Source organism: Zea mays, chromosome 1, assembly GCF_902167145.1.
Source record: "Zea mays cultivar B73 chromosome 1, Zm-B73-REFERENCE-NAM-5.0, whole genome shotgun sequence".
Lineage (NCBI taxonomy): Eukaryota > Viridiplantae > Streptophyta > Magnoliopsida > Poales > Poaceae > Zea > Zea mays.
In genome coordinates, this window is record NC_050096.1 from 208,710,829 (window position 1) to 208,782,917 (window position 72,089).

The following is a 72,089-nucleotide window of genomic DNA, read 5'->3' on the forward strand; positions in this document are numbered from 1 at the left end:
TAAATTTAAAGGTTGTTCAATGTAGATGACCTTAGAGTTTTATTTGTTATCATTGCTATTGTAGTTTGAAAGATACAAAAAAAAGACAATCAACAGTTCCATTATTTACTGAGTCACTGCGATGTTGGTTCGTCCGAATATTGATTTGGACCGTAGAAGCACTATATTGATTGTATTTAAATGTTGTATGGAGTGTTTGTACTGAGTTGGGTACTCTATACCACATGGTATTTGTTGGTCCTTGCTTTCGAATGCTATACATCAAGAACAAGATAATATAATTGTTAATGGATAAGGACCTTCGTCTTTCGAAACATTATTTCTCTTCGGATATAATGATTTTTGAACGAAGGTCATGAAGGATGTACCTTCATCATCTTCGTAAATAAATATAAATAAACAAAGAAACATAAAACATATAAGAATGTAAATAATGGCAACATAGAAATAGATTATTTACATTCTCATTTCATTTTATAAACATTAACAGGTGCTCATAATATTTATATTTCATTGATACCTTCAACTTGACAGAAGGTGGTAATGTAAAAGATGCGGGAGCAATTACAACGCAGTGTAAACAGTACACTATTCATCTATTTATAGGCACGGGACGCATCTCGGGCAAAATTACATTCATGTCCCTGACATTTTCTATTAACCATAAGGCAAGCTGCCGAGGAATAAGCAATCTTTTCTCCTTTAGGTCGGTTCCATTTTTCACCATCGTCATCGTGCTAAGCCAAAGCTCCTGTAGCCGTAGCTTCGGAGCTCGTTTGTCCTTCCTTTAGACCGCACCTTCATATCACGCACACCTTCAACTCAAAGCCGAAGCCTCCTGTAACAGTCTATGTTATACTGAAAAACATATTAGTTAAGTTTTTAAGGACCTTCGGAAGAGAAAGGCCCCCAACAGTAGCCCCTCATAGTATTAATTTGTTTTTGTATTTAACAAATTCAGCCTGCGACATGAACGAAGACCTTTAGCCGAAGGTTCGAAAAAACATCTTCCCTTCGCTAGAATAGCGAAAGTCAATGACATGTAGGGCCCACCAAGTTGCAATACGCTGGGCATATAAATAGGAACCCGCATTGATAGCATTTGATGTGCCATCACAATCGCTTGCGCTATTTTCTCAAGCTTGGATTTTCCTACTTTGTTAGATTTTGATTGATTTGTGAGCTTCGGCATTTGAGCAAGTGCCTACTAGATGGCTGAAGAGAAGAAGGTTGTTGACCCTGCTCTAGCTGGGTTTTATGAGGCTATGGAAAAGACAAACACAGAGAAGATTACTAATAAAATGTTAGCTGGGTTGTCTGAAGATTCTGGTGATAGCGAAAGCTTTGATGTGGAAAGTGGGAACGAAGATGCCGAAGATCGGCCTTGGCGGCCGAGTCACACTATCTTCGAAAAATCATCCATCAAACAGAGTTATATTGATGCTATGAAAGGGAGATATTTCCATGATATATCCATTGCGAGAGCTGGAGGGGACAACGCCACCCCTGCGCCCGAGGTAGATGAAGTGGTTGTTTACAGGAGCTTCATGAAGGCAGGGCTTTGGTTTCCGTTAAGTAAATTTCTGGTTGAAGTGCTAAAGACCTTTTGAGATTTTTCTTCATCAGATTACCCCCAAAGCCATCATCAGGATGAGGGTTTTTATTTGGGCCTTGAGGAGCCAAGGACTAGAGCCGAGTGCAAAATGCTTCTGCAACATGCACGAGTTGTTGTATGAGATGAAGGCTATTGGCAAGGAGCAGTATCATAATAATTTTGGTTGTTATGGCTTCGTGCCCCACGCCGATGTAAGCTATCCAGTTCCAACGTTTCGGAAGAGGTGGCCAGGAGCCTGGATGAAAGAGTGGTTTTATGTAAAGAACAACATGGTTGAGAGGGAAGATATAAGGGGGATTATTCAACGCCCTATTTGGTCTCGCTTCGGCATCAGAAGGCCAGCCATTGCTCTTGGGAATGAAATAGAAACATGCTAGAGAACTAGGGATGGCAGTAGGACCCGTGGGTATGGATACCCACGGGTTTCGTACCCGGTGGATATGGATATGGGTAGAAAAACTCACCCGCGGGTCCTATCGGGTCGGATACCCGAAAAACATCGGGTCGAGTATGGGTAAAATACTTTACCCACGGGTATCCAGTGGATACCCGAGATATCAATATACCTCTTTAAATGTGCTACATCCATTAAAAATGTGCTACATCCACTAGAAAAACTCACCTGCTTGTGTTGTTGATTAATGAATATTAATTTGTGTTGTGTTAACAGTCAACTATAATGTAATCGAGACCAATGAGACATTGACAATGTTATGACTGTCAACTGCCATGAACTCATTAAGTTTTTATTCTCTATACTCGAATTTAAATATAATGGATGTCATAATTATGAGTTGAGATATTGTATCGACGTGAAGCCAAATATAGTCGTTCTCGTGTTGCATTGGTGCTTAGATGGAAACTAAAATATTTTATGCATTTATTATAACACTGACCAAATGTTATTTAGTCTACAACAACATATCCACTAGATACATACCCGATGGATACCCGATGGGCACGGGTATGGGTACAGTTTCTCGCTCGATTGGCTTGGTGGGTATGGATATTTGTAAGTCTTGGGTACAATTTTGGGTCGGGTATTGTTATACCCGAACAAAATCCGACCCACTGCCATCCCTACAGAGAACTTTTAACACTGTGTGCACTTTTATTGGCATGAGAGACTTGGTCTAAGAGCATATTGCCTATAGAGTATGGCCTCTTGTGAGTGACTGGGATATACCGATGGAAGATGCTGTCTGGTCCAGTCAAGGCGGCTTGGTTTACTTGAAATATAGCTTCAGATACAGAGATCAGTTTGATGAGCCGAATGATGACTGGCTGAACTGTGTTGAGGCAACTAGCGACGAGCTGCTTGGGGCCTACACAAGGGCCGAAGATGATGTCATGACCTTAGCCTTCAGAGGACGAGGCAAGAAAAGGTTAAACAGAGTTTTTGATGTTATTGGTTTCATATACCCAGATTATAGCTATCCCTCGCGAAAGCAGGGAAAGAAAAGGAAAGCTGCTACTTCGGCCATCTTTGTTGTGTCGTAGGGCAAGAAAATTAAGGTTTTGACGCACCGGTCCAGATACATTGAAACGGCCAGGGTGCCGAAGCTTGGTGAGGGGACATCTTCCACCACTGATCCAAGATACCTCACTATAGTTGGTTCCAAGGGGGAATCGGCTAAATTGCCGGAAGCAATAGGGTAGGAGAAAACTAAATTGGTCGGAGTGCCGAAGCATCCTGCCGAAGCCAAAGAAAAAGCGGTCGAAGAGCGAGAGCTAGGAGAATCGGCAGGATTAAAAAAAATCCTGAGCCCGCCACCAGAACCAGAGTTGCCGAATGTGCCCAGAGCTCCTACAATAACTCCGAAGAGGAGGATGGCTAGCGTGCTGGACGCTGTCTTAGAGTCAACAAGGGTGTCAACTCCCGCTCCTGCAAGGGAGACTGCCAAAGCTGCTACAGCTCGTGTTGAAGCTGAAGCTAGGCCCTCAGTGCCCATTGAAACAGAGCCTGTTGGAACTGGACAGAGTATTGAACAAGGACCTTCAGACGTCGGTCTGGTGCTGGAGAAAAAAGACGCGCCCGAGAAGGTTGAATCTTCGACTCCCGAAGCGTCTACTGAAGAGCTAGACTTTATTATTCGACACACTTCGGGTAAAAAATTATTGGAAGAGAAAATTGTGGAAGCCAAACACTATGCCCGGGAACTGAAGTACCCGAAAGGGTCCCTGGTGTATAATGGCACCAACGAAGATGACTTCCTGTACTGCCTCCCGGATAATAAGGAAATATATGTTTGCCGAGAGATGGCAAGAAACATAGGATTTCCGAAGCTTGAAGTTGGCCTCTCTGCTATGTCGAAGGATGACCTCGCATACAGCCTCACTTACAATAGTCTGAAGGTACAGAAGTTGTTGACTTATAAGCAGATTATTTTTGTGTCTTTTACTCTTGTGCTGATCCTTTGTCTCTCCTTTTTTGTAGGGCTTAATTTTGAGCAACGCTTTAAGAGCTCAAAAGAATGCTGAGGATGAAAGTTGCCAAATAGCCCTTGGTAACCTTCGGTTAGAGGTTATCAAACTGAGGAATGAAGCCGCAGAGAAGGATAAAATTCTACTTTCCTTGGTAGACAGGGTAAAGGCTAGCGAAGCCAATCTTGCTGCGCAGTCCGAAGCTCATAGAGCTGAAATTGAAGACTTAAAGAAAAAGCTTGTGGAAAAGAATGAATATTTTGAAGTAGCTAAAGCAAAACAAGAAATAAGTGAATGGACTAGCGCAAGACTACAGAAGAATGTAGATGAGCTTCAGGAATCGAAGGAAAGATACTACGAAAAATCCTTGGATTGTGCTAAGAAGCTAAAAGATAGTTTTGCAGGGGTGGGTGCTTACTCATCTGAGCAAAAATTAATTAGAGGCGACCCCGAAGGAATCATCGAGTGGATCGGCGAAGAAGCTAAAGCCTTTGATGAAATACTTAGCGATCGCGGCGATTTTTGCGCCTTTGCCGGTGCTAGAGGGGTTGCAGCAATTTTAGAAAAATCTAGGTGTGAACATGTTAAAGCTGCAACCCAGACGGAGGCCGTCTTCACTGTAGAAAACATGAAGGACCCTTCGGCTGAGGCTACTCTGATGGGCGAGAAATTCTACTCCGACGTTTGGATGAAAGGCGGCCGAGAATTAGCCGACGAAGCTATAAAGAAGAATGAGAAAGAATCCCACGAAGCCTGAGAAGAAACCAGGCGAGCCGAAGAGGCTGCTGAGCGCGCAAGGCGCATAGGTATTTTAATTGTTTCATAGCTTCAGTATTTTTTCTAGCTTTGGATTAACAACTTATTACTTTTACTGTAGCTGAACTTTGACCGCCACCCGAGCCCTATGATCCTGAAGCCGATCCAGCCATGAAGGCGGCGCTAGAAACCATAAGAATAGCCAAAGAAGTTGTTGATGAAGCTGTCAAAAAACTTTTGAATGAAGCTGCGGAGAAAATTTTAAAGGAAGACTAGATTTGCATGTTGTTGAGAATTGTAACATTTGGGAAATGTAATATTCGTGCACAAGTTAAACATTGTATATCTGTATGTGCATTAATGTAATATATTTCTTTGCGATGCATGAAATTTGCGTACGTACCATTTTTTGAGCCTTCAGCGAAAAAACACCTTTCCTTCTTTTCATGCTTCGTAAAGAGAAAACCCTTCTATTGTACAGTTGTATGATATTGTTGTCGACGAAAATTTTCCTAGCCGTGTAAGATTATCATTGCCGAAGATGTGCTTTGTGCTCCAACACACTGTTTCATTCATCGTATATTTTGAAAGAAGCAACTTTCCTTCTGCACAATCTTGCTGCTGATGCGACATGATGTATGATGTAATGCTATGCGGAACGATGCGATGATATGATGCAGCATGATGTTTATGTTGAAGACATATACCCACACGAAAACATTCCCAGACTCTGCATCCCCTTAGGGACGTCTTTTGAGTCTCTTCACCTTATATTTCGGTGGCATTTAAGCTCTGCATCCCCATAGGAACGACTTTGGAGCTTCTTCTCCTTCTATTTTGGTGGCATTTAAGCTCTGCATCCCCTTAGAAACGACTTTGGAGCTTCTTCACCTTATATTTCGGTGGTATTTTGGCTTTGCATTCCCTTAGGAACAACTTTTGAGCTTCGGGACTTACTCCGCGCTCTCTTATGAACGACTTTTGTGGCTTCGGCACTTACTCTGCGCTCCCTTACGAACGAATTTTGTGGCTTCGGCACTTACTCTACGCTCACTTAGGAACGACTTTTGTAACTTCGGAATCTTGTTAAGGGGATACATCCCACTTGATGATGTGCCCAGGAAGCTTGAGAATGGCTTGTCGAAGCAACGGAGGTCGTAGGCTACTGATTGCCTTCGTACTCTAGGACGTTGGGAGAATAGCATGAAGCGGTATGCAGAACCTACTTCGGCTGATTCGGCCGTGCTTCAGATTCGGCAATCTCTTTCTGCTTCTGAATGGTGACTTTGCATGTTCTTGTGGTGTGGCCTTTATCTTCACCGCAGAACAAACAAAATAGTCTCCTGGGCTAATCTCCATATCTTCCTCCGAAGCTTCTGTCCCCTCTGCCTCTTGGAGTTGGTGGCCTGAAGGAACTTTGTTGCGCCCCTGATGATTGGGAGGTATGCTGTTGCCTTTGTGTTTAGCTTCCCCTATCATCACTTGGGTTGGTACTATGGATTGACCTGACATGTCTGGGGTAGAATCTTCCTCTGAAGCCCCTAGCCATTTTAGAGTATCTATAAGTGAAAGTCGCCTAGAGGGGGGGTGAATAGGGCGAATCTCAAATTTATAAACTTAAGCACAACTACAAGCCGGGTTAGCGTTAGAAATATAATCGAGTCCGAGAGAGGGTGAAAAACAAATCGCAAGCAAATAAGGAGTGAGACACAAGGATTTGTTTTACCGAGGTTCGGTTCTTGCAAACCTACTCCCCGTTGAGGTGGTCACAAAGACCGGGTCTCTTTCAACCCTTTCCCTCTCTCAAACGGTCACTTAGACCGAGTGAGCTTCTCTTCTCAATCACACGGGACACTAAGTCCCCGCAAGGACCACCACACAATTGGTGTCTCTTGCCTTGGTTACAATTGAGTGATTCACAAGAAAGAATGAGAAAGAAAAGAAGCAATCCAAGCGCAAGAGCTCAAATGAACACAAATGTCACTCTCTCTAGTCACTATTTGATTTGGAGTGATTCCGGACTTGGGAGAGGATTTGATCTCTTTGGTTGTGTCTAGAATTGAATGCTATAGCTCTTGTAAGGTGTTGGAAGGTGGAAAACTTGGATGCAATGAATGGTGGGGTGGTTGGGGTATTTATAGCCTCAACCACCAAACTAGTCGTTTGGTGGAGGCTGCTGTCGAATGGCGCACCGGACAGTCCGGTGCGTCACCGGACACTATTCGGTGCGCCAGCCACGTCACCCGGCCGTTAGGGTTCGACCGTTGGAGCTCTGACAGGTGGGGTCTTCTGGTTGTCCGGTGGTGCACCGGACAAGTACTGTAGGCTGTCCGGTGCGCCTTCTGACGCTGCTCTGACTCTGACGCGCACTGTAGCGCATTGAATGCGGTTGCAGTCGACCGTTGGCGCTGAAGTAGCTGTTGCTCCGCTGGCACACCGGACACTGTCCGGTGCCTCACCGGACAGTCTGGTGAATTATAGCGGAGCGCCCTCTGATTTTCCCGAAGGTGACGAGTTTGGAGCTGAGTTCCCTGGTACACCGGACATTGTCCGGTGGCACACCGGACAGTCCGGTACGCCAGACCAGGGCACGCTTCGGTTGTCTTTTGCTCTCTTTGTTTGAACCCTTTCTTGGTCATTTTATTGGTCAATTGTGAACCTTTGGCACCTGTAAAACTTATAATCTAGAGCAAACTAGTTAGTTCAATTGTTTGTGTTGGGCAATTCAACCACCAAAATCAATTAGGAAAAGGTGTAAGCCTATTTCCCTTTCAATAAGCTTCTTCCCTTCTTTGCCGAAAATCATTGTCAGCTCTGATATATTCATCCATTTTTTGGAGAAGCTTCTCCAAGGTTTGCGGTGGCTTCCTTGCAAAATATTGTACCATTGGTCCTGGTCTGAGCCCCTTGATCATGGCCTCAATGACAATCTCGTTGGGCACTGTAGGCGCATGGGCTCTCAATCGCAGGAACCTTTGGACATATGTCTGGAGGTACTCTTGGTCCTGTGTGCACTGGAACAAAGCTTGGGCAGTGACTGGCTTCGTTTGGAAACTCTGGAAGCTAGTGACCAACATGTCTTTTAGCTTCTGTCATGACGTAATTGTCCCTGGCCGAAGAGAATAGTACCAAGTTTGAGCTACGCTTTTGACTGCCATGACGAAGGATTTTGCCATGACTGCAGTATTGCCCCCATATGAAGATATGGTTGCTTCGTAGCTCATCAGGAATTGCTTCGGGTCTGAATGCCCATCATACATAGGAAGCTGAGGTGGCTTGTATGACGGTGGCCACGAGGTAGCCTGCAATTCTGCTGCCAAGGGAGAAGCATCATCAAAAGCAAAATTGCCATGATGAAAGTCATGTACCATTCATCGTCATTGTATGGATTTTCCTAGCGAAGCTCCTTGTGTTGGGGCCTTCAGTCTTGGTCATCCTGAGTGAGGTGACACATTTCTTCGGCGGCTTCATCGATCGTCCTCTAGAAATCGATGAGCCAAAGCATCTTTTCTTTCTTCTTTTGCACCTGTTGATGGATAGCTTCTAGGTCCCTGATCTCTTGATCGAGTTCCTCCTCCTGAGATGTTGGGCTGGTAGCCTTCCTCTTCTGGCTCCTAGCTTCGCGTAGTGTCTCCTGATTAGTATCCAGTGGCTGCAGTGCAGCCCCTGGCGCTGCTGTCTTCTTCGGCGGCATGATGAAGGTCGATGCTTGCCGAAGGTGGTCGAATGAGTTCACCGGAGGTGGGCGCTAATGTTGGTCCTTGCTCTCGATGCTATACACCAAGAACAAGCCAACACAATTGTTAATGGATAAGGACCTTTGTCCTTCAAAACATTATTTCCCTTCGGATATAATGATTTTTGGATGAAGGTCATTAAGGGTGTACCTTCATCATCTCGGTAAATGAATATAAATAAACAAAGAAACATAAAACATATAAGAATGTAAATAATGGCAACATAGAAATAGATTATTTACATTCTCATTTCATTTTATGAACATGAAAAAGTGCTCATAATATTTGTATTTCATTGATACCTTTGGCTATATTTCATTGATACCTTTGGCTTGACAGAAGGTGGTAATGTAAAAGACGCGGGAGCAATTACAACATAGCGTGAACAGTATGGTATTACTATTCATCTATTTATAGGCACGGGACGCAGCCCGGGCAAAATTACATTCATATCCCTGACATTTTCTATTAACCATAAGGCAAGCTGCCGAGGACTAAGTAGTCTTTTCTCCTTTAGGTCGGTTCCATTTTTCATCATCGTCATCGTGCTAAGCCGAAGCTGATTTAGCCGCAGCTTTGGAGCTCGTTTGTCCTTCCTTCAGACCGCACCTTCATATCATGCACACCTTCAACTCAAAGCTGAAGCCTCCTGTAACAGTCTATGTTACACTAAAAACATGTTAGTTAAGTTTTTGAGGACCTTCAGAAGAGGAAGGCCCCCAATAGTATTGCTCCAGATCGTGGCTCGTGCACTTTTCTTATTCGACAAAGGCAAGCGAATTTGTAGCGATGGTTGCTACGTTTTCACTTGCTATTTGTTCCACCTACACTTAATACTTGAAATATACTATATTGCCAATCTTTGCAGCTATATTTATGATTCACTTGATTTGATGATGGATGATTAACCCTAAACCTTGAGTGTTTTAATGTTTAAGTATGCTTTATGTGGTACTCCATATCTTTGAAGTTGGGATAATATTAACAATTGAAGCATGTCACACGCATTACATTATGCAATTGCATTGAAGTATGTTGTGGTCTTATGGTCTGACTTGTACCGGTACAACATATTTGGATGCAGCTACATACCTTGTTGGGTATGTAGGCAGAAGGAAGTTGCATTGCATATTACTATGCATTCATGAAGTATTTGCAGTTTATCTTCGGTATTATGAAACCTAGACTTATGATGAAGTTAAAGTATGTGGCTGATTCACATCTTTTAATGAAGTTGAAGTATTATTTGAAGTTTGTATTATACAAAGCAAAGTATTGTTTCAGCATGTCATGCATATTGCATTATTCTTTTGCATTTGAAGTTATGTTGTGATCCTATGGACCAACTATACTGGTACACACTTAGCATCGTACGTTGCCGGAGGAGGGGTACGATGTGGCCCCATACCCTTCGTGGTATGCAGACAGAAGTCATATGCATTGCATTCATCGAAGTACTTGCAGATGCCTCCGAATTTTATTTTTCTTAATTTTCGATTGTTGGTAGTGAAGCTCAGTAGCATTCTGGGGTATTTGCGGATTCAGGGGTGTTACACCTCACTTAGCCCGAGACTGACCCACCATAAATGGTTAGCCACATTAACTACGCCTGATACCGAGTCACAGTAGAGAACCAGTCCGCCTTCCACTCATGACCTATGAGTCCCTCGGATTGTGGCACACTCATGACCTATTGAGACCAGACCTAAGTGCGTAGGACATCTACAAGGCCCGCAACATGATGAGCCATACCGAGACCTAGGCTACGGAGGCTAGGGGTCAGCATGGCATAGAAGCAGTAATGATGACGAGCCATACTGAGACCCATGCTACCCATGTCGTCCATCATAATGAGCATAGGCAGAGACGATTGGGTGACCAAGACACATACCAACAACACGGCTTCACTAGGGTAAAACACTCAGTTTTACCATAGTATAGTAGCTCCTTCTCGAGGAAGCTACCATCGGTTGATCCTCACCTTAGCCTATAACAGGAGGAGGTTGATCACGAGACGAATGAAGGCGACCAAAGGGAGAACCACCATAAGAGGAACAACCAACACATGCAACACACGCTCGACGAGACCAAAGAATTGGAGGTCGTAACCAAGGCTTAGTTTAGGACTCAAGTCCCGTAGTCTTTTGGTCAACCCACGCATAAGAGACTTGGGAGCTCTTCTTCCCTCCCTCGCCCGCTTGTAACCCCTACTACGAGCATTGAGTAACAAAGGTGTTGATAGCGCGAGCCGCCAAAGACTAGACATAGGGATGTTTTGCACGAACCAGTATAAACCTTGCAACGACCGAGCACACCATCCGGAGCCAAAAACACGCACAAATAAATTTACTTGTCGGAGTGTAGGTTGAAACATCGACACACTTTGAATAAAAATAGTGGCAACTTGTAATGGTTGTTTAAAGGACTTACCAATGGACCTTAAGGTCAAAGCACATATATATATGTTTGAAAATATTATCATACTATTGAACACCAAAAGTGGCGGATGGTTCGGTCCTAGGGCCTAGACGGTCCACGCCCCCGCGATCAGATTAACTCAGGCAATTATCCTTATCTCGTGTGTGGTTATCCATCTAATCACGTGGGATTGGTTAGCTATTGACTAGGAACGGGTCTAGACCTTCCCTATATATATGAAGGGGTACGACCAATTGAGAACTTCCAACACATTCCAATCGAACCAATTACTTTATTTATCATTCCTGCCCTAGGAGTAGATGTAGCCTAGCCTTAGTCGTAGCTTTTCGCATACCCACCTTCACCCTTATTCGACTCTATGTCGTCTATATCCGTCTTGGATGGCATGCCGACCCCAAGGCGACCCTAAGATCTTACCCCTCTCGGGGGACCAAGATCTAGTTGTCCACTCAAGATCTCTTCCTTGAATTATTGATCTCTTAATTTCTAGGTGACTCTACGTTGTCTAAGGAAGCCCCCATTGACCTATCGACCTGGAGCGCCCTAATATCTCTCCTCCTAGAGGGCGAGATCTAGATTCCAGCGAGAAGAAAAACGACCCAGCGCCATCGTGGATCGTTCGGCCCTATGCGCGGACCGTCTGGTGCGACGCAGGGAAGGTGTCGCTCCTGCTCCCAGGTCGCAGACCGTTTGGCCTAGAGCCACGGACTATCCGCGCCGTCGCAGAGGACACCGTCAGGTGGTACACCCCTAATGATTGGCTGCTCAAATCAGCGCCAACACATACAATCTTTTCATCAAATACTTGTTGGCCTATTCACTTCGGATGAAGGACCAATAAAGTACCATCAGACCGTTGATGGACTAAAAGTTTAAATTTGATAGACTTGCACTATGAGATTGGTCTTGGTCAATGATTATCTTATTGTCTATCATCATCATCATTGTTTTGTTATAAAAATATTTGAAATACCAATATTAGGTAGAGATATTGTATTATATAAAAATACATACGGGCTCACCTTATAATTAATGGTTATATTCGAATGTGTCATGTCCTCATCGAAAGTATAAAGCATTTCAGTTTTTTCTAGATATTTTATTTTACTATATTTAAGAAAGCCAAAAGATCTTATAATTTAGAATATATGTAGTACTAAACTAGAAATGCACATATGAATGTGTGGTCTGGCACAGTGACTAGTCAATACATTTTGAAAGGCTAACAACGGAGACCAAAAGGAGTTGAATGGGTGTGGATTCTAATTTTTCCAAATCTGATGGCTGTCCCAAATCGAACCCAAAGCTCAAAAAAAAAATCCAAATCTATCGACATGATAACATTCAAGCCAACTACTAACTTGAGACCCTAATAAAACATCTTTAAAAATGCCCCAAACATGAAAAGTCAAACGGATGAGAAAGATATCAAAACGGGTGAAAACGCTATCCGACAGGAAACTATGTAGCAGAACTAGCTTGACCAGATTACTACTCATCCACGCCAACTTTATCAATTTACTGTTCACGCCAAATGGTCTACAATCCCATCAGCCCAAAAACTCCCTTCCTAAAGGTGATTTTGATGCAATCAAACTCTAATTGATCCCAAATTTTATGGAGATGTTTCTTGGAATATTAGAAGGTAACCCCAAGGATCAACAGAAAGCAACTTGGATCTAAAAATCCCAAGAAAAATAGGGTTTTCTCCCAATTTCCTCCACAAGTTGGATCTACATGTTCACGAGGTTTCTGCCCAAACTGTTTTTGTGGGGATGCTCCTCAAAAGTTTTAGCACATATACATGCACTAAAACCATTCTTAGAAACACAGAATAACATGATCCAACAAAACACTAGAGACGATGGCGATAGGGAGAAGAAAAAACAAATCCAACTCAAAGTAAGAATATAGACTCAGATCTCCTATAATGATTGTTTTATTTCTGTGATCAAACAAGTCTGCTTCTTATAGAGCAAAGATTAAATAGAATAGAGCATTGCATATATCAACAACAAAAAGAGAGAAACGCTTAAGCTACTGCAACTAGAGTCTTCTACTAAAAATGAAATCTAAAGACATAGCTAGTTGAGGCAGCCTCCTATCTTAGTTATAGAGTTATTACATATTTCTAACATACCCTTATATATTCTGGCTGAACCACTTTACCTGGAGAAAAATAGTCCATTGGCACAACCCTACTTGAGCTTAAACTTCTTCGTCGACTACCGTCTCTATCCTCTACACCTGCAAACAATAGATCAAGTGACATGTTGTACACATAATAATTCACGCAAATATTAGTTAACACTACATTAAAGCTAATTAACTTCTTGACAATCACTCATCATATTTAAATACTATGGAGACAAATTAACCATGTGTTTGCAGGTTTTAGAGAAAAAAAATATATAACATGCAGCGGGAATCCTAGTAGCAGCAGCTAGTACTACTATACCTCACCAAACATACACACCTGTACCAAACATACACACCTGTAGAACGAACGAAAGATAAAGCAAGTTTAATAATATAGTCCACAACGAGTTTTTATGATATTGTCATGTCACAAATAGCTAACTAAAAAACTACTTATATAATAACTTTCTCATGTTAGGGTATGTACAACCTTAAGATACCAGTTTAGTTTTCTTTCGCATCACCATAAATCTGACGTCATATCTCTTGCAGCTCGTCCATGTCAGTTTAATATACTTGCTCTAAGTGGTGCATGCTGTCCAACTGCAATTAGCTAGCAGGTAAGAGGCCTGGCTTAGCTAGAGCTAGCAGAAATTAATTAAGCAACGGCATTTGTTGTATCCTCGGTGCGCCGCCGTAAGAGAATTTCGATCGAGCTGCTTAACTGATCTACCGGTTGTTACAAGATTGGTTAGTTGCATGCATATCATTGGTGTGTGATGCATATATATTTGGCGATTCGCATTAGTATAGTAATATAATAATAATAATAATATAATGGCGACTGGTACTCTTTCAACTTCAACAACAAACTGATCGCTCGGGTCCCCTGCTAGCTGCTGGTTTTTGCCGTCAAACTAAAAGGGGTTGAGAGGTCTGCTAACAAGTCAAAATCCTCTTCAATCCCTGTGGTTTATGATGAAAGAGACCTCGAGCAATTGGTATAGGGGGTACAGCTCCTACGTACATTTCGCACAGCTTTGGTCTTTGTACTGCACCGTATGCATGAAGCTATATATAGCGGGCTCACGGCCAATGGAGGAACTGAACTGATTCTCATCTGGAAAAAAAAAAGCTTGCTCAGATGACGATGAACTGGTGGTGGATCTTCTTGTGGTGTACCTTGTGATCTAGACATGCATCATGTGTTGTTGTGTAGCTATGGATAGAATGTCTCTCCTCTGGTTTCCTTCGGTGCCTAGCTGGACTGTGTCTGGTACTTCACAGTACCGCCGCGTCAGTATTCGTGCCATCATGCATGTGCCATTATTTGCTCTGCACGCACGCATCATCCATAATCTATACACATAGATATATATAGATGTAGAGTATATATATACTGCAATAATATATATGAATTCCAACTAGCTAGCTACCAATAAGTGGCAAGTGGGGCATCTGAATCAGCTGTGCTTAATCTAAATTTTAGGTCTTTAAATAAGTGGTCTAAAATTAGCTTTAACTTCAACCTATATATATCATATTTAAAGTTTTTTGGAGTTTAAAACTGCGCTAAAGTGCTCTGGTTTTTTTAGAGCTCTAAAATTTAAAGGAGGGGATGCGAAGGATCTGAATTGCCATCTTACCAACTTTTGCAATCATTATTCCGTACGTGCGTGGTTGTATGAATTCTGTCCGTATGAGATCAATCGATATAATACTCCTACAACGTTTGGGTATATATTTCTTTTGTTATCTTATTGGCTGAAAGCTCCATTGGCTAGGTTATTAACGAGCTTTGTGCTGCTGCTGAGCTTATTATAGAAATAGTAGTATGTTTTTCCTCCGAGAGCCATGCATTTATCTGACGGAAAAGGCATCCGCAGGTCGTCAGTTTTTCCTACAAGCTAAGTGCGGCACGTGCATCCCGTTATCGGCACACAATCATATAACGAATGATGGACAAAAGATCGAACCTATATATATATCAATGAACGATATCCTGATTTCGTTCCATAGAAGAGAGACATTGTAACATTGTTTTTTATCTACCACAATGGTTTTCTCGTATAGATTGTTTCTACATAAACTTCTCCATACGCTTGTGTTCACATTTTTGTTCCCTTCGAAATTTCTCTTCTTCCTTTTGCCTTTCGTGGTGTTCTAAATTCTGAAAACAACCACAGAGAGAATGAAAGCATAACGTCTGCTAATGCAGTTACTGTGCACGTCCAGTTAAACTGTTGGAATATGCATCTAATTTTCTTTTTATATATTTGGAATATGCTTTCATCTGTAACTTGTACTCTACGGTTGATAGTGGATATATTTCCTCGTTGTTGTTTGCTCCTCTATATTGGAGGTGATTTTTCCACGTAAATCTTGGTGTCTATTTTATTTGCCTAACAAGTAGTATCAGAGCTAGAGTTAGACACATTATTTTTATCCACATTGTGGCCGCCGCCGTCGGGTCGTTGACTTCGGAATTTTTTATCTCGCATTATGTCGACTAAATTTGATATTCCGAAGTTTGATGACAAAATTAGTTTTGCTATTTGGCAGGTTCAGATAAAGGTTGTTCTTACCCAGTTGGTTGTTCAAAAGGCGTTGAAGACGCGACCTGCTGTCATGACTGATGATAGGTGGAAATATATTGATGAGAGAGCTTTGTCCGCCATACAACTCAGTTTATATTTTGATGTTCTGTGAGAAGTAATGCATGAAAAATCCACAGCAATATTGTGGAAGAAATTGGAAGAGCTGTATATGACCAAGAGTGTTGCAAACAAGCTACGTCTCAAGGAGCGTCTTTACACTATTCGCATGTCAGAAGGTACATTTATGTAGTCACATCTTAATGAATTTAATTCAATTATTCTGGACCTTGGGAGTCTTGATGTGAAGATAGATGATGAAGATAAGACAATTTTGTTGGTAGTCACATTGGCCCCTTCTTTTAAGTATTTTAAGGAAATTATGCTTATGGTAATCATAAAAATTATGCTTATGGTAATCATACTTCACTGTCATTTGAGAATGTTAAGTCAAATTTGTTGTCCAAGGAAAAATTTGATGTTCATTCTCGTTCTGAACCCAAAGGTGAAGGTTTAATTGTTCGGGGATTTGGATATCATAAATCCAACATTTATTGCCGTTATTGCAGAAAAAATACTCATCAAATTTCTCAGTGCCCCAAAGTGAGAAATAAAGAGGAGAGAAAGAAAAAGAATTGGATAAGTCTTCTGCTGAAGCCAGTTTTGTTGAAACTTTGGATAGTGGAGAAGCGCTGTTTGTTGCCTCTGTTGAAAAGTGCTCTTCTTGGGTTCTCGATTCTGCTTGCACTTTTCATATTTGTTCGTATAGAGATTGGTTTTCATATTATGTTCAGTATCATGCTGGTGAGGTTGTTATTAGAGATGGATCCACATGTGAGATTATTGTAATCGACTCTATTTATATCCAAGTTCATGATGGCAGTATTAAGAAACTTATTTATGTCCATTTTGTTCCAAAATTGAAGAGAAATCTTATTTCTTTGAGCACTTTAGAAGCAATGGGATTCAATTTTGCTGGTATTGATGGTGTTCTTAAGGTTTCTCGTGGCAATTGTATTATCTTGAAGGGCAACCATTTGAATAATCTCTATTACTTGCAATGTTCAACAGTTGATGTTGAAGCTATTTCTATTGCATTCCAGAAGAGAGTTTATTTTGATGATACGAAACCGTGCTCCAGTTCGAAGTCTAATGATTCCTTAGACTTGGTTGATATTCAAATTTAGCATCCTAATGGTGTTTGGGAAACAGTTCTATGGATTTAGAGTCAAGGGGAGATTTGTTGGAATATGCCTCTAATTCTTTTTATATATTTGGAATATGCTTTCCTGTACGCCTACAATTATAGGCTCTCCCTGTAACTTGTACTCTACGGTTGTTAGTGGATCTGTTTCCTCGTGATTGTTTGCTCCTCCATATTGGAGGAGATGTTTCCACGTAAATCTTTGTATCTATTTTATTGCCTAACATGAACAATTACAAAAAGAATTCCCAAATGCTACCTAGCATCATTTATCACCACTATATATAACATGATAAGTCATAACATTATACCAAAACATTAGAACAAACAGTGTAGGCATATTCTATTTTTATACCAAAAATCATTTTCTGTATTTAATTTGTATAAATCAGAGATTTCTTGGACTGCAGGTCGATTTCCTTAAAACATTAGGGACTCTTTAGAATAACTCTTCAGCCAAAGGGGTATCCTTTGGTTAGAATAACTCTTCAGCGGATATCATTCAGTTTGGACCGTTCGATCTGAAAATTGAGGGCCACAATTAGATCACACCCTTGGTGAACCGGTATGCTGCGCCCACCGTAAGATCCTAGTTCAACAGCTTGGATTTTACGAATCTCGATCTGTCCTCATCCCTCAGATCAAATCTCAACGGCCTTGGTTTCATCTAAGTGTAGGGGTATCTCCTTCTATTCTAAGCGGTTCATTACGGGATCAGCGACTAGCTCGTTTTCTTCCCCATCATGGCAGCACGACGGCGGTGCAGAGCCCCCCCCCTCGCCGGCGGCGGTCATCGGCGCCCTGAACCGAGACCCCCATCTCTAACCCACATAATTCCGAGATCTATGAGGTGCTACGGATACTACGAGTTGAATCAAAGCACTCTTATCGGGGGTGAGTTTGGCAGCAAGGCCGACCACGGCAAGCGACAAGTCTACAATGATGGTGGATTACGGTGATGAATTCTCCTTCTTCATGTGATCTTCACTGCCCAACAAGGCCACGAACACCTCCCCCATGATTCGGCGACATCCCCTGAGCATTGTATTAGGGTATGGCGTCGATGAATCAGAGTTTGGATGCTAGCAAATCCTTCTACTCTCTCTCCCGGTGATGAGTCCGCTATGGTGATTCTTGGGACTGGATACTATGCGTGTTTTCGGGTTGGGGTTTGGTGGGCGAGACGACCATGGGGCATGGGTATAAATACCTCGGAGTCAGCCAGTTGGATGTGCAGCCAGTTGGGCGAGACGACCATAGAGGATGTACTGCATCTTATAGTTTGTCTTCTGGTTCTTGCATCTATCTGAAAGCTTTTGCAAAGATGATATATGTTGCATTGCTTGTATCCACCAACACTTTATGGACTAGAAATCCTTTGATGACACAAGATATGACCATGACATCATTATGTGAGTAATCCTTGAGCTGAAGGTCCTCTTGGTAGAAGGTGATTGAGATGTGAGACCATTTAGACTTGATGAAGGGTCCTTGGTCTCCGACATGTTGTACCCTTCGTTGAGCTTCTTTTTTATGCCTTTTTTAGCTAGTTCAAAGCTTGATCCTCCTGTGGTTGGGTTGACAAAGTGCTGAAACTTGCCATGTTCTTCATCAGTGTGGTGATGAAGCTTCTTGTGGAGTTCATGAGTTCACCGAAGGGGCGCCAATGTTGGGCACTTGATTTCAATCCCCTGAAGGTATTAAAAATCAAGGCAACATAGTTAAATTGAGCTTCATCTTCACCCTGTCATTCTATCATCTTCGAAGAGATGTTAGATTGATAGGGTGAAGACAAAAGAATAGACAAACAAGTGAAGCATATATAGTAGAAGCAAAAATGATATTAGACTAAGACTTGCTCAACAATCGCATGACCTGAATATAGAAAACATTGCTATGTAAAGTCCCCTCCTTTTATTATTACTTAAATATTTGTACAAGTACCTTATGCTTCGTAATATTAGAATAGGAAGAGAGAGAAGAAGGTACAACTTCTTATGAAGAGCAATACGCCCAATTCCGATCGAGAAAGAGAAAATTCCTCCTCCCTAATGTTTGGCACTGTTCACCTAATTATAGGCGCGGAGTGTGGTTTTAGCGAATTTACAATCATGCCCTAGAACATATACATTTAAACTACCATACATACCGAGGGCAAAGTTGTCCTTTCCTTCTCACATCCTGTTGTTTGAGCTTCAAAAGCTTCATGTGGTTTTATTTAGCTTCATCAAGTATGCGCACAAAGTGACTGCCTGAAGCTTCTTCCTTTGTCACATCCGGATTTAAGGACGAATCCAGATATATCTTAAAGGTGTGCTAGGATCAAGTATTACACATATGATGACTCATGGTATAGAAATCAACGTCACATTTTTATTACTTAATACAAATTCTATACAAAATAACTAAATATATACACCATATCGTGCGATGATCCTCCACCATCATAGTTGACTGGGAGACGACGACCTAGACCTCTTCGAACTCATAGAGGAGATGAGTCTTTGGTTGATGGCTTGAGGATTTATGGTAGCATGTATTTATATTGGCAGGGAGGTCGGTGGTTACATGACAAAACTAATCTGATAACCTAGTCTTATGATAATCCAACTCTGCTTATCTGTTAGAATCCTATCTATTTGGGACTCTAACTATCTCTTTTATTCCCATAATATTGTTGTCGTATTTATACTCCTAGAGCACTAATCATATTAGGCATCCAATTTAAATAAATCTTAGAATATATTTTTATTTAAATTTCAATTTATTTTTTTGGATGTTACACGCGAGTTGAAAGGAGGATTTTCTTAAATATCTTATTGTGGTATCCTAATTTATATCGACTCTTCCTAAAGAACATCGTGTATAAACAAACAAGACAAATCAACCAAAGATACATTGATACATTATATTAGCTCATACTATAAGTATTTTATTTCTAATTATAGACGACAGAATCCGCCATTCTTGCTTATAGGTGCTTATATAAAGATAAAGACTTGTGATCCCAGGAGGCATAAAGTCATCCTTTGGATACATCACAACTTGTGCCCTAAGTAAATATGAATTTTACAACATAGTCAAGAAACTTATGACAAGAACACCTTTATGATCAGCAAGGCTTCTACACTCTACCACTACCTTTTTCTTTTTCTAATTTCTACTTTCTATTTTAAATTTTAAATTCAAGTCTAATTTAGAGCAAAGTTAAATTTTCTATTTCAAGCATAAATTGCAACAAACAAAAACTTAACATTAATGTAAAGCATTTTTTATTAATTAATTTATCCATTTAAGCAAATACTTTAAACAATACATATAAATCAGTAGGAATAATTAATGTAAGATTTACCATAATAGTTACTCAACAAAATAATTCAAATACATAGCCAAATATTTATATTTAACATTTATTTAAATTTTAGGAAAATAGTTTTAATTTATAATTAAGTGATCAACAGAAAACTCATGAATTAGCTCAATTCTATCTAACTTAGTTAATTTAGAAAAATTGGCCAACTTAGTTCAATTCTAGGAAAAACAATCAATCTAGTTCAATTATAGCGAAACATGGTCGTTGTAGCTTAAATTAATCAATCTAGCTCAAATTCTAGCAAAACTTAGTCAATTTAGATAAACTACCTTAGTCAATTTAGCAAAAGTCTGTATAACTGTAGTCAATATAACTAAATTATAATCTATAAATTTTTCAGACTCCTCTACAATTAGTACCACCTGAAAATGTCGACATTGAAGGGTCTAACTCATTTGTCAACCGGTTGTTCAGTTACATTCTAGATAGTAGTGACAACTCTAATCATTCGACGAATCTTGGTTCAAACTGATTATTGGATGTACGGATATTGATACTTTATACATTATTTTTAAATGGTTAATGCCTATACAGCTGGTGATACTTTAAGACGTATATAATGTGAATGATGTATGTAATGGATATACATGATATGATGGTTTATGCTAAAGATATATAATGTGGATGATATATATGATGTTATATTGTAACTAATTCATTTAATAAGATCACTAGGTAGGTGCCCGTGCGATGCCACGGAACATAAATTGCGAACCTCCAATGGACTTCATTTGAGACAAGTGATGCCCAAGAAAATGGGGGTAAACTGACACAGCTATCACTTGCATTACTTGCCCTATGCACGGAAGAATCTGACACAGCTATCACCCATGAAGATTTCCGGTTAACTTGTGGAACCGGACTTCATTTGAGACAAGACAACAATACCAGTGTTGAGCTTGCCACTCGGCCATGGCACACGCGAGAACACGGGATGATCAAGTAAGAACTGAACAGAATGCACTAATACAAAAGGCTGGCTTGCGTTCGCTTCCTTGCTCCACAGGAAGCATAGCTGATATACAAATCGAGAAGCAATTTATGTTCTGTGGCATCGCACGGGCACCTACCTAGTTAAAACTGCAGATCCTTAAAAGGAAAAGAAAATACTTAGTGACGGTTGGATGATCTTAATGCTAGAGATTTGTGCCAAGATTTGTGATTTGGACGTGGTGATTATGAGAGGTAGATGATTTACAGTCACATCCCGGGCATAATCTTCGGGCGATGAGGGGGGAGGGGTAACAACAAATTGTCTCTCCAACAAATTTGAGTACTGAAGTACACAAAGTTAAATCAAAACCATTTTCCGCAAAACCAGAAGTTCGGCCCAAACTGGATGCCTGAAAAATCAAATCTTGGGAGCTAGCAGCTAGGCAGCTAGCTTCTTGGACGGTCGGGTGTTGCACAGACGCAACGCAACACAACAAATTTTGAACAAAGGAAGATCATAAGATTTGCTTGTGTCTCTGGCCCTCTTCTAATCAACCAAACTACAAACTCTGCAGCCTGCCACAGTCGCTCTTGCGCCCAAAGGGAGGCGTGCGACGTCAGACGCGCCAGCGGGAGGGGAAGGTGGCTGGAGCGGGCAGGACGAGAAGCCGGCGGCCGACGACGACTGGCTTCCGGTCAACGCGAGGAGGAACACCAAGTGGTGGTACGCCGCCTTCCACAATGTCCGAGCTCGGCTGGTCCGTCTCGTCATCCACCATATATATCTTCCATCCATATGGGCTCTGCCAAGCATATATTTTGGGCTTTCAGCGCATGGCTCGTCGCCTTCCTTCCTCCCTTCCGGCCGATCACCGAGTTCTCGATTCCCAGGGGCGTGGGCGTCACGGTGCTGGTCCTGTCGTGGGTCATCATGGTGTACACACTGTGGCAGATGGTGGAGATGCACGAGTGCGTGCCGGGGAAGCGGTTCGACCGGTACCACGAGCTGGGGCGGCACGCGTTCAGCGAGAAGCTGGGCCTCTGGATCGTGGTGTCGCAGCAGCTGGTGGTGGAGGTGGGCCTCAACATCGTGTACATGATCACTGGCGGCCAGTCCCTGCAGAAGTTCCACGACGTGGTGTGCCACGGCCGGTCTTCGCCTCCGTGCACTTCGTCCTCTCCCAGCTCCCCGACTTCCACTCCATCTCCAGCGTCTCGCTCGCCGCCGACGTCATGTCGGTCGGCTACTCGGCGATCGCGTGGACCGCGTCGGCGGCGCAGGGGAAGGCGGCGGAGGCGGATGTCGACTACAGCCTGCGCGCCACGACCACGCCGGGGAAGGTGTTCGGCTTCCTGGGCACGCTGGGTGAGGTGGCGTTCACGTACGCCGGGCACAACGTGGTGCTGGAGATCCAGGCCACCATCCCGTCCACGCCGGGGAAGCCGTCCAAGAAGCCCATGTGGAAGGGCGTCATCGTCGCCTACGTCGTCATCGCCGCCTGCTACCTCCCCGTCGCGCTCGTCGGCTACTGGGCCTTCGGCAACGACGTCGACGAGAACATCCTCATCACCCTGAACCGGCCGCGGTGGCTCATCGTCGCCGCCAACATGATGGTCGTCGTCCACGTCGTCGGCAGCTACCAGGTGTACGCCATGCCGGTGTTCGACATGATCGAGACGGTGCTGGTCAAAACGTACTGGTTCACACCGGGATTCAGGCTCTGTCTCATTGCCTGGACTGTCTATATTGGTAATGAAACACCTCTTTCTCAACTGAAAAAGTTCTAGTGCCTGCCAATCACACTGATTGCAAGACTGACATGAGATGCAATGCAACAACCTCTGCAGCACTCACAATGTTCATGGCCATCACATTCCCCTTCTTCAGCGAGCTGCTCAGTTTCTTCGGTGGATTCGCCTACGCACCCACGAGCTACTTCGTGAGCTGCCATCTGCCACTGTAGTTTCATTTCATCAGCAGCATGTACAGTCAAACAGGTTCAGATTTTTAGCATCACAACTGACCAAATCTCTCTTGTCAATTTCTGTAAGCTTCCCTGCATCATGTGGCTCATCATCTACAAGCCCAGAAGGTTCAGCCTCTCATGGCTTACCAACTGGGTAAGAATAACACGGATGCAATGCAACTGGGTACCCAGAGTCTCTCTTCAGCATCATCAGAACGTGTCGGCCTGACCTCTACTTCCTTTCCCCTGTGTTCTACATGTTCTTCAGATATGCATTGTCATTGGGGTGCTGTTGATGGTGCTGTCACCGATTGGCGGACTTCGACAGATGATTCTGAAAATCAAGACATACAAATTCTACCAAGACTACTCTGGTCTAAGCCATAATTAACACACGCCCATCATCGGCTGAAACTGGTTTCTGAATCTCATCGATGCCACGGAATTCCAAAAAAAATAAAACATTCTCAGAGAAAGATACATGTACAGTCTCATGACTAATGATGATCAGTGGTCCTGTTAATTTGTCTTGAACCATGAATTGGTTATGGATTACCATATGCATATATGTATCAGTATTGTAGGGGAAATGTTTGTGTGTGTTCACTTTGGACTTTGATAGAGTAGCTTGTAGTGGGGACATTGAGAAAGATGCATGGGCCTTGCATGCTCTATGCTAAATCTCCCCCCTCCCCCAAAACCTGATATCACTGTATATTCTCTTGTTCTTCAAATCATTCTTCGTAATATATTATTCCATCTGAAATCAAATTGTTGTTCACTCTAGCTACATCCCAGGTCAACTTCTATAACTTTACTTCACTCGTGTTTTTCAAAAATAAAAATTAATATTACCAAAACATATTTCATGGAGAATTTAAAGAAACTAATTTTTAATTGAAATTGCATATGCTATATATAAATGTAGTCGATCAAAGTTAGAGAAGTCTATTTGATTTTTTTAGAGAGGGAACCTATAAGGGATTAGGGCTTGTTTGTAAGCTAGAAGAACAGGGGAATAGAGGAGCTAAAATTCTCTTGGTATTTAATTTTGAGTAGCAAAGGTATTTTAGCCTCTCTAATCCTCTCCATTTCCTTTGCTTCCAAACATGACTTTAAGAAGATGAGAAAAAAATTCACCTCCCACACCAATTCACTGGTAATAGGAGAACAATTTTATCCAAACAACCCAATGTACTATCCAATTCTAGTAGGACAATTGGACAAATGGATTCAAGGCCACATAAGAAAGTCAACTACCCTCCTCTCTACACAGCATTACATAATTCCACACTAACACAAGCAGAAATAATGGCGTCAGCAACACTTCTATAAACAGGTCGGTAAGCATCACTACTACAAGATCTTGTGCATTCATGCCAAAATGATAAGCAACACAGGATCCCAGAACAATATGAAAGAGCACCATCTCATGAAAACAAATACGTAAAAAAAGTGAAGTGATTGATGAAGAACAGGCACTGCATAAATTCAAGTCAATGTTTTCCATCTATCAGGCTAACTTTTGTACAGTTTCCGATGTTACATTCACAACACGGAAATGGCTCTAAAACTACCCCTCAAAAACGGCTCGCACCTGTGCAAGAGCCAAGAACTATCACCATCACTCCTTGTGGTCCCTCCTCCAACCCTCTCCCCTTTTGTGGCCTCATCATATATGCAATAAACTCGCTGTTCCATTGTATGGATATGGAAAGTCCAGAGAGAATTCTCAATCCAAACGATACGCACGCTCGATGCTCTCCTCACATGCAGCACGACGAACTTCCAACATGTCTGAGGCTCCCTGTCATTTGCCAACTTGGCTCCAAAACTTAGGCAGTTACAAAAATGAATACCAGACCTTCAGGTTCAATGTGACACGATCTTTCGTCAGGTCACTTTGTATACCAAAGGAAAGCTATGCAGATCAGTCATGCCAACAGGTCTCCTGTAACATATCAAAAATGGTCCAGAAACACAGTTAATCTATTTCTCCCTCTTCAACATCAGCCACTGGTTCATCTGTGAAATCACCATCCTCATCATCCTCATCGTTTTTCATGTACAGCCCGAGCTTTTCTAGTGTGTTGCTTCCCATTTGAAACCCAGGACTTGTTTCACCAACCAAGTTGGGTATCTGTTCACCTGTGACACTTCCGAGCATTTCAAGATCTTTCAAAAAATGGCTCCCTTCATTGATGTCAACAGTTTTCTCCATCTGCAAGCCAACATTGCTTACACTACAAGTATGGCAATAGCAGAGCATATGATGTTGAATGTGGAGAGCATACAGTAGATATTACCTCTTGCAAAGCTTTGCGAGCTGCTTCTCTCTCAAGTTCTCTTTGTCGCTTAGCTTCAGCAGCAGCTGCTGCTTCAGCCCTCTTGCGAACGTCCTCTGCAGCTTTAGCCTCAGCTTGCAACCGAGCTCTCTCTGTAACAGAAATTCTGTCACATGACTGTTGTCAGCTAAAAATGATTCTATTGCATCTCACCTTCTCTTTGTACCCTCTCAAGTTCCTCCCTTTCGCGTCGAAGCTTCTCGGGGTCCTTCTTTGTAGTCTAATATTAACAACCAGGTGAGCTTACAGTGAATAACACAAAACGCAGACAACAACACTCTCTAGGAATCATTTTCACAGACACACCTGATCAAGGGCCTTTTCACGAGCCTTAAGGATCGTATCAGCAAAGCGGCTTCTCAGAAGGGCAGCTCGGATTTGCTTGTCAGGGGAGACCTGCTTCTCAGATACATTTCCCCCTAAAATTTTCATTATATCGACCTGTAAGGGAACCCATTTTCTCTACCACAGAAGATTGGGTATTCACTGGCCATCATGAAAATTCATGCTTACCCTCACCATCAGCAGAAACAGATATAGGGTTTGTACTTTGCTCTGGTAAATTTAATGTGCTCAGTGAATCTGCAAATTAAATCAAGACTATGTAAGATATAAGTGGTTATATATTCCTGGGTTGTAAAACCAGGAAATGTTATCTGCAAACATATAGAGGTGTAAGTGTCAACTGTCATTTCTTTTCAATAAAACAAGTTATGTATAGGAATTGTATAGAAAGAAAAGGTCCAGATCAATGGTTCAAAGGCAACAAGGGAATGATCCTACTCAAAAGACATGCACAATTATCAACCTCTGAAGATCACACCCAATAATTGACCGATGAAAATAAACTCTAGTCCTGCCACTGCTAACAATTACTATTCATTAGATTAAAACAAATAAAATTTGGATGGGTGGTTCAACCAATTGGTTCCATGAATCTCAAGTCAAGTGTAACCAGAATCACTGTCTAGGATATAAAAATCAAATCCGTCAGCTCACACAACACAAGACAGTAATTGCACATGTGCTAATTATCTCATCTAGAAAAGTGTAAAAGAATGGACTTTGGGCATGTATGTAGCATTGCATCATTATTCTCGTTGAGTTTTGTGTGGTTCCATAAGGTTATGTTAGTAGTCAGAAAACAAGAGGGTTTGATTGAGATTCCAAATATTGATACACCTATGAAGCAAAACTTACCCTTTTCCTGATCCACGCCATCGACAGGTAGAACTTTTTCCTGCATGTAGACAAGAGAAGACAGAGAGAGAGAGAACAACCATTGAGATAGTGTCTTACAATATCCTTCACATCAACAGAAAGAGATAAATTTGATTGAAACTTCTGCTACTCAGAAAAGAATTCAGATAACAAGATATATATATAAGAACCTTTGACCCGTTGTTTTGTTGAGGAGCTTTGGCATCGGTATCACTTCGAGAAGAGCTACTTGAATCTGAGTCTTCAGAGGTAAAAAACAGAAATATCATCATTGTGTTGGACATGACAACTCAGGCAAGGCACAAGAAAGAGAAACAGTATTCGAGTGCCGTCTGGTTGGCGTCCGTGTTGCGCAGCAGGTCCTGGTAGTCGCTCTCGGAGCAGATGTAGAAGCGGCTGGTGAAGAGCGAGGACGGCACGCAGATCTCCGATATGAAGCACGCCGTCTGGCTGAGCAGCAGCATCAGCTCTGCGTGCAGACATGGCTTCTATTGGTGAGAGGCTAACAGTCGACTATGAGTTAGTATATTTAAAGGTTCATCTGTTTCATTGGCAATGGGTGAAATTGGCAGGTGGAGGCATTATAGTGGACCCTGAATACGATATGACAAATTGACAACCAATAACCATGGACCTCAAAAATGTTGGATATAGAGACGAACCTTTTGTCCTCACGAAGGATGTGACTCGGGAATTCTACAGACATATTAACTTCTAAACCCAAAAAGTGACAAGAAACAAGATGATGAGCCACATTATTTTGCCCAGAAAAAAATATTATCAGAGTCGAGGATATTAATGATGAATAAGATTATGATCAATTTGATGATGTACCCTCCTTTTAAAGTGGATGCTGACACAAGAATCCTATTTAATAATGTAGAAACTCCATATTTGTGGTAAGACCATTACTAATGAAGAACTATAAATAAGAAGTTTTTTACTGTATTCTTGCGATGAATTATTATTAGTGGCAATAAGTTTTGGTGGCTAAAATATCTTTATCTGTTTGTGCCAGAAACATGAGAATGCATGTTTGGGCATCCTCAACGGATCCAAAGTCAATCTCAAATACCCGAGCATTCTTGGAAGTAGGAAGTTCAGACAAAACCAATTACTCCAATTAAGAAGTTTATTCATGATTCGCACAACAATTGATCCAATGGAAGTAAAACTGAACTCTAGTCTCCAGTAAACAAATGTCGACTAAAATAAATTGAGATGACAATAGTCAAACGCAGGAGCTGAAGAATTTGCAAACCAACTAAAATAATCTTCAAACTTTACATTTTTCTAGAAAAATAATTAATGTGTGACCCAACACACATTCACATATTATATCCGATTACCAGGTATGAAGCTTATATCAAAAGTAATAGTACGTCATATGTATGACATCAGCATATTAAATTTGTAGTGAGGTGTGCAAAGGTTATGATATTGTTTTTTCTTTCGGTTCTGCTCCTGCCATGTTTATTATTTATACACTAAGACAACCTTTAAGGTTTTCTTTTGCTCATGTAATAGCACCCAATCCACATTAGACAAGATGAACATCAATTCTAAAACCTTATTTAGCGCCAGGAGATAACTTTGATTTGTATCTACATTACTCCAAGATTCACCTTGACAAACTGTGCTACTATCAGAATCCCAGCAATCCATGCTACAAGAGAGGAACACTTATATAGAAAACAAGATCAGACTGACCGTACCTTTGCAGATAACATGTCATTGCGCTTGGTAGCCACCCTGATGTCTTTCTCCACATTCTTCATCTCCCTCTGCACATCTGCAAAGACAAAGAGAAAGAAGAACAATCCACTCCAAAAATTAACAAGAAAAATAGTGAAAACAACATGAATAACTGAGTTCAATTATTTTGTTAACCAATAGCTCAAAGAAATATAGTGTTCTGATATACAATGATGTACAAAGTATGAAGCTTTAAAAATTGTGAAGGTTCTTAACCAGTCACCTTCTACAAAGCAGCCTCCTACAATAGCATCATGCAATCTAGTCCATTATCCTTAAATGTATTAATATATTGCAATATATCATATACATCTCTGCTCGAAAACAATGCCTGAATTTGCTACCTCAATTCCTTCGGAATTAGCCTTCCAAACTGGTGCTCTTCTTGTTGATGTGCCATGCATCAAGGCAGCATGGCAAACGTGGGCAAGTCACCGCACCACGGGATTGTGCTCCCTGGCCCACAGTTGTTGTTTCTCGATGTGGAGTTGTCGTCGTTGCCGCTGATGTTGACAACATTCAGTTGCTGGTGTATCATGCCGTGTTAGAATGCGCTGTCGGGGAAGGGAGCACGTAGCAGTAGTTGTCCATGAACCACAAAGGCATGAACAGAGTGAGCTAAGAAATTAAATATTGACACGAACCAATCAAATTCTCCTATCTAGATGCTTAGCTTCCTAATTTGTCATGTAAAGCAGTAGAACAGAAGTAAAAGTTTACAACCATGCAATTGTTAACAAAGAGGATAATCAATGCAGTCGGATTAAAAAATTGATACCACCTTTCAGCGTGAATGGCAGCTGCATGTAGTCAAAGGCTTCAAGAGTCAGCTCTACATTTTCGAGCAATATTACTTCTGCAAATCAGAGGCACCAAAAACATAGTCACAATCAGATACACAGCAAAGTGAATTAAGCATTGCACTATAACCAAAAATCTATCGGATGTAAGCTACCGCAATTCATGCCTAGCAAAACAAAAACTGGAATCCATGCTAAAACCCAAGCAACCAGAGGACTCGACGCGAGATCTCTCTGCATAATTACAGCAAAATCAAAACCACACAGGCGGAGAAAAAACAAGCAAAAAACGCTACAAAATTTTCTAGCCCAAAAAACTCAGATTCCTTGGCAGGCGGCATTGCTCTCAAACCCAACCCCGAGCGGAGCAAAATTTCTCTGGAGCGAGCAGTAAAGGTCACAACATTGCGGCGAACCGAGCGGGAGCAGGCATGGGGAAGGGAGGGCGGCGACCCAGATCTGGGGCCAGGCAGATCTGCACCTCGAGAGACCTTGGTGGCCTTGTCCTTGATGATGGTGACCTCGTCGACGGTGGCGACCTCGCAGAACAAGGGGAGCAGGTTGGCCTCGGTCACGTGCTTGGGCACGTCGCCACGGTCGAGGCACGCGCAGCGACGCAGCGAGGGAGGCGAGGTGGCATTCAGCAGCAGGCTAAGGTGAACGACGGGGACACGCTGTGTCGAGCGCAGGCGTTCGAGCCATGGAGCGACGGTGGTGTAGACTCCTGCGCGGATATGCCGCCGACACATCGGTGAGGGAGAGGTCCCACCATGCTCCACCACACGCATTAGCGTCCCCGGGGGGAACCACGACAGTAGGTGTCGCGTCGTCTTCGCCGGCGACTACGCGGAGGCGCATCTGTGAGGGAGAGGGGATGAGGGATGCGGGAGGGGAGGGGATCCTAGGCGGGGATGTAGGCGACGCATCAGTGAGGGAGAGGTCCCGGTGCGCTCCACCACACGCATCAGCGTCCCTAGGGGAACTGTAGCAGTCGGTGGGAGACGGTGGTTTAAGGGAGACCGAGGGAGACTGTTGCGAGGTGAGCGCCATGGCGAGCGGGCAATGGCGGCAGTTGTGGGCAAGTGTCGAGGGTTGAGGGGCGGCAGTTGAGAGGAAGCGAAAGAGGCAATGACAGGGTCACCGGCATACCTTGGCGACGTCGAGGGGGTTGACAAGAATGGCGGACACGACGGCAGCGCCGGCCGCCACCAGAGCCCGCTCGGTGAATCCGGCGAATCCCCTGGCCTTGCTCCATCGCTGGCTGGCAGTGAGGCAGGGGAAGGGACCAGATCTTCTTATCTCCTTGACCTTGAGCTCGGCGAAGGTGACGGGGTCGTCGGCGAGACTGAGGGGTCGAAGTACTGGCCGCCGGGGTAGAGGCTGTTTCCGTCGTCGACGCCGTCGTGGCCGTTGACGCGGAAGCCCTCGACGAGGCCCATGAGGACGACCTGGGAGCCGAGCACGGTGAGGATGCTATGCGCGTGCACCAGGTTGGGGTTGCCCAGGTAGTCCAGCCCGCCCTCAGAGAAGATCTGCGCGCCGGCCTTGAACTTACCACACGGCCTCCCTGAAGTCCACGCGCACCCAGCTCTGGAGCACCTCCGGGGTGACGCAACCCAGCGCCCCCAGTGAGGAGGAGAGCTAACCATCTCGGGTGGGAGCGGCGGGGAAGGAGGAGGCACGTGGCGCGTGGGTGGGGAGCATAACCATCACGATTCGGCATGGGGAGGACGGGGTGTGCGGGGGGGGGGAGGCGCGTTGATGGAGCGGTAGGGGCGAACGAGGTGGGTGTGGGAGAGGGGAACACGCGGTTGAGGGGGCGAGGCCGAAGCTACTGGATTGCGATGAGGAGTGGGCGCGCGGTTGTTGCGCGGAGGCAAGACGAGTGCGGATCTGCCGGCCATCTCGTGGGGGTGAGGGAGGGCGGGCTCGCGGGGATCGACAACGCACAACAGAAAGAGAGAGGTGCGCACAGACGGTCTAGATCGCCGGGAGGCAGAACGCCAAAAAGGCAGGCTACCCTTAGAGGCTTAATAAGTAGTAGAGATTTATGTGTTTTATGAATGTATATGATGCAGATAGATGTAAAGAATTAAATCTGCTGGTGGTGAGGCTAATTTCTGTAGGTTAATCATGGTCAGCCAATGGAAAATAATCAAGCTAGTTTCCGTGTTCAAACCGTAGACGACAAAATTAACCAAGATAATTTTTGTTTGCCAACTATATATAGCCAGTGGAAATTAAGAGTCTAATTCACGTCGGCTTCTGTGTGTAAGGCAAAGAAAATTAATCTGACAATTTTCAAAATTAGCTATTTTTTGTCCATTAAATCAAGATTCATAGCTCGTCGAAAATAAGGTTATATCGATGAAAATTAGCTAATTTTTATTGGCATGTCTTATTTCCATTGGTCTCTAACCGATGAAAATTGTGTCTAATTACTGTCGTGGAGGGAGCGGTACTCGTGTAGCTGCATGCAGAAAACATGCCAAGATATATAGAAAAAGTACGCCTGCTTGGAGCTGTTAGGGCTTTCTTTTGTAATTATGTGATGGCTTGTGCTCAACAACACTCCACATTAGGTAGGCACTAATCGTTGGAGGATGTGTGGTTTTCAGACATTTGTGGAGAAAGCTAAGCAGCAGACACCGCCTTTTGAGCTGGGACGAGCTAGCCCCTAGCCTAGGGATTTGTTCACTGCATGGACCAAAAGCCTGAAGCTTCCTCGGCTCCTTAGCTTGCCAATGCCATATAAACTTGCATCGCGCTAGCTTTTGTTGGCACCGGCCCGGAAGGTCGTTGAAAAGATGAATGTTCTGACAGGTCATATACACGAGGATGGTATGGGCTTCTGCAGGTCGTCTTTAGCTAGAGCTAGCATATGCATGGTGTCATGGTGATCGTCTCTCTATTCGTCTTCATCGACTGACCCATCCACCGGTCGCTAGCTCTCGTATGTGTCGTGTGGTCCTCCTAGCCAAACTTGGTTCGCTGCATCCATCTTTTTGCTGCCCACCACGGCCCGGCCCTGACCCTGCCCTCGCTGCATGTGTTGTCTACTACAACTACATGCGCATTGTACTGATTCGCTCGTCATGTTCTGTACACGTCCGCTTCGTTTCGTCCGGAGAGTGATCGAATTGAACCTAGCCGCTGTCAGAAAAAAAACTCATAGGTTTTAGTTTTCGCTGTTTATACGGATACGGATAGGTCGAGACCATTTTGTTTTTTATCGATAAAGATCTAATAGAGTGTGTGATCATATTTAGAATAAGCAATTAATCGTAATATAGAGATGGAAACTCAAAGTTTATAGTGGTTACATAATTATCACTAGGCTAATTAACTCCCTAGCTAGAGACGGTTCTAAACCTATTTGTACATAGGAATAATTATTTGTACATACAAGTAACTGAGAATCGTCAGTGGGCAGTGGGAATCGAACACCCAACTTCACCCTCGCGTGTACCCCTCTCTACTAATCTACATATCCCTTACTTCATGTCTAGATGACAATTTTGTTGCCCACATATTATAATCAACTAAGTGTAAATTAGTTATTTGACGTCATAAACGAATTCAAACAAAAAAAGTTGTCAAGTACAAAAGTTGAATAACCTTTTAAAGTTCTACAACTTTTATTTTGTTAATTTTTTCATCTGATATCGTTTGCAAAATTTGCATTTTAAAATTGACAAATACATATAAATCTTTGAGAGACGAAATGATTTCAAATAAAAAAGTTGTCAACTACAAAGTTTTATAACTTTTAGAGATCTACAACTTTTATGTTGGTGGTGTTTTCATACGGGTCATTTGAAAAACTTAAAAAAATCAGGATAACAATGATTTCTAGTGGCGGTTACTCATCTATACCACTATATAATCCACCAATTTCAACTTTACAAAACTCACCCAACCAAATCACCCCACGTATTCATAACCTCCACTAAATCCACCAAACAAATTGCAACTAGACTTAACACACCATCAAAACTAATAATACAGATACTCGACAACCCCATCTCCTTTACTCACTCAAATCAAATGAACAATGTTATTTGGATCATCCCTCATTCTTCATCCCTCCCCTCCCTCCACGACCCTGTCACCCCCAGCCTCCCCCCGACACTGCCACCCCCTTCCCCTCACTTGCACTGCTGCCGTCGTCGACCCTCCCCTCTCCGGGATCGTAGCGTTATCATATTCTAGTATGCTCATGTGTGAGAAACATTTTGGAGCTAGCCATCATGAAAAGGATGGAAGAACAGGGCTAGATGGTGCCTCTAATAGGCATCAAACTCTAAAATAAATAGTGTCAGACCTAAACAATACTAGTTTGATGGCTAACCCTAACCTCACATAAAACAAGATCATTGGATCCTAGTCTTTGGCTCGATGATGAGCGTTAGGCAAGTCCGATGCTTCATGTAAGTTATGTTTAAATGAGTGGTAGGGCCAAGTTTGTGTTGGACTGATGGTTGCGAATATGGCAACATTAGACAAGATAGGCACAATATTCATTAGAGTAGATCACTTACTAGGTGCACATGAAAATTCATATAGGGTTGTTAGACCCTAAGCGTTGGGTTGATGAGGACCGTGGAACCCTCCTGACACAGTTAGGAGTTATCTAGTCACTTTCTACGTAGTGTTGGACTCTGGTCCATGTTAGTCCAACGATCGTCATCGTCACAATCTAGTCATCTTACCATATGGTGTTATAGCTGTTAGTGCGATAATGGTAACATTCAAATAGCTAATACATGTGGCAAAATCTGGAGTCATCGGACTAATGAGCTTTGGTCCGATGGCAGGTGTTCTATGGTCCAACAAACCCGTTTTCTCATTAGTAAAGGGAGCAACGACTAGTTGTCTCTTGGAACTTTATAAATAGATCTTGTTCAGCCATGGGGTAGATATCTTAACCTCCCAACCTAACATACACTCCAGTGAGCCTGAGAAAACATCTTCGACTCATCTAGTGTTATTGATTCATCCAACATGATAGTAGGAGTAATATCTAGTTATTTGCATTGAGATGTTAGATCTAGTAACACTTGTGATCATTTTGAGTGGTTGAATTCTTATTACTTTTGGTGGTCCCTACCACCTAGATAGCTTGGAGACAATGGAGGATTGTTCAGTAGCTATTAAAGAATGTATCTGGCTCTAATCATCATTGTGAGGTGCTCTTGTGCTTATTATCCATATAGGAGATTCATGAAGAACAACTCTAGGAAACTCATGGCTTGTTGGAGTGCCTTTGATGATGCCCTTATTCTGGGCTTAACGTGTGATGTTAACTAGCACATAAACCACTTAGTTTGTATTCTCCACAGTGAGTCTGACAAGCAACTAAACCCTTGAGATATATCTTATGTTATTTCTTGCCTCATGTAGTATGCACTCCTTACTCTTGCAATTACATGTATCTACTTGTTGTATAATTGTTGTTCAACTAGTGTTGTGTATATTATTCTTGGTATTTTTTGTTTGATAATCTTGATATCTAGTAGGCTAGTAGCTTGCTTTGTTCAAATATAGACTAGATTTGTTAAAGGTGAATGTATATAGTTGATTGTCACCTAGAGGGGGTGAGGCTATCTTCTGTGGACCGTGTAAAATAGGGGACACATCACTATAGATGACATTGTTTGACAATGTTTGCAGAGTGAAGATTGAAATAGGGGGTGAGATAGGGGATGGGATAGGGGAGATGCTGGAGACGGCTTGAATAAGTGACACATGAAATTCACAACTTAAACAAAAACTTGAATCACAATATATGAGTTAGCTTAAAAACTCGATTCAAGAGAGTGAGATAGAGGAGATGTTCTTGCACTTCATTGCTCACAAGATTGCTGAATTGTAATTTGAGAATATCACAAGTGAAGATGAAGCAAGAACTAGAGATCAAGCACACGGGACACATTGATTTTTACCATGGTTCGGTCAAGCCTGTAATGCTTGCCTACTCCATGTTGTGGTGTCCCAAAGGACAAGAGTTGCAACCAATCCTTCTCAAGTGATCTAATGATCAACTTGAGGCCACATATCTTCCTTATACTTTTCCCTTTACAAGGATATCCACAACTTTGAGTCTCTTGCAGTCATACACCGTTTGATGAGAGTTACAACTCTAAACACAACAAAAGGGATGAGTAGAACACACACAAGAGGAAAAGAACAACATCACAATGCAACAACACGAATGCAAAATATAGTAGCACAACACTATCTCCCTAGAACAGGGGCTCGGATCGCTTTGGTGTGTCTCACAAATGCGTAGGAGTGAAGTATTTTCTCTTGGTATGATTGGTGTCTAGTGGAGGTCAAAATGGGGTTCTTTTTATAGCCCCAAGCCTCCATTTGGCCGTTGACCCTTCCTCCAAAAACTTGCAAAAAATTAGCTTTTGGGTGGTGCACCAGATCGGTCCGGTGTACCATCAGACCGGGTCCTATAGCGGCTCCTTCGGGATCTCAATCGTCGAACTAGTCGGGCTGACACCAGACGGTCGGTCCACCCCCGGACCGCCACATGTCACCCAATCGTCGAACTAGTCGTTGCACGCCAAAGAGCCATTGGAACCGAGGTCTGGTACATCACCAGACCCTCCACTATAGATGGTCTGATGGATTTTATAATAATTTTTCGAAGCTAAGAAGATTGTACAGAAACGGCCTCCGCCCAAGTCATTTGTCTAGACTCACTGCAAACTCGGTCTGGGGCACTACCAGACCGGTCCGGTGAGTTCTAGACAACACAGTCGAGGTCCTTTTTGGCTAAGTTTTCTTCAATTTGATTTAGCTTTTCTTGAGAGCTTCCCTATGACTTAGACAAACATTGTTAGAGTATAATCAATTGAACTAAGTCATGGAAACTAATTTGTTTATCAACCTTTCTCTAGAATTTCTATTTTGGCTCAAACTAAGTCTAAAAATAACTTTTCTTAAGAAATTGAGTTAGAGATGGAACCAAAGTGCTAGAAACATTGTAATGGACATATGCAACATATCCAAATGTTCAAACCTCACATGGGTGCTGGTGGTGGGGGGATGAAAATAGCGTGTGATGGTGGTGTCTGCCTGCCCGGATGGTGTGGCTTAACCGTTGAAGTGCACAAGTTGCTTGCTGGAGTCGAGAGGGAGAGAAATGGTGAGACGAGACGGCAGCAACAAAGGCACGACGAAAGCATACACGCATTGCGATCGCGGACACATGCTGGCTGGATCATCGACCGACGCTGATGCGTCGATGGAATGAATGGATGGATGGATGCATGGACGGAAGGGATGAAGGAAAAAAAAGGTTAATGCGACAATTAGCGGCGCTTTACACGCAGAAGAAGAAAAAAAAGACAAACTGACGCTGCCTGCCGTGTCGAAACTGAAAGCCATCTCTCCTTTCTTTTTTGTCCTGTCTGTCCGCGATGATGCCCAACTTGGGTTCTGATTCTCTACTGTGAGTTGTGATGGACGCGAACTGCAGGTTTCTGCTGGCGCCTCCCTGCCTTACGGACCCACTCTTTATCTCTACTACTTATCCCGTACACTTCATTCTCACCATTAACTGTTCTGCCTTTTTATTTCCCCTTTCCGCACAATCCATTCTTATGTTCGGTCACCATTCCTGTTTCCTTTCTCATTTTTCTCTCCCCACAAAGTCATTCTCATTCCCACGTACATCTCACGCCTAGCTAAAATTAAATTAAAAAAACAGGCCCCAAGAGGATTCGAGAACCCACGACCCCTCAAGCAAATGTGCTCATAGCTACTACTACACCACATGTGTGTTTATGTCTATAACTATTATAGTAAAAACATATACTACATCTCTTCCGAAGCCCACCTGCTACCCTTGCACAATGTGTAGTAGTATATAAATATCACCGAGATTATTAAATTATATATTTGGATTGAGGGAGTAGTATTTAAAGAAGAGTCTTGCATGCAATTTCTTTTGTTTGAATAATGTTTTCAACTTAAATTCTTTTTTTTCATGTGTGACATTTATTATCCGTAATATTTTTCCATGGATCTGACTTATAAGTCATTTTCATAAACCAATGCCAAAGATGAATCCATGTTTCTTACTTGGAAACCCCGAACAAACAACACTAGCACGAGGTACTCGCGTTGGCGTCGCTCATCGATGCCGAGAATAAGCTTGGCGACTGCCAGTTCGACCTCCGAAAGTAGTCCTACGTGGCCCATGCGCCGTTGTGTACGGCAAGCTCCGGCGCAGCCGCCGCTTGGACGCAGTCCAGAGCGGCTGCACCGCGCTGTCCATCGTCAAACAGGGGGACCTCATGGTCGTCGCCAATGCCGACGACTCTCGGGTTGTTCTAGGCACCGCAACCGACGACAGCGCCATCACGCCGTCCAGCTCATCATCCACCTGAAGCCCAACCTGCCACGTAAGTCGCTACTGACCGGCCATGAATTCTTGTGCGCTAGGATGACAACCATTGTTGCTGTTGTGTGAGTGTCCTCGAACAAGATGTATGTAGAGGAGTAGCACATCCGGTGGTGCAACAACCAGGTGTACAACCCCGCTGATGAGCCCGGGGTGCACTTCATTTAGCAGCCCAGCCAAGAGTCATCAGTACTCACCATGTCGCGCGCGTTCGACGACTACTATATCAAGGATTGTGGCGTTATCTCGGCGCCGGAGATGAGCAGAGGAGGACCGACAACAATGACCACTCGCCATCGTCGGTGTAGCTTTTGTGTCGGCCTGTCTTTAATTCTCTTCGTAAACACACACTTGCCCTTTTGTTTAAGCAAGCGTATATGGTGGTGCGTGCCTGATGACTAACGATGTACTACGGAACTTCTACCGGCAGGTGTGACATGTGCTCTCCAATGATGAGACCATGCAAATCATGATATATATCGAAGTCTGCATGATACTGATGGTGCAATGTAGTAGTGAAACAACTAAATTAAAATAACAAAATTTATGTATGGCTAGGATCACAAATGGATTATGAAACATTTTCTTATAACAATATAAAAAACACATTTTATATATAAGATATCCTGATATTATATGTTTTCGTTGCAACGTACGGGTACTCACCTAGTATACTAGTATATATGCATGTGTTACATTGTGTGGTTAATTATCGATTAATCGCATTTAATAGATTTAAATCGTGAGATAGATAGATATGGTTTATATGATTACTTTTACAATTGGTATATATCCAAGATTACAAGAGACGGACCACCGGACGACCAGCAGGCAGCGGAGTCAGTGAGGAGTCAGCTTTTGTTTGGCCATCTGCGGCACGCCCATTCTTTCTCCGTCTCTGCCGCGCGGGGCCCCGGAAATCCTCTCTGGTTCCTTCAGGTGCCGCCGCTGCACGCCCATGTCGTCGTCTCCCTTGCCTGCGCCACTGTGCCTGTACCTACTAAACCTACTGCACGAAGCGGCAGCGGCAGTAATCCGGCCGTCTGCACGCAGCACGTCCCTTTCGTTTTTTTAGGAGGAGGAGGAGAAAAAGTATTTTGCCTAGTACTCGTGACCGCTGGTTGGGGTGGGAGGGAGGGAGGGAGTGGCGGTGGGGCAACAGCATGCCAGCGAGCGACTCACCGGCCATGGTCCGGTCAAGTTCGCCATGCCAGACGATCGCCTGAGCCTGGCCGATGAGCATGCTGTACTGTACCTGCTTCAGATGAGATGAGTGTTAAGACAGCCGCCGTCTGCCCCGTCCAAGGTGCTGACACTCCCATGAAGTCCTGCCCCGTCCAGTCCTCGTGGAAATAGGGGGGCTTGCATGTACAGGGACGCAATCCAATTCCATGGCTTATTCATTCAGTCAGTCAGTCAGTCAGAGTCATCAGAAGTCCTCTCTTTTTACAGTGCCCCACCCCCACTTGTGCAGGCAGCTGCTGCAGCAAGTACAGTACGCTGCTGCCCGAATCCGCATCGGGAGGAGCGGACGGAACGCCTGGGCCCACCCGTCACAGGCACACCTACTCCTCCCCTCCCTACTCTGCACGGCTTGGGATTTGCTTGGCGCACCCGCACCCGCAACTGCAAATCCCTCTCCCCACTCCCCAGCACCACCGCTCAACTCAACAAAGCCGAGCAGAGAAGAGCCGAACCGAGCCAAAACCAAAGCAAAGCAAACCCAGGGCGGCCAGCGGACGGAACCCAAGGCGAAAAGGAAGCCAGCGGAAGCAGCGAAAAGCCCACGCCACCTTCCAATCCCCCCCAAATTCCCTTGCATTCCATTCCCTTCTTCCCTTCCCACACACCTCCTCCTCCTCCTCCTCCGCGTCTCTTCCCCGGCCCCCACATCCGTCCCCCCCTCTCTCTCTCTTCGCCGGCCGCCATTGCGCTCCCGCATTGCGCCGGGTCCTACCAGTCCAGCGCGGGTCCGTGCCGGCGGCGGGCATGATGCCGCGGCGCGTGGCGTCGGTGCCGGTGCCCGACTGGCTGGAGGCGCTGCTGGCCACGCGCTTCTTCCTCGCCTGCGCCGCGCACCCGGCGTCCCCGCGCAACGAGTGCAACATGTTCTGCCTCGACTGCACGGGCGCGCCGCCGCCGCCGCCGCCGGCCTTCTGCTACTACTGCCGCGCGCACCGACACTCGTCGCACCGCGTCATCCAGGTATACCTGCCGTCGTCGTCCGGGGGAGGAGGGGGCGCGTTTCTTCTTCTTCCTCTCCCCTCCCCTCCCCCTACCTCCCTCCCTTACTCCGTCGACTGGCAATGCGGCCGGCCGGCTGCGCGAGAGCCAGCTAGCTAACCCCGATCTCCACGTTGCAGATAAGGCGGTCCTCCTACCACGACGTCGTCCGCGTGTCGGAGGTGGAGGACGTGCTCGACATCTCCGGCGTGCAGACCTACGTCATCAACAGCGCCCGGGTGCTCTTCCTCAACGAGAGGCCCCAGCCGCGCGGCGCCGGCGCGGCCGCGGGCAAGGCCGCCGCGTCCCCCTACAACTGCGAGATCTGCGGCCGCGCGCTGCTCGACCCCTTCCGCTTCTGCTCGCTCGGATGCAAGGTGTTGCCTTTTTTTTTCCTTTCCTGCGGTTGCCGATTGTTCCGCCCACCAACCCACCCGCCCTCCCGCTGTCCCGCATCGTTCATTCGTTGAATTCCCCACAAATAATGCACATGCCTCGCAAGAACACCAAAAGTTTGCGCCTTTCTTCATGAATCTTGTTTTGCTTTCTTGTCTTTGACATAAATAAAGAAAGAAATATAATGCCATGGCCATGGGGGTGAAACGAACGGCAATGCCAAGGAATTGGCGTCCATTGGGTTCGGTTCTGTTCAGTCACGCTTAATTCGCCGCCTTCCTTACACCTCACTAGCGCCTTTTTATGGCTTTTTTTTTTAAAAATTCGCGCAGCTGGTGGACACCAAGAGGAGCAACGGCCACGCGGCTAGTTCCGCGGACGGAGGCGGCGGCGGCGGCGGCGCAGCCAGTGGCAATGACGAGACGACGGAGGCCGGCGGGAGCAAGAACGGCCCGGGGGCGCGGCCGCACGGACGGCGGCGGAAGGGGACCCCACACCGCGCGCCCTTCTGGTCCTGACCCACCACCGGCAATGGCGATCGGTCGAGTTACTCCACTAGCGAGCATCGAGGCAATCAAGAGATCGATAGGGGAATAATGGAGGGAGGGGACGATCGCCGTCTCTCCTCCGCGCCGCCCCGCGCTTCTTCGGTTCGGTTCGGTTTGGTTGTCCTTATATATACGTAATTAGAAACAGAAAAGCAAAGGAGAGAGAAAAAGATACTGCCCGCCCAACTAGAGAAAGGAAGGAAGGTTATAGATAAACAGATAGAAAAGCGAGCTGAGGTCGGCACCCTCGCGCGCATCCCCCCTCAACCACCGGAGGGAGGGAGAGAGGGAGCCGGCCCGGGGCCGCGCGCTCGCTGGACTGCAGTAAGCAACTTGTCTGTCCCCATCCCTCTCTCACCATACCATGGCGCCATTTGGTACGGTAGGTGTGCATGATGGCATGCCTGATCATCTCCTCCTCCTCCTCCTCCTAGTCATCATATTCATAGATGATGCTGGTGAACTTGAGCTAGCAGGAAATGGATTTAATTCTTTCTTTTTTTTTGACATTGGTTGGTTAACCGTTGACAGTGAGTAGTACTGATAATTATGTCTTTTTTTTCTCCCTGCTACATTATAGTAATGTACTCCTGTTGTTTGGTTCACATTGCATTGCCGGATAATATATATATATATATATACAAAGTTATTCCTCAAGCATTGTGGAAAGGAAGGAAGGGATACCATACCAAAGGAAAACGAATGATTGTCCTTTTGCTTGTCTGCTGCCTGTCCAGCTACTCCACTGGTTCCTGCTGCTAGATGGAACTAAGGAAGGTGCGTGGTTAATTTAGTTTCAGCTTGCTACGCAAATAATCTCGCCTTCTAATTCGTTCACGCGTCTAATAATATACAGCAGCTTACAGGTCTACCTGTCGTTGTTGCCCAACAGAGCCAATTCTGTTTCGTCTGTTTCTCTTCCTCTCTTATTTTTGGAGCTAATATGATGTGCCTTTCTGGATTGGATGGAACGCAACGGAGCAGCCAGCCCAGTCCGGGGCGGATACATATAGTTAGGGCTAATATAAATATGCTGGGGCCTGCATTATTGGGTGCGTATGATGCGAGTAGTGTAGTACGTTTGTCCGCTTGGTTTCTGATGACTCGATGAACCACGTCCAATCAGAATCAGATTTGAATTCATTATCACGTACTGTACTGTCCTAATCGTACTAGCACTTGCACTGCCATACCAGCACAGCAGGCAGGCCGGCCGGCCGGCAGGCAAACGGGTGATATTCATATTTACAAGTAGCTGGGCTGGGCTAGCTTGGGTTGGTGGGCTGGGCTTCTTGTTTGTTTCTCTCGCATATTAGATGCTAACCGCCGCCTGCTAACTCTCTATACCCTGGCGCACCCACCGCCTCCATGGCCCACTGTTGGCTCCCACCACACCCGTCGGTAGTGGATGCCCATCATTGATTCATTATGCAGCATTTGTACTAACAGTTGCCTTCCCTTTTATTGATCATAACTAGTAATGTGCCCCCACGAGGCGGGGAGCGTGGGAGCGGTGCCTAGGCTGCAAATATAATTATTGTTTATTTCCAAACATTAAAGTATATGTGGTCTAATTGTTAGCCATAAATTTCTGAAATAGAGGATGTATGGTGATTGCTCGTTTTGCACTATTTTTTTTACGAGCTGGGCGTGGAGAGGGTGAAGCGCCGGGGCATTTGTGGATTTGTACTACGGAGTAAGCGAGCATCGGTCTCCGGACGGTCAAGGCCATGCGAATTTTGTCATCGTCTATGGCAGCGCTGATTAGCAGTGACAGCGTGCTTTGCTGTGGTCCCCAGGTCCAACGTGCAATAATACACGCATGAATGCATGATGATGAATGAATTCTAACACGTCCACATCGTGACGTGGATGTCGCGATTCCTCTTTCCTTAGTTCAGGGCCGCCGCCGCCGCTGGCCCAGTTCGTTCCTTCATGGCCTATAGATTAGTGTCTTCCACGTAACGGAGAAAAGACAGCATATGGGCCTTCTTGTCCTGCCTTAGAGGAAAGGCAGCCCATGGGCCATCGTCCCCCACTTTCTGCTGCCTGCCTGCCAAACCAGACTGATTCTTCGTTTTATCATCATCACTGTCTACACGAATCAAATCGAAGTTTCCAGAAATCTAAATCACACACATGGTTACTATAACAGAGTAGTTGCACAAGCAGCGTCTGCGTCGTGAGCTATTTTTTCCTTCACCAAACTCATCGAGTAGTGAACTCAGAACTTGAGCATATCCAACTATCTGATTTTTTATATACCCAAATCTAGAGTTTTTTTTTAAATCATCACTGGCGAGGCCGCCGCCCCTGATAAGACAAAACCTGTCTGGACTTTGTATAGATAATTGGTATTAATAAAAAAATGAATGAATAAACGTACGTAGTGTTGACATGCGTGCGTGCTGACTGTGCATGTACAGTTGACCCGCCCTGATTGTCAACCTTGCTTACGTCGTTGGTACATTGCATGCACCCAGCTAGCCCGCAAATTGCTTCACGAGATGCATGCATATATTTGTATGTATGTACATACACATCAGGTACGTCATGCTTGTTTTGGTTTATACTATTACTATATTGGGGCAATATATATATAATACATGAGACCTAGCTACCTAGCTAGCTACAACGCTAGATGCATGATAATCGAGTATAGGGCGCTCCGGAATTATTATACGTACGTACATTTCGTGGCGTTGATGGGTGCACCCGTAATTCCTATCATCTATCTGTACATATATATACACTACACACAAACACAAGTTTGTCAACCCATCGTCACAAACAAAACTACACCGGCCGGGAAGAACTGTCGTCGTCATATGCCCGGCGAGGCGGCGATATATATATTGTACGATAGTCAAATGCTATCATAATATCGCGTTGACGTTCAACGGATATATATATATATATATACTGTGTATAATAATCGTATGTTCATATAAATGCCTTCTTTATTGTGGTTTCAGATCGATTTGTTCAATGTTGCTGACCTAGCTAGCTAGCACTCCAGCCTATATATAATTCCAACCTTTTGTTAAAAAGAATAGTTCTAACGCGTCGGTTTCATTCTGCTTTGCCTCCTCACTCTGTTTTTTATCATGAGGGTGACGATGGCCAAGTAAAATTTCGTGTTAGATATGAATTCAAGGTTTGCATCAATGCAAGTTCATACCTAGCTATATATACATACCCAGGTCGTGGTTAAAGCGACATACGGTTGGTTGCTAAAACGACCTTCAGCGACCTACGGTTGGTTGCTAAAAACTTTTAGCGACCCATAAGGATGGTCGCTGTAAGTGCCATCGCTAAAGGCTTTAGCGACCGACATCTTTTTAGCGACCGACCGTCCGTTGCTAATATTGTACATTTAGCGACCAACCGTGGGTTGCTGTACTATAGATTTAGCAACCAACCGTAAGTCGTCATACTATACATTTAACAACCAACAGAAAGTCGCCCTTTTTACAGTTGTTATTAATAATAATATACATTTAATTAAACACCACAAATCACAGATTTTTATACACAAATCATAAAGACATACACAGTTAATCAGTATACCACAGTCATAGATCCATCACATAAACACAAAAGCACCACAATTATATATTCACAAAAGCATCAGAATTATAATATCATTCACAACTAGATCATTTACAGATAGCTAGCTAGATCATTCACAAAAGCTCCAGAGATGATCAGTCATAAAAGCACCACAACGACATCACTCCAGCTTGAAGCAGTTCAAAAGCCCACAACTACATCACTAATGTTTCATATCACTCCAGCTATGGTTCAAAAGCCCATAACTACATAGTTAACATATAAGCATTCCAGAAATTCAGTTACGGGATCCTTGTAGCTATGGTGCTCCTGTTGAATGACCTTAATCAACTCTTTAAGCATATTCCTTCTCCTTTTGTTGACAACAACTGCAGTAGCTAGATACCTAATAAGATGGTGTGCATTTGTCTGTATAGCATTCAAGTACATGCAAGGGACACAAGTGAATGTAAATTTACTATACGACGGTTGATCTTTAGCGACCCTTATTAGGGAGAGACAGTTGGTCGCTAAAAGTTATGTACCGACAGTTGGTCGCTAAATGCATTTATAGCGACGGGCCATTGGTCGCTAAAAGTCTAGAAATTTAACTACTTAAGGTTGGTCGCTATAGAGACAGGTGGACATCCGACGGTTGGTCGCTATTGATTGACATGTGACTGTTTTAACTACTAAATGATTTAACTACTCAATGATTTTTTATTTCTCTTAATTGATTTTGGATATCGAATAGCATTTCTTGTTAAGTAAAAATCCAAATAAATAATATAATAAGTACTAGTCCAAAAATAACTATTTTATTTATAAATAATTTTGGTTTCAACATTATGAATTTTAGGGTTATTTAAAAATATATTTCAAATTTAGAAAAAGGAAATAGAAAAAAAAAGAAAAAAAACTAAAACTTAAACCTAACCTAACTAACGGCCCAAGGCCCAACAAGCAGCCGCCGCCTCCCTAACCTAGCCGCGCGCGCCTCCTTCCTCTGGCCGCTGCCACCTGCTTCTCCCACCCGGCCTCTCTCTCTCTCCTCCTTATCTTCCCTCTCTCTTCTCTCTACCGCGACCGTGCCAAGGATCCCTGCGCCCAAGAAGACCCGACGCCGCCAGGCGACCCCGACCACCCGCGCCCTGCCCCTGCGAGCCGACGCCAGCCCGCGCCAAGAACGCCGCCAGCGCCTCCCGAGCGGGCGGTCACCTCGTCCTGCTCCTGGCCGCGGGGATCACCATGCTGACCTCGTCCTGCTCCTGACCGCCCATCCCACCCCACCTTCGTCGTCACCTCGGCCGCCGTGCTGGCGTTGTACAACGCCACCGCCAACGTCGCCGCGGGCGCGGGCACGGGCCAGGCGCCGGCCGCCGCGCTGGCCGCGTCGTTCCAGTTCACGCTGGTGTTCGACAACCCGAGCGGGCGGTCGGCGGCGCGGTACAACCGACTAGCGGCGTACGTGGCGTACCGCGGGGAGGCCGTGACGGCGCCGACGCCCATGCCCCCGCTGGCGCAGGACGCCCATGCCCCCATATGCTTCTTTACTTGGCAACATATTGGCATTAATTTGATATGTTTCTCTGGTTATGCTAACATATTCAGGGATCTGGAATAACAGGAGCCTGATGGAAGCATGAAGATTTTTTAGGCTCCTCTGCTCCTGGAGCTGGACATGATGGGCCAAGTCATTTATATTGGGGCTAACGACAAAGGTGATTCCTGACCTTGCCATCTCTTAACTACTTTGCTGCTACTGAGCACATATATGAACTGCATAGCCAGGTTCATTTATGTTAGGAATAACTACATGAGTTATTTCTGCCCAGGTTCATTTCTTACGAGACTAAATATGCACTGAACCTTGTGTGCCTTGTAGTATCTGTAGTATCTCTCTTTTAAAGATCAATAGGATTCCAAGATCGACTATAGTTTTTTCCACTTGCAGGTATGTTCCAATGTTTGTGGAGATAGAGTACGATCCGAACTGCTAGTACGCATCTGTTCTAATGGAAGAGCAACTGGAGGCTCTTGGAAGAGCAATAGTTGCTGGCAAGGTATGTCGTGGTGGTGCTGTTTTTAACTTTCCAATTTTGATGAAAATGTTCAGGCTTCATATTTATTAATCGGAAACATATACTGAAGAACCTTTTTCATAAGTTGTCTTATATACCAAAGATCTACTGTTTGAAATAGAAGTTAACTCTCCTTGCTTGGATCAATTTGTAAGAAATAAGCATTGTTTTGCATTAGGTTTGGGTCAAGCCGTACTTAGATCAGCTAACTCTCCTTGCTTGGATCATCTGTAAAAGCATATGACTACAATCACTATAACATTTTCGTCGAACAGTCTGGTCGTTGGATTATAATCTAAATTATATAATCCAGATTATAATCTACTATATGTAGCAGTTTGGTAGTCTAGATTATATAAATGTAAATTATAATTTACTTATTGTAATTATCACTTGTCTTGCAGATAGGCAATTGAAAATGAGAATTGATCTTTTTTATGGGCGAAGTGTTGAAGATGGCTTTGGTGAAGGAAATGTCTTGTTAGCATCAAGTAAGTGGCGACATCACAACCCCTACAAGCTTGTGCCTTAAAACAAGAGGATACAAGAAGTTGGAGTGCTTTTGTGAAGGCTTTTGCGAATCACTTGAAGCGTTAGTACTTTTGTGAATGATTTTGTAAAGTGTTTGCAAATATGTGCAAAACATAATAACATGTGTAGGTTTTGTGAATGATTTTGTTGTGGTGCTTGTTGATGGTTTATGTGATGTGGATCTATCATTGTGCAATACTAATTAAATTTGTATATCTATGTGATTATGTGTATAAAAATTGGTGATTTGTGATGCTTTTGTATATATAACAGTTGTTGAATGCTAATTAATGGTATATTATCATTATTAACGACTATAATTAGGGGCAACTTTCTGTTGGTTGCTAAATGTATAGTATAACGATTCACGATTGGTTGCTAAATCTATAGTATAACAACCCACGGTTGGTCGTTAAATATACAATGTTAGCAACAGAGGGTCGGTCGCTAAAAAGATGTCGGTCGCTAAAGCTTTTAGCGACGACACTTACAGCGACCATCCTTATGGGTCGCTAAAAGTTTTTAGCGACCAACCGTAGGTCGCTGAAGGCCGTTTTAGCAACCAACCGTAGGTCGTTGTAAGTGAACCGTCGTGTAGTGGCAGACGTCAGCTTTAGACACATATGCATGGCATGATTTTTGGGGACGATGGATCCCTTGAATTTTTCACTTTTGCCACTGCATAATCTGAGAGCTAGCACCGATTTATATATGGAAGACACAAGATGCATGAATGAAAGGTTTTTGCAACATGAACAATGGGCATAGGGCTTAGGAATTAGGATAACTAATCGGCACCGATGATGACGATAGGGGCATCTTGAGCATCATATGTAGCACCTGGAAAGGCCGGACGGTCCGCTAAGTAGCCCGATCAGTCTACAATAGGAGGATTGACTCAGACAAGAAAAATCTCCTTATATGTGTGTTTATCCATCAAATCATGTGGATTTTGTTGAGAAACGCCTAGAAACGCGTCCAAACCTCCTTGACCTCTTATATGAAGGGGTACGACAGATTAAGCGCACCTACAATCAAACCAATCAACCAAACATTATATTTTCTTTGCTTTCTTTCCCTATAAGTAGCAGTAATCTAGCCTTAGTATTGGTCTTCATCGACCTATTTCTTCATCTCTAGACGACACTATGACGCCTGTCGACACCCAGGGTGGCCGACCGAGAGGTTTTGTGGTTTTTTTTCTAAACTCACTCAAATAACTAGGAACAATCTAGAGCAAGCGCATAGGCGATCTAACTAACCTAAGCGCGCAAAGCACCTACATTAATCACCAGTAATTCTATTAAGCACTTGGGTGTTTGAAGCCTTTGATATGTGTGTCACATGTGTTGGTATGCTGCTTGGGCTCCCACCCCTTCAAATATCTGGTTGGGTGAAGTATATATAGTCCCCAACCCCTTATAGACATTGGAAAGTTGAGCTGCAGCTTTATGCGACACACCAGACCGTCCGCCCGGACCTCCCTTATAGTATAGTCGTTGGAGCACTGACGCCATGGTGCATCGGCCGTCCGTACGTGCACCGAACCACCAGTATAGACCACGTATACTAGCTGTTGGATACGCCGGACCGAGCGAGTGTGCCACCGAACCATCTGGATATGCCACCAGACCGCCCGCTCAGATGAGCCAAAAAACATTGGCTCTGCGTACTCGGTCTGGCGGGTCACCGGACCGGTTTGGTGCATTTGAACCGTCCGCCAGGAGCAGATTTCTTCTGGCTCCTTTTGTCTTTTGTCTTGGACTTCTTGTAAGATACTTGTGGTGTTTTTTGAGGTGTTGCTTCCTTAGAATCTTAGTCCAATCCACTTCACATCTTGTAAACTACAAAACACAAACCCTTGCACATATATTAGTTCACTGGTTATATTAATTATCAAACACCTTAATCACTTAGTTAAACGTGTTGTGGTCCATTTTCTTTACACACCTCTCGCTATTATTCTCTAGTGCTAGTACAATTAGGACCAACGGTGAGGATGACCATGATGAGGTTGTCGCCATTATTCTCTCTTTCTCACTAGGCATCTTCGGAACAAGTGGCTTTGGTACCATGAAAGATTTGTTCGAAGCATTCTTCCCTTCTTTGAGGTCTATGGTCTATATTTATATGCAAGGTATGTATAAAATTTAATCAGATTACAGCCAGGTTAACTGACCCAAATACAAATTAGGATATCTAGATTTAGAGTCGTGGATGGTCAAAAAATGTCAGTGGACATTACAAAAAAGAGAAGAAAAGGATGTTGGATAAACTGGACGAATTAGATAAGAAGGCAGAATTGATACCGCTCACACAAGATGAGCTAAATTTAAAACATGATTTAAATAATGTTGTAGCGCATTTGTTACTAGAAGAGGAGGTCAATGGTATCAAAGGGCTAAGGTAAAAAACTTGTTATAAGGTGACTCAAATACGAAATATTTCCAGTTAGTGGCAAATGGGAAACATAGGAAAACTCGTATTTTTCGGTTGGAACATGAGGGTGTCACTATAGAAGGTGATGAGCCTCTGAAGCAACATATCACCACTTATTATAAAAGCTTATTCGGTCCACCTGAGGAAAATTCCGTTAGGATGGATGAGGCTCGAATTGATGACATCCCTCAAGTAACCCAACAGGAAAAAGAATTCTTGGTTGCAGCCTTCACAGAAAAGGAAGTAAAAGAAGCAATTTTTTAGATGGAACATAATAAAGCACCAGGTCCAGATGGCTTCCCAATAGAGTTTTATCAAACTTTTTCGGAGGTCATAAAAGAGGACTTAATGGCTTTATTTTCAGAATTTTATAATGGATCCTTACCTTTATATAGTCTAAACTTTGGGATTATTATCTTAATACCTAAGTGTAAGGATGTTTATAAAATTCAACAATATAGACCCATTTGTCTACTAAATGTAAGCTTCAATACATTTACTAAAGTGGCGACGAATAGAGTCACTGAAATTGCTCAAAAAGTAATTAGTCCGACACAAACTGCCATCTTGCCGGGCAGGAATATTATGGAAGAAGTGATAGTTTTACATGAAACAATTCATGAGATGCATAGGAAGAAACAAAATGGAGTCATTCTAAAAATCGATTTTGAGAAGGCATATGACAAGATAAATTGGTCTTTTGTACAACAGGCCCTAAGAATGAAAGGCTTCACTAAAAAATGGCGACAATGGGTAGCATCTTTCATGCAAGGAGGGCATGTGGCTATAAAAGTTAATAACCAAATTGGCTCCAATTTTCAAACAAAGAAAGGTGTTAGACAGGGAGATCCATTATCACCAATTCTGTTTAATATTGTAGTTGATATGTTAGCTATCTTAGTAAAGAGAGCAAAATTAGCCAACCAAATTTCAGGTGGCATCCCTCATTTAGTAGAAGATGGTTTATCCATCTTACAATATGCAGATGATACTATTATTTTTATGTACCATAACTTGGACCAAGCCAGGAATTTAAAACTGATGTTATGTGCTTTTGAGAAGCTTTCTGGTCTCAGGATAAATTTCCATAAAAGTGAAATATTTTGTTTTGGTCAGGCTAAAGACTCAGAAACTCAATATGTACAACTATTTGGTTGTCGACATGATTCTTTTCCTTTTAGATACCTTGGTATCCCTATGCACGTTAGAAAATTGAGAAATGTGGAGTGGAAAACAGTAGAGGAGAGAATAGAGAAGAAGCTTAGCAGTTGGAAAGGAAAATACCTATCCTTTGGTGGTAGATTGGTCTTAATAAACTTTGTCTTAACAAGCCTAACTATGTTCATGCTCTCTTTTTTGAAGTTCCAAAAGGAGTACTACAAAAAATAGAGTATTATGTTCTTTTGGTAGAGCGATAATCAAAAGAAGAAATATAGGTTGATAAAATGGAACATTATTTGTCAACCGAAAGACCAAGGAGGGCTAGGAATTCAAAACATTGAGATTAAGAATAAATGTTTGTTAGCCAAATGGTTATGGAAATTAATTAATGAGGAAGGGCTATGGCAACAAATACTTAGAAATAAGTATTGCAAAAATTAACCAATTGGAATAATTGAAAGGAAGCCAGGCGACTCTCATTTTTGGTCAGGACTTATGAAAGTCAAAGACCAATTCATGAGATTCGGGTCCTTTCAACTAAACAATGGTCAGCAAATCCGGTTTTGGGAAGATGTTTGGATTGGTAATGTTTCTTTTCAGCAAAAATACCCATCATTATATAATATAGTGAGGAAGAAGAATGATATTGTAGCTTCTGTTCTTAGTTTTGTCCTGTTAAATGTATCTTTTAGACGGTCATTGCAAGATAATAATCTTCGAAATTGGAATGAGCTGGTTGTGAGTATAATGCATATTCAGCTCAATGATAATAAGGATACATTTAAATGGAATTTGAAAGCTAATAGAATCTTTGCAGTTCATTCTATGTATCTTGCTGTTATTAATAATGGGGTGGTTGAAAGAAACAAAATGATTTGGAAGCTTAAGATGCCTTTAAAGATTAAGATTTTCATGTGGTATATGTATAAGGGAGTAACTCTAACTAAAGATAATCTTGCTAAACGAAATTGGAATGGAAATAAGCAATGTGTTTGTTGCCTAGCAATGAGTCAATTCAACATTTGTTTTTTCAGTGCAAAAATGCACGTTTTATATGGGGTTTAGTCCAAATATGTTTTGGGTTGAAACCACCACATAACACAATGCATATGTTCAGTTCGTGGCTTAATGGGATTGGGGGTAGATTGAAACAACTTCTACTAGTGGGTGCATCGGCAATTTGTTGGGCAATATGGCTTAGTAGAAATGATGTGGTTTTTGATAAATCTCCAATGAAAACATTTATGCAGGTAATTTACAGGGGAACTTATTGGTTCTGCTTCTGGAGTCAAATGCAGAAGGCTGAAGATGATAAAGAGTTGATAAAGACAGCGTGTCTGAAGATGGAGAATGTCGTCATGGAGATTTTCAGCAAGCATGAATGGAGGTTTACCAATAGGATTCGTAGTTAGGTGCTTTTTATCCAAACTTTGTTGCTGCAATAACTTGATCAATATGAAGTGTTGAGTATTGTAATAAGGGGTCGTAGCTTCTTTGAAGCCAAGGCTGGATGATTACTTCCATTATCTAAAAAAGATTTAGAGTCCTAGTCGAAGTCCTAAACTATACAAAATAGTTTCCTTTCTAAAAAAATGCACTAAGATTGATGTTGTGCTTTTTTTATCCTTTTCTATTCACTAACATTGTAATTTCAGTGAACCTTAAGACGGACGTATCTTTTAAGTACAATAGTATTGAAGATAATCTGTAACGTTTTCCTTTTTTGTGGACGTACGCAGGGGCGAAGCCAGGATTTTGGATTGGGGGACAGGCCGAACCGCCGGACGGGGGATAGGACCAATCCTTCGAATGCCAACTATCAACATAAAAATGTCTTAAAAAACATAGTGCAAAATGATGCTGCGCCAAGATATATAGAACTGTTTAATGCCTTGACAAAAGTAAAAATATGCCAATATATGTTTTGAGATAAAAAGATACACACCTTTTTAATTTGAGATTTTGGGTAGAGATAGCAATACTGACCTACCAAAACCGAAGAGGACTGTGGACTCGATGTCGATGTCGATGACGAAGACAAACTAAACTGGACGGAGCAGCAGCAGCTGACCGACGGCTGATCGGTGATCGTCGATTCCCCGTTGGAAGGAGCAGCCGAGTAGCGGCAGTGCGGTGTGGGCAGACGGCACTGCAGCAGGCCAGCAGTCAGCAGTCTCCAGCTAAAGCTGAAGCGACACCGAAGTAAGCAAGGACCAAGGAGGCGAGAAGCAGAAGCTAAACCGGCTGGCCAATATAAATGTGCATGTGCTGGTGCTTGTTGGGCCATACGAATAACGAGTGTGCTGTTGGGTCAAGGTTAGAGCATTAGAGGGGATATTTTCCAATATTTATATAAAGATTAATTAAAAATATATTGGTACACATGAATTTACGGGAGCATTGGGGGGATGTTGCCCCCCCGTGCCCCTCCCTGTCTTCGCCACTGGACGTACGGTAGAAGTCAAGGTGCCATGTAATAGGTGATTCATCCTTCGTGTGCAAGATAATAGATGTATGTGCGTAGTTCTGTGGTGTGATTTGATTTGGTTCAAATCCACCAACTTCTGTTTTCTACCTTTGACTTATGAAGATACCTTAATTTATGTAGTAGATACCACCATCCTTGATTAGAATTATTTATTTTCGTCAACTGATTATGACCTAGCAGCTAGCAAAATATTGTGAGACTAAGATGTGATCGATTGATATATCAGGGAACTCTCATGTGTTGCTACCGCGCCACTGCAGTGTGTATGTGAAAGGGAATTAGACTTACACCTATTTCCTAATTGATTTTGGTGGTTGAATTGCCCAACACAAATAATTAGACTAACTAGTTTGCTCTAGTCTATAAGTTTTACAGGTGCCAAAGGTTCACAATATGCCAATAAAAAGACCAAGAAAAGGGTTCAAACAAGAGAGCAAAAGACAACCCGAAAGGCACCCTGGTCTGGCGCACCGGACTGTCCGGTGTGCCACCGGACAGTGTCCGGTGCACCAGGGCACTCGAGGCCAAACTCTTCACCTTCGGGAAAAGACAGAGGGCGCTCCGCTATAATTCACTGGACTGTCCGGTCAGTCACCGGACAGTGTCCGGTGCACACCGGACTGTCCGGTGTGCCAGCGGAGCAACGACTACTTCGCGCGCAACGGTCGACTCCAACCGCATTAAATGCGCTACAGTGCGCGCCAGAGTCAGAGCACGCGCGGGAGGCGCACCGGACAGTCTACAGGACCTGTCCGGTGCACCACCGGACAGCCCAGAGGCCCCACAAGTCAGAGCTCCAACGGTCGAACCCCAACGGTCTGCTGACGTGGCTGGCGCACCGGACTGTCCGGTGCGCCATACGACAGCACACTTCTGAAAGGGAAATGTGCCCTTGGGCAATTTCTAAGTATTTTGGTGATTAAGTGTCCAACACAAGTGCTTAAGTGTTAAATTATGCCAAGGACTCAAGAAGTGTAAATCAAGAGTAAAGGTATGTTTCTAAGACTTAGTACATTGTTTTGGAGACTAATGTATTGTGTTTAAGTGCTAGAAACAGGAAAAGACCAATTTGGAAAAGACTTGGCTGAGCAGCCAAGACTCTACACAGTCTGGGTGCACCGGACCGTGTCCGGTGCGCCAGGCTGGCGTCTGTCAACTGGCTGCTCTCGGGACTTCGACGGCGGTGTACGGCTATAAATCACCGGACTGTCCGGTGGTGCACCGGACTGTCCGGTGAGCCAACAGTCGGCCCAGCCAACGGTCGGTCGCGTAATCAACGCGCGACGCGTGGCAGAGCCAACGGTCAGAAGGGGGCACCGGACTGTCCGGTGTGCACCGGATAGTGTCCGATGCGCCAACGGCTCTGAATCTCCAACGGTCGGCTTCGCCAAAGAAGGAAAGAAATCCGCACCGGACTGTCCGGTGCGCCAGGCGACAGAAGGCAAGAATTGCCTTCCTGGAATGCTCTCAACGGCTCCTAGCTGCCTTGGGGCTATAAAAGGGACCCCTAGGCGGATGGAGGAAGATACCAAGCATTCTCTAAGCATTCCTAAGCACCAAGACTCCAATTCCGCGCATTCGATTCTTTGTGATAGCAACTAGAGCTCCATTTGAGTAGAGAACTCTTTGTGTTGTGTTGTGAGCTCGAGTTGTGACTTGTGTGCGCGGTTGTGCTCTGATTTTGTGTCTTGTGTGCGTTGCTCATTCCAGCCTTACTTCTGTGCTTCTTTGTGAACATCAAATTGTAAGGGCGAGAGGCTCCAAAGTGTGGAGATTCCTCGCAAGCGGGATATAGTAAAGTGAAAGCAAAACACTATGGTATTCAAGTGGGTCTTTGGACCGCTTGAAAGGGGTTGAGTGCAACCCTCGTCCGTTGGGACGCCACAACGTGGAGTAGGCAAGTGTTGGACTTGGCCGAACCACGGGATAAACCACTGTGCCATCTCTGTGTTGATCTCTTTGTGGTTATTGTGTTTTGCAAGAACTCCTTTCTAGCCACTTGGCTTTATTGTGCTAACTCCTAATCAAGTTTTGTGGCATTAAGTTTCAGTTTTTACAGGATCACCTATTCACCCCCCTCTAGGTGCTCTCAATTGGTATCAGAGTCGTTCTCTTCACGTAAGGGACTAATCGCCCGAAGAGATGGATCCTAAGGGCAAGGGGATGGTGGTCAATGATAAGGAGAAGGAGTCCTTCGTCAATGATCCAAAGGATGACAAGCCTACTGACTTAGGCTCGGGCCACAAAAGAAAAGACGGGAGGAAGAAGAAAACAAGGCGCATCAAGGAGATAGTCTACTACGACAGCGACAAATCTTCCTCTTCCCAAAAGGACGACGACAACGACTACGAGAAAAAGAAGACAGTTAATTCAAACTTTTCTTTTGATTATTCTCGTATTCCGCAAAGTTCCAATGCTCATTTGATTTCCATTCCCATTGGTAAACCCCCCCCCCACTTTGATGGAGAGGACTACGGATTTTAGAGTCACAAGATGGAGAGGACTACGGATTTTAGAATCACAAAATGCGTAGCCACTTGTTCTCTCTCCATCCAAGTATATGGGAGATAGTAGAAAATGGAATGCACTTTGATAGTACGGATAGTCCCATGTTCATTAATGAGCAAATTCACAAAAATGCACAAGCTACTACTGTTCTTCTAGCTTCATTGTGCAGGGATGAATACCATAAGGTGAGTGGCTTGGATAACACCAAGCAGATTTGGGACACCCTCAAAATCTCACATGAGGGGAACAACGTCACCATGCTCACCAAGATGGAGTTGGTGGAGGTCGAACTTGGGAGATTCGCAATGATCAGGGGCGAGGAGCCAACCCAAACATACAACCGGCTCAAGACCCTCGTCAACAAAATAAGGAGCTATGGAAGCACGCGATGGACGGACCACGACGTCGTCCGCCTAATGCTAAGGTCTTTTACTGTCCTTGATCCACATCTTGTGAACAATATTCGTGAGAATCCTAGGAACACCAAGATGACGCCCGAGGAGATACTTGGAAAGTTTGTAAGCGGGCGGATGATGATCAAGGAGGCAAGATACGTTGACGATGCGTTGAACGGCCCAATCCACGAGCCTCAAACCGTTGCTCTCAAAGCAATGAGGAGCAAGGAAGTGCTACCTAGCAAGGTGGCACAAGTTGAGGCGGCGGGACTGAAAGTTCCCTTTGACCCGGGAACAGGATCTGGATGTCGCCTAGAGGGGGGGGTGAATAGGCGAATAAAACTTATTACTTTAAAACTTAAATTCTTACTCTACTCGAAGACTTAGTACGCAGTGGAATGAGAAGACTCTTCGAGTAGGTCGCAGCGGAATGGAAGATCCTGTCTCAATATGTCCTGCACTTCAAATCAAGCTTATAACACAGATAAGTATTGAAGTGCAGATATAAAAACGAGTAAGGCAGAGAGTCAGGATAGAACAGAGCACACAGACGCAAGGGTTTATCCCGAGGTTCGGCCAAGCCTGAAATGCTTGCCTAGTCCTCGTTGGAGTTAGCCACACCTGGGCTTGGAGTCTATTTCAACTCCTTCCTCCGTTTGCTCAGATCTGTCAATATGACAGATAGAGCCTTTCACTATTGAGTGGGGTTACAACAGAACCGCGGCTGCTTACAAACTTCTTGGCAGCACTCCGGCAGAGTAACGATACGCTCAAGACCTTGCTCTAGCTCTAAGCAGCACTTCTCCTCTCTCTTAAGGCTTATAGCTGTGCCTTCTACACAAACTATAGAGTTACACACACGAGGGAGAGTGAGAATTGATTCGAGTGATGTCTACACTTGTTGGCTGCACTTGTATCTTGCTTGAGGCGCCTAGGGGTCCCTTTTATAGGCACAAGGGGCCTAGGAGCCGTTGGAAGCAAACCAGGAAGGCAAATCTTGCCTTCTGTCGGGTGGCGCACCGGACAGTCCGGTGCACACCGGACACTGTCCGGTGCCCGATTTCTTTCCTTCTATGGCGAAGCCGACCGTTGCAGATGCGGGAGCCGTTGGCGCACCGGACATGTCCGGTGCACACCGGACAGTCCGGTGCCCCCATTTGACCGTTGGCTCGTCCACGTGTCACGCGCGGATTGCGCGGCCGACCGTTGCCCAAGCCGACCGTTGGCTCACCGGACAGTCCGGTGTACACCGGACAGTCCGGTGAATTATAGCCGATTGTCGCCAGACTTCTCCCGAGAGCGGCCTGTTCACTGGAGTTCAGCCTGGCGCACCGGACACTGTCCGGTGCACCACCGGACACTGTCCGGTGCACCACCGGACAGTCCGGTGTGCCAGACTGAGCTGCCTTGGCTGTACATAGCCAAGCCCTTTGCACCTCTCTTCTTTTCTTCTTCTTTCTGTTTCTGACACTTAGACAAGTATATTAGTCCACAAAACCAATGTACTAAGTATAGAAACATACCTTCTCTTAACCATTAAATCTATAGCATTCCACATGCTTGAGCTTTGATGTTGGACTCATAAATCATCAAGTTGGCTTGACTTGATCTAAATTGACATTTCTTCGCTCCAACATCCTGCAAAGGTCACATAGAACATCTCCAAACATAGGAACAACCCAAACTAAAGATCAAGATGAACTTAGCTCTTTTGGGTTGCTTCCAGTTCTGGTTTTGACACTTGTTCTCCTTCTAGTGACCTTGATCTCCTTCTTAGAGCTTGATCTTGAGCCTTATGACTTACACCACATGACTGTAGCTTTTACCTCATTGGTTGTAAGTCACGTCCTTATGTAGTGATCCTTGATGTGTCGTAGCTGTTCTCAACTCGATCACCCTTGACTTTGCAAGCCTTCTTCTTCACCCTTGGCTTTGGGTTCCTCAGTCTCCTTGACCTTCTCCCGTGCACTTGGTACCTCGAAGCTCTTCTTGCCTCAGTCCTTGGCTTGATCAGTTGTCTCCGAGCTACTCACCTGAGTATCACTTTTGCACTGTCCATCTTACTTGTGATGTCCATCATGTATCCATAATCCAGTTCTTGGACCATCACATTTGTTCACTTGTGTTGAACCCTGTCAGCTTTACACTAAGCACCTGTTCAACACTTAACACACTTGTTAGTCCTTTAATTGAGTTGTCATCCAAACACCAAAACCACAAGAGAGCTTTCAATCTCCCCCTTTTTGGTGATTGATGGCAACGCAATTAAAGCTTACATTAGAATATGATTTAAAGCACAAACTTTGAAATCTAAGTTTATAGAATTGCTCCCCCTAAATATGTGCTTACTTCAAAATCATAATTTTGGCCTAATATGCCAATTTGCACATACTTAGGCAATTCGAAGCATTTCTAAACCTTAGCACTTTTTGGAATGCATTGTGTCAAGAATCAAACCATGATGTTATAACACACAAATGCACATAATCAGAGTTAAGCACCATTCAAATTAGTGGATATATCACAGGAATATCAACCTACCACTATTCACCATTAAGATACCAATTTAAACTCAGATACTAATTTAAAGCAATCTTAAGCACCATAAACCATATGCATCATTATCAACATGACTGTCTATTTCAGAATGAACACAATAGATGCCAATTAATTCATAGCAACGGAAGCACTAGTCCATATGATGCAACACATATAATACTGCAAGAAGCATATGAATAACACACTAGCAAAGCTCAAACTAACACATCACCAAAGCTCAAACTAACACATCACCCCTTAGGATAAACTTTCCTCTCAGGTTGAGATAAGCTTTAATGCACATATTCTCCCCCTTTGACATCAAACACCAAAACCATATTCAAGCAAGAACATAGGATGATGTCAAGGGACAGCAGGGTGTTAAGGAGGAGAGACACATTATCAAAACTCCCCCTTACTTATTGAGCATATGCACTACCAACATTTAAGTAAGATACAAATACGCAAAAAGATTACTACTTCCTTTTGTACCTTTACCATGTTGTAGTGTACTTCCCATCTTGAGAGTATTTAATCTCTCGAGAGCTTCTCCACACTTGTGCCTGATTCTTTATCCTAACCTTTTCTTGTTGCTAATACACCAAACTTAGAACAAGTTATAGTATTGGGCACAAGAAGAAACTTCTATTCTAGTGATTACCAAAAGATATCAATTGAAGCACACTACCAAGGCTACCAATTGAAAAATCATCACTGTCATAGCTCCATGATATTTAAAGATAAGCATCTAGGATCACCAACTATTATAGAGCACGAGCAACCTTTTAAATACGTAATTACTCACAACTTTAGATACCAATTACTCGACTTGTGGAGGTACCCAAGTCCTGATCGCTCCATTTCTTGCTCATCTTCCCTTTTCCCACCTTGAGACTATATAGGATCACTCAAAAAAAACAGTTAGTCTCAAAAGACACAAGTTATGTGTGCTCCCCCTAAAGTTGTGCATCAAGTGTTTGAATGACTTGCACCTTGCACATTCTAGCATCCTCAGAAGTAAAGGGGAAACATACCTTGGTCTAGGCATAATATATCAATTACATCACAAAAAGATACCAATTGAATAGATGAGATAATACAACTTATGACTAGTGGAAACAATGCATGCCTCATGATATATAATATTTAAAAAACACCAAGGCATGCTTCACACATGATGATCATTGCAACACATATACCAATTGAAAAACGACAATTGAAAAACGACAAGATCATACATATAAAGCACAATGTCTAAGCACACCATGATTAAGAAGTATTTTCTTAGGTACACCAAAGGAAACAACATTTTAAAGCATAAAGCACCTAAGCCAAGATACTACCAATTGAAAGGCAAGAACATAGCTTGATCACAATCAACGGTACTTCAAGATATTCAATGAAATTGCATAGTTCCATTCTCCATACCTTTGCCTTTTACCTGAATGCCATGAGATTCATTCTTTTAGGTAGTGTGTAGTGAGAGCACCTGTTGTCACCAATTTAGGGCTCCTTTTGCTCATGCACTTCGTAGCTCGAGAGGGTGCATTAGAGACACAACATGGATTTCTTGTTTTGGTATACACAGAGTACCAAGACAGAGTAATCATGTGTACATGGACTAAACAAAACTATCATGCTTGCACATAGGTTAATCATTAAAAAAAATACATAGCATGACTTACAAAAAGGTACATGTTTATCCACATACACTAAGAGAGTTAATCATGGTGGATATATCAAATGAAAAGCTACCCATTGAATGATTCAAGATATATTCCCTATAAAGCACCAGTCATGATTAAACAAACATCATTATGATTCATTTAACACAGGCCATCATAAAGCATCACTACTCCAAAGATAGGTAGCACAACAAGCCAACTTAAGAGCAATACTAAATTGCAGTTATGTACTTAAAATTCACGGGTACCGTCCTTTGGAGAGCAAGTTGCAGATTCTCATCAAGGTCCTTTGTTTGATTCACCAATAATGATTAAGGACCTATTCACCTTATTTCACTTGAGATGAACATGGGATTAGTGTCTCACAATAATTCATCCTTGGGTCAATGAATAAACAATTAAAAGCTTAAGCATAGAGTTTGATATAACCGTCTTAAGCTCTCCCATGGTCTCCAGTCCATCTCGAGGCACCTGCATGATCTAGTTAGCACAGTTTGGTACCCACCTAGGGATGGGTCCCTGACATTCAACTAAAAGTGCCTTTGGTACCCAAATAGTCTTTGTGCTAGTTCTAGGTGATCTCGTTATAGATCTAGCACAAGTGTATGATTTGGGTCTCCTAAGCGAATAAGATTGAGACAAATTTACTTGCTTAGGAACCTCACCTTTATTACATACCTTAGATAGATGACCCTGCTCACCATACTTGTAGCAGAAACGTCGCTTAACCTGACATGACGCTTGCTGTTTGTCATTTTCCTTGGTGAGAGTCATCTTGGAGGATGCACATTCTTGATTCTTCGTGACCGGACATGAAGTGATCATGTGGTCCTTATTGTTGCATCCAAAACAACTCCTTGTCCCTTCATCCTTGTCTTTGTATGGACAAGACGCGATGAGGTGGCCTAACTTCTTGCACTTGAAGCACCTCCTTTTTCCTTTTCCCTTTTTGTACTTGAATGACATGGAGAGATGATCAGTGCAAACAACATGACTAATTGAATTTTTACCTTTTTCCTTGTTCATGTTGATTTCTTCATTTATAGCTTTGGGAACATTCTTCTTATTGAGTTTAACACTTGCTGCAGTTTTTCCTTTCTCAAGCTTCTTCACCACGCGCCCGTGGATATCTTGAGAGAGTTGAGCTAAGCGTCTTCTCCTCAGTTGTCGTTGCTTCTTATTCCCACAGAATTTCTTTTGTGACCCTAAAACTTGTTGCTCAATCAATGATTGGCTTTCTTTTGAGCAACAGGGGTTAGCACATGATGATATACAATCTAAATGCGCACACGTGCGAGAATGAGGTTCACATGAATTTAAGTTTGAAATTACAACCTCATGAGCAACATTAAGCATGATATGGTCATCAACTAATTTACTATGAGAGTATGACAACATATCATACTTTTTACTAAGAGCAAGCTTTTCTAAATTCATTGTTTCTACTTGACTTCTAAGCATAGAATTTTCAGTTTTAAGTTGAGCAACATTAGATAGAGCGTCATAATTATTACTTTGCTCAATTAACATTGAATCATACCGTTGGACCAAGACATCATGAGAGCACCTCAGCTCCTCATGTTCTTTGGTCATCTTCTCCAGGCTGTTGTTTGTTTTGATGAGAGTCTCTTCTAGCCTGAGAAGCGTCTCGCCTTGTTCCTTGTTCCTTCTCAACAACTTAACCAAGAGAGCTTTTTCCGCTTTGTTGAGATGGTTGTAGAAACGGCGAATCTCCTCTTCTTCCACATCATCGGTCTCATTTTCCCTGTCATTAATGTCAGTGGAAGCAATATAGGAAAAAGTACCTTGTGATGATGAAGATTCATCCTCGCTATCATCCTCATATTCCTCCTCATCATGGCTTTTGTCTCCACCGTCATTGTTAGCAATAAAGCATTTATTATTAGTGGAGACCAAACCTATCGACGAGGTAGATTCATCGTTGGGTGTCCATCGTTCTTGATCTTCTCCCTTTGAATGGTTAGCATCACAAGCAATATAGGGAGTAGAAGTAGTACAATTTGCCACAAAATATTTTACTTTAATTCTATTCCATAAATCATGAGCATCAACAATTAAATCATTATCACTACTCATGATGGCAAAATAAGCACCTCTAGAAAGAGAATCAACTAAGATGCTACAAGCACGGTGATTGAGAGAAAAACATCTTAGTTCATCATTAGAGGGATTTTTACTAATATCAGATGGAAAAATACTTCTCCTAAAGATCTGTCTCAAATCAGAATCAACACTCATGAAAGCATTATAAATAGAGACAGACCAAGATTTGTAATTAGAGCCATCGCCTGAAAGAAGTTCTACAGTTACCTCTTGTGACGACATCGTTATCTCCGGACGGCTAAGCCCACACTGGAGAGGCCTAGCTCCGATACCAATTGAAAGTTCCCTTTGACCCGGGAACAGGATCTGGATGTCGCCTAGAGGGGGGGGGTGAATAGGCGAATAAAACTTATTACTTTAAAACTTAAATTCTTACTCTACTCGAAGACTTAGTACGCAGTGGAATGAGAAGACTCTTCGAGTAGGTCGCAGCGGAATGGAAGATCCTGTCTCAATATGTCCTGCACTTCAAATCAAGCTTATAACACAGATAAGTATTGAAGTGCAGATATAAAAACGAGTAAGGCAGAGAGTCAGGATAGAACAGAGCACACAGACGCAAGGGTTTATCCCGAGGTTCGGCCAAGCCTGAAATGCTTGCCTAGTCCTCGTTGGAGTTAGCCACACCTGGGCTTGGAGTCTATTTCAACTCCTTCCTCCGTTTGCTCAGATCTGTCAATATGACAGATAGAGCCTTTCACTATTGAGTGGGGTTACAACAGAACCGCGGCTGCTTACAAACTTCTTGGCAGCACTCCGGCAGAGTAACGATACGCTCAAGACCTTGCTCTAGCTCTAAGCAGCACTTCTCCTCTCTCTTAAGGCTTATAGCTGTGCCTTCTACACAAACTATAGAGTTACACACACGAGGGAGAGTGAGAATTGATTCGAGTGATGTCTACACTTGTTGGCTGCACTTGTATCTTGCTTGAGGCGCCTAGGGGTCCCTTTTATAGGCACAAGGGGCCTAGGAGCCGTTGGAAGCAAACCAGGAAGGCAAATCTTGCCTTCTGTCGGGTGGCGCACCGGACAGTCCGGTGCACACCGGACACTGTCCGGTGCCCGATTTCTTTCCTTCTATGGCGAAGCCGACCGTTGCAGATGCGGGAGCCGTTGGCGCACCGGACATGTCCGGTGCACACCGGACAGTCCGGTGCCCCCATTTGACCGTTGGCTCGTCCACGTGTCACGCGCGGATTGCGCGGCCGACCGTTGCCCAAGCCGACCGTTGGCTCACCGGACAGTCCGGTGTACACCGGACAGTCCGGTGAATTATATCCGATTGTCGCCAGACTTCTCCCGAGAGCGGCCTGTTCACTGGAGTTCAGCCTGGCGCACCGGACACTGTCCGGTGCACCACCGGACAGTCCGGTGTGCCAGACTGAGCTGCCTTGGCTGTACATAGCCAAGCCCTTTGCACCTCTCTTCTTTTCTTCTTCTTTCTGTTTCTGACACTTAGACAAGTATATTAGTCCACAAAACCAATGTACTAAGTATAGAAACATACCTTCTCTTAACCATTAAATCTATAGCATTCCACATGCTTGAGCTTTGATGTTGGACTCATAAATCATCAAGTTGGCTTGACTTGATCTAAATTGACATTTCTTCGCTCCAACATCCTGCAAAGGTCACATAGAACATCTCCAAACATAGGAACAACCCAAACTAAAGATCAAGATGAACTTAGCTCTTTTGGGTTGCTTCCAATTCTGGTTTTGACACTTGTTCTCCTTCTAGTGACCTTGATCTCCTTCTTAGAGCTTGATCTTGAGCCTTATGACTTACACCACATGACTGTAGCTTTTACCTCATTGGTTGTAAGTCACGTCCTTATGTAGTGATCCTTGATGTGTCGTAGCTGTTCTCAACTCGATCACCCTTGACTTTGCAAGCCTTCTTCTTCACCCTTGGCTTTGGGTTCCTCAGTCTCCTTGACCTTCTCCCGTGCACTTGGTACCTCGAAGCTCTTCTTGCCTCAGTCCTTGGCTTGATCAGTTGTCTCCGAGCTACTCACCCGAGTATCACTTTTGCACTGTCCATCTTACTTGTGATGTCCATCATGTATCCATAATCCAGTTCTTGGACCATCACATTTGTTCACTTGTGTTGAACCCTGTCAGCTTTACACTAAGCACCTGTTCAACACTTAACACACTTGTTAGTCCTTTAATTGAGTTGTCATCCAAACACCAAAACCACAAGAGAGCTTTCAGGGACTCAATGAGGAAGAGATGGCCCTCATCATTAAGCGTTTCAAGACGGTGCTAAGGGGTCGCAAGGAGCATCCCAACAAGACCAAGACGAAGGGGAAGCGCTCATGCTTCAAATGTGGTAAGATTGGTCATTTTATCGCTAATTGTCCCGATAATGATAGTGACCAGGAACAAGGGAACAAGAGGGAAAAGAAGAAGGCTTACAAGAAGGCTAAGGGCGAAGCACACCTTGGAAAGGAGTGGGACTCGGATTGTTCGTCGTTCGACTCCGACAACGAAGGACTCGCCGCCACCGCCTTCAACAAGTCGGCCCTCTTCCCCAACGAGCATCACACCTGCCTCATGGCAAGGGAAAAGAAGGTAAGCACTCATAATACTAGTACTTACGCTTCCTCAAGTGATGAAGAATCTAGCGATGATGAAATAGACTATTCATGTTTATTCAAGGGCCTAGATAGAACTAAGGTTGATAAGATTAATGAATTAATTGATGCATTGAATGATAAGAATAGGTTATTAGAAAAGCAAGATGATCTTTTGTATGAAGAACATGATAAGTTTGTAGAGGCACAAAAATCCCTTGCTTTAGAAATTAAAAGGAATGAAATGCTTTCTTGTGAATTGTCTACATACCATGACTTTATTTCTAGCTTAAAGAGCATAAATGATGATTTGAATGCTAAGTTAGAAATAGCTAATAAATCAACATCTTGTGTAGAACATGTTGCAATTTGTAATAGGTGTAAAGATTTTAATGTTGATGCTTGTAGTGAACATCTAGTTTCAATTTCTAATTTAAATGACGAAGTGGCTAGTCTCAGTGCCCAACTTAAGACTAGCAAGAGTGAATTTGACAAACTAAAATTTGCAAGGGATGCCTACACGATTGGTAGACACCCCTCAATTAAGGATGGTCTTGGCTACAAGAGGGAAGTCAAGAACTTAACAAGCCATAAGGCTTCCATCTCCGCCAAGGAGAAAGGGAAGGCCCCTATGACTAGTAGTGCTCAAAAGAACTATGCTTTCATGTATCATGATAGGAGACATTCTAGGAATGATTATAGAAGTTATGATGCTTGTGATTCTCATGCCATGATTGCTTCTAGTTCTTCTATTATGCATGATAGAAATTTGGCTAGGAAAAATTCTATGCCTAGAAGAAATGTTGTTCATGTTCCTAGGAAAGTAAACTATGAATCTTCTACAATTTTTCATACTTGCAATGCTTCCTTCACTATTTGTAGAAAGGATAAGAAAGTGATTGCTAGGAAGTTAGGGGCAAAATGCAAGGGAGATAAAACTTGCATTTGGGTCCCTAAGACAATTATCACTAACCTTGTAGGACCCAACAAGAGTTGGGTACCTAAGACCCAAGCCTAATTTGCCTTGCAGGTTTATGCATCCGGGGGCTCAAGCTGGATTATCGACAGCGGATGCACAAACCACATGACGGGGGAGAAGAAGATGTTCTCTTCCTACGTCAAGAACAAGGATTCCCAAGATTCAATCATATTCGGTGATGGGAACCAAGGCAAGGTGAAAGGACTAGGAAAAATTGCTATTTCATCCGAGCACTCCATTTCTAATGTGTTTTTAGTTGAGTCGCTTGGATATAACTTTTTGTCTGTGAGTCAGTTATGTAATATGGGATATAATTGCTTATTCACAAATGTAGATGTGTCTGTCTTTAGAAGTAGTGATGGTTCATTAGCTTTTAAGGGTGTATTAGATGGCAAACTCTACTTAGTTGATTTTGCAAAAGAGGAGGCCGGTCTAGATGCATGCTTAATTGCTAAGACTAGCATGGGCTGGCTGTGGCATCGCCGTTTAGCACATGTGGGGATGAAGAACCTTCACAAGCTTCTAAAGGGAGAACACGTGATAGGTCTAACAAACATAACCTTCGAAAAAGATAGACCTTGTGCAGCTTGTCAAGCAGGTAAACAGGTGGGAAGCTCTCATCATACCAAAAATGTGATGACCACATCAAGACCTTTGGAGTTGCTTCATATGGACCTCTTCGGACCCGTCGCCTATCTAAGCATAGGAGGAAGTAAGTATGGTCTTGTTATAGTTGATGATTTTTCCCGCTTCACTTGGGTATTCTTTTTGCAGGATAAATCTGAAACCCAAGGGACCCTCAAGCGCTTCCTAAGGAGAGCTCAAAATAAGTTTGAGCTCAAGGTGAAAAAGATAAGGAGCGACAATGGGTCCGAGTTCAAGAACCTTCAAGTGGAGGAGTACCTTGAGGAGGAAGGGATCAAGCACGAGTTCTCCGCTCCTTACACACCACAGCAAAACGGTGTGGTAGAGAGAAAGAACAGGACGCTCATAGACATGGCAAGGATAGGATTGGGAATGGGTCATAATCCGATCCTAACCCCACTTCAATCCTAGAATACTAAGGAGTAGATCCAGCCCTACTTGAATCCAAACTAATTTGGTGCAGCTCAATCCAAACTGATTTTAAAGCCTTTGCAACCCAACCCTGCCCCGATCCTTTCAAAATCCATAGCAATATTACATTAGCAATCCAAGGGCCCCCACAAACATGCAAGCACCACCACTAGCTTATTGAATTAGTATAATCCATGGGCTCACACATACATGGCCACCCATTGCAGAACGCAAGTCTACCAAAAAACTATTTACATCCATCTGTCTCAAAATACACATAATAAGCATATATATCAGTCCCGGAACTGACAGCAAACATCAATACGAGACTCGGTTTTCACAATTTAGAGATGGTTTTCACAATGATTGCTTTTCCACATTTCCATCATCTTCTCATGGACGGTGGCCAAACGGATCTCGTATCCTAGCTGGATAGCATGCAACGATTCAGTAGTTCCCAAACAACTGCTTTGCAGAAATAATGCAGTAATTGTCTCCATTAGAGGTTGCAACAGATGCTCTGAGTAAACCTTGAATGTGCACAGATGAAGGAGAAGGTAAGTCACTTTGTTATCACTGAATCATCGATCTTGCTACACTCAACAACAGGCTATTCTACTAAACATCTGCTCATTGGACCTAAATCTACACTGTTGCTGCATGGCTTGGCTTTGATCGCAACTGCAAGAATTAAATAGCAGGCACACATCCTTGCTCGGTATCCTCGCTCGACAATGCTAGACTTGTTACTGGAAGCCCCTGCGCGAGGAAGGGAAGCCAAGGCTCGTGACTCATGAGGAAGGGAAGCGGGTGTTTACTTGGAGAGACGAGGGCGCGAGGTGGTCAGGAGAAGCCCCTGCGCGGAATGCAGATCTGGAGCAGGGCCGCTGGCGCCGGAATCCGCCACGATTTCGGGGAGGGTGTTGGATCTAGCGCGCGGCTCCGATCGCCACAGGGGAGGTGTTGGTGGCGTGCGTCGCTTGCAGGATGAAGCGATAGGGCGTGCTGCAGGCGCCGGCGAGGGCCCCTCGACGCTCACCGCCGCTCTTCGGACGACCAAACTGTGGAGGAAGATGCTACAGCCTACAGGAAGTCAGGAACCACGGGTTGTGCCTTCTCACATGATCCATGGGCTGTGCCCTTCACATGATCCAGGCACACGATTGGGCCAGGTTTGATGATCGATCCGTGCTGGCCCTTTAATGAAATGGCTTGATCCAACTCTACCCTAATCAATAGTGAACCAAAAAAGATCCAAAATTATTAGCCCATGAATTTGGAGGCCCTTTATACCCATGAGTTTTTATGGCCCATTCCCAGGCCTAGGCAAGGACAATGCTTGGAGAATTCAAGACACCCGAGCGGTTTTGGTCGGAAGCCGTGAACACGGCTTGCCACGCCATAAACCGGGTGTACCTTCATCGCCTCCTCAAGAAGACTTCGTATGAGCTTCTAACCGGTAACAAACCCAATGTGTCCTACTTTCGTGTATTTGGGAGCAAATGTTATATTCTTGTGAAGAAAGGTAGAAATTCTAAGTTTGCTCCCAAAGCTGTAGAAGGGTTTTTGTTAGGTTATGACTCAAATACAAAGGCGTATAGGGTCTTCAACAAATCATCGGGTTTGGTTGAAGTCTCAAGCGACGTTGTATTTGATGAGATTAATGGCTCTCCAAGAGAGCAAGTTGTTGATCTTGATGATGTAGATGAAGAAGACATTCCAACGGCCGCAATACGCACCATGGCGATTGGAGATGTGCGGCCACAGGAACAAAAGGAGCAAGATCAACCTTCTTCCTCAACAATGGTGCATCCCCCAACTCAAGATGATGAACAGGTTCATCAAGAGGAGGCATGTGATCAAGGGGGAGCACAAGATGATCATGTTATGGAGGAAGAAGCACCTCAAGCACCTCCAACTCAAGTTCGAGCGACGATTCAAAGGAATCATCCCGTCGACCAAATTTTGGGTGACATTAGCAAGGGAGTAACTACTCGCTCTAGATTAGTTAATTTTTGTGAGCATTACTCGTTTGTCTCTTCTATTGAGCCTTTCGAGGTAGAAGAGGCCTTGCTAGATCCGGACTGGGTGTTGGCCATGCAGGAAGAGCTCAACAACTTCAAGCGAAATGAAGTTTGGACACTGGTGCCTCGTCCCAAGCAAAACGTTGTGGGAACCAAGTAGGTGTTCCACAACAAACAAGACGAGCACGGAGTGGTGACAAGGAACAAGGCTAGACTTGTGGCAAAAGGTTATGCCCAAGTCGCAGGTTTGGACTTTGAGGAGACTTTTGCTCCTGTGGCTAGGCTAGAGTCAATTCGTATTTTGTTAGCCTATGCCGCTCACCATTCCTTCAGGTTGTTCCAAATGGATGTAAAGAGCGCTTTCCTCAACGGGCCAATCAAGGAGGAAGTATACGTGGAGCAACCCCCTGGCTTCGAGGATGAACGGTACCCCGACCATGTGTGTAAGCTATCTAAGGCGCTCTATGGACTTAAGCAAGCCCCAAGAGCATGGTATGAATGCCTTAGAGACTTTTTAATTGCTAATGCTTTCAAGGTTGGGAAAGCCGATCCAACTTTATTCACTAAGACTTGTGATGGTGATCTTTTTGTGTGCCAAATTTATGTCGATGACATAATATTTGGTTCTACTAACCAAAAGTCTTGTGAAGAGTTTAGCAGGGTGATGACTCAGAAATTCGAGATGTCGATGATGGGCGAGTTGAACTACTTCCTTGGGTTCCAAGTGAAGCAACTCAAGGACGGCACCTTCATCTCCCAAACGAAGTACACGCAAGATCTGCTAAAGCGGTTTGGGATGAAGGACACCAAGCCTGCAAAGACTCCAATGGGAACTGGCGGACACACCGACCTCAACAAAGGAGGTAAGTCCGTTGATCAAAAGGCATACCGGTCTATGATAGGGTCTTTACTTTATTTATGCGCTAGTAGACCGGATATTATGCTTAGTGTATGCATGTGTGCTAGATTTCAATCCGATCCAAAGGAGTGTCACTTAGTGGCTGTGAAGCGAATCCTTAGATATTTAGTCGCTACGCCTTGCTTCGGGATCTGGTATCCAAAAGGGTCTACCTTTGACTTGATTGGATATTCAGACTCCGACTATGCTGGATGTAAGGTCGATAGGAAGAGTACATCGGGGACGTGCCAATTCTTAGGAAGGTCCCTGGTGTCATGGAATTCTAAGAAACAAACTTCCGTTGCCCTATCCACCGCTGAGGCCGAGTATGTTGCCGCAGGACAGTGTTGTGCGCAACTACTTTGGATGAAGCAAACCCTCAGGGACTTTGGCTACAATCTGAGCAAAGTCCCACTCCTATGTGATAATGAGAGTGCTATCCGCATGGCGGATAATCCTGTTGAACACAGCCGCACAAAGCACATAGACATCCGGCATCACTTTTTGAGAGATCACCCGCAAAAGGGAGATATCGAAGTGTTTCATGTTAACACCGAGAACCAGCTAGCCTATATCTTTACCAAGCCTCTAGATGAGAAGACCTTTTGCATGCTGTGTAGTGAGCTAAATGTCTTAGATTCGCGAAACCTGGATTGATTTATAGCATACATGTGTTTTATGCCTTGATCATGTTCCTTAATGCATTTTGTTGTTTATTTATGGTGCTCAAGTTGTACAAGCACTCCCTGGACCTCGCAAGTCCATTTGCAAGTGATGCACATATTTAGGGGGAGATGTGCTACAACTTGACCCTTTGAGACTAACTGTGCGCTTGAGTTTGCTTAATTTAGTCTCAAAGGAGGTTTGAAAGGGAAAAGGTGGACTTGGACCATGCAAGACTTCCACTGCACTCCGATGAAAGAGTAACTAACTCCAAGTTCATCTTCATGCTCTTATTGCCTTTTACTCTCATTTGAAGATTTTGGTGAGGCAATGGGGTTTAAGGGCCAAAAATGATCTCGTTTTGGTGCTTGATGCCAAAGGGGGAGAAATTAAGGCCAAAGCAATAAATGGATCAGCTACCACTTGAGAATTTTGAAAATAGTAGAATTTTGAAAATAGTAGAATAGAGCTTTTGTTTTATCAAAATACTCTTGTTTGTCTCTTATTGTCAAATGTTGATCTCTTGTGGGGAGAAGGCTTGATTATGGGAAAAAGGGGGAGTTTTTGAATCTTTGATCAATTTCTCTTGAAATATCTCTCTTTATGTCTCAACAAGTGTGTTTGACTTAGAGATAGGAAATTGAGTTTTATTTGCAAAAACAAACCAAGTGGTGGCAAAGAATGATCCATATATGCCAAATTTGAATCAAAACTATTTTGTGTTCTTAATTGCAATGATGTTGCACTTCTTTTAGTTGTTTTGTGTTGTGTTGGCATAAATCACCAAAAAGGGGGAGATTGAAAGGGAAATGTGCCCTTGGGCAATTTCTAAGTATTTTGGTGATTAATTGTCCAACACAAGTGCTTAAGTGTTAAATTATGCCAAGGACTCAAGAAGTGCAAATCAAGAGTAAAGGTATGTTTCTAAGACTTAGTACATTGTTTTGGAGACTAATGTATTGTGTCGAAGTGCTAGAAACAGGAAAATACCAATTTGGAAAAGACTTGGCTGAGCAGCCAAGACTCTGCGCAGTCTGGGTGCACCGGACTGTCCGGTGGGGCACCGGACAGTGTCCGGTGCGCCAGGCTGGCGTCTGTCAACTGGCTGCTCTCGGGTCTTCGACGGCGGTGTACGGCTATAAATCACCGGACTGTCCGGTGGTGCACCGGACTGTCCGGTGAGCCAACAGTCGGCCCAGCCAACGGTCGGCCGCGTAATCCGCGTGCGACGCGTGGCAGAGCCAACGGTCAGAAGGGGGCACCAGACTGTCTGGTGTGCACCGGACAGTGTCCGGTGTGCACCGGACAGTGTCCGGTGCGCCAACGACTCTGAATCTCCAATGGTCGGCTTCGCCAAAGAAGGAAAGAAATCCGCACCGGACAGTGTCCGGTGCGCCAGGCGACAGAAGGCAAGAATTGCCTTCCTGGAATGCTCTCAACGGCTCCTAGCTGCCTTGGGGCTGTAAAAGGGACCCCTAGGCGCATGGAGGAAGATACCAAG

The 72,089-nt window shown here is 43.7% G+C and overlaps 2 protein-coding genes, 3 long non-coding RNA genes and 1 pseudogene across 5 annotated transcripts; 3 read left to right on the top strand and 3 right to left on the bottom strand.

Annotated features, from left to right (window-relative positions):
• The first annotated feature begins 12,251 nt into the window (after positions 1-12,251).
• LOC103645229 (lysine histidine transporter 2-like) lies at positions 12,252-23,787 on the top strand (annotated as a pseudogene).
• Positions 23,788-24,645: 858 nt separating this feature from the next.
• Positions 24,646-27,211, bottom strand: LOC103633036 (transcription factor GTE11). Its single transcript, XM_020547230.2, has 8 exons — positions 27,064-27,211; positions 26,918-26,988; positions 26,727-26,766; positions 26,040-26,108; positions 25,833-25,945; positions 25,680-25,746; positions 25,488-25,618; positions 24,646-25,402 (listed from the first exon to the last, which is right to left on the bottom strand). Exons 1-8 carry the CDS (start codon positions 27,209-27,211, stop codon positions 25,166-25,168), a joined length of 876 nt encoding a protein of 291 aa, XP_020402819.2. The 3' UTR covers positions 24,646-25,165.
• Positions 27,212-28,443: 1,232 nt separating this feature from the next.
• On the bottom strand, positions 28,444-29,369 carry LOC103633037 (uncharacterized). The gene is made up of 3 exons (XR_002266811.1): positions 29,284-29,369; positions 28,847-29,056; positions 28,444-28,539 (listed from the first exon to the last, which is right to left on the bottom strand). It is a non-coding gene; the product is annotated as an uncharacterized lncRNA (long non-coding RNA).
• Positions 29,370-39,424: 10,055 nt separating this feature from the next.
• On the top strand, positions 39,425-41,395 carry LOC100277057 (uncharacterized). The gene is made up of 3 exons (NM_001371585.1): positions 39,425-39,926; positions 40,085-40,321; positions 40,673-41,395. The coding sequence occupies exons 1-3, from the start codon at positions 39,711-39,713 to the stop codon at positions 40,856-40,858; spliced, it is 639 nt and encodes a 212-aa protein (NP_001358514.1). The 5' UTR covers positions 39,425-39,710; the 3' UTR covers positions 40,859-41,395.
• Positions 41,396-46,389: 4,994 nt separating this feature from the next.
• On the top strand, positions 46,390-47,194 carry LOC109943728 (uncharacterized). The gene is made up of 2 exons (XR_002266812.2): positions 46,390-46,503; positions 46,930-47,194. It is a non-coding gene; the product is annotated as an uncharacterized lncRNA (long non-coding RNA).
• A 20,212-nt stretch (positions 47,195-67,406) lies between these two features.
• On the bottom strand, positions 67,407-68,016 carry LOC103643186 (uncharacterized). Its single transcript, XR_560883.3, has 2 exons — positions 67,822-68,016; positions 67,407-67,533 (listed from the first exon to the last, which is right to left on the bottom strand). It is a non-coding gene; the product is annotated as an uncharacterized lncRNA (long non-coding RNA).
• Between the last annotated feature and the right edge of the window lie 4,073 nt (positions 68,017-72,089).

Coding starts and splice junctions, on each gene's coding strand:
- LOC103633036 (XM_020547230.2), bottom strand. CDS start 27,211: ATGCTGCTGCTCAGCCAGACGGCGTGCTTCATATCGGAGATCTGCGTG. Junction 26,109..26,726: donor TGGCGTGGATCAGGAAAAGG/GTAAGTTTTGCT, acceptor TTTAATTTGCAG/ATTCACTGAGCACATTAAAT. Junction 25,747..25,832: donor GTGAAAAGGCCCTTGATCAG/GTGTGTCTGTGA, acceptor TGTTAATATTAG/ACTACAAAGAAGGACCCCGA.
- LOC100277057 (NM_001371585.1), top strand. CDS start 39,711: ATGATGCCGCGGCGCGTGGCGTCGGTGCCGGTGCCCGACTGGCTGGAG. Junction 39,927..40,084: donor CGTCGCACCGCGTCATCCAG/GTATACCTGCCG, acceptor TCCACGTTGCAG/ATAAGGCGGTCCTCCTACCA. Junction 40,322..40,672: donor TCTGCTCGCTCGGATGCAAG/GTGTTGCCTTTT, acceptor AAATTCGCGCAG/CTGGTGGACACCAAGAGGAG.